Below are 72,089 nucleotides of genomic sequence, written 5' to 3' on the forward strand. Positions count from 1 at the left end.
TACACCTTACCATGTGTCTCTTTTGCCTCAACCTAACCATCGTGACGGTCCATGTTGGTTGCCATGTGATCTTGTTGTGTAAACATAATGTGTGCATTTGTTGACATCACCGTAGCGGCATCCCAGAGTGTAAACAACTGACGCAGAAGGATTCCTTAAATGCCATAAGTGACAGAGCCGCACCATGTGACCAGTTTGGATTGAGAATGTGTTGAATGTGGTCCTGGTGGAGCCACTACTACAGGAGCCATTTTGGGTATTTTGATAGGTGTTTTTATTATATCAGTCTGTCTACCTGACTCTGTTAGCTTGTGTGTCTGTGGACTGATTTTGTCAATGCAACAATGTCAAAAACTTCACAAAACTTTGCAGATGTGTGGTTGAGATCAAAATGAAGGCTAAGCTCAAAGATGGGTGTGGTCTGAACGAGGCGGCCAGAAGGAGGGGAGGAAAGTAGGGAAGGGGCCCTCCACTTTACGCCCCGTCCCCATTCATTTCCAGTTGCGGATGTCTGTATCAGGAGTGATCCCATTGCAAAATGGTCTCTTGTCTTGGTTTTTTAGGTGGTTTAGGTGAATTTAATTTCCTTTAAACAAAGCAAAGCAAGCACTTCCTCCCCCTGTCTCTGGTCTTTTTGCTAAATCAACTGGCTGCTCAAGATCACTTCATATTTAGCGCACAGACATGAAGGTGGTATCAGTGTAACTAGGGATGCATGATATTGGATTTTTATTTGATATGTCAATAGTTATTTTGGCTGATAGTCCATACAGATATTGATATATCCAATTTTTTCCCCACATAATTTTAGTTAGGTATCATTTATGTATATTCTTATATTATTATGGTAATGGACCACCAGCAGATGGAGATATAGGAGATATAAAATACAATGCTTTTCTCTATATGTAATATTTATTCATTGTGCAAATTTTTTTGCACATGTTCACTTTGTCAATTAAAAAAAGTTTGTGATACCAGCAGAAATCAGCATGTTGGCCGATTCTGATAGTGTTACTCACAGTAAGAAAGCAGATACGTGAATTTCTCAAACTGTTCAACTGTTTTTATTGTTAATTTGTTAAGTTTTGATATCTTGAGAGAGAAGTTTTACACATGATGAACCTGAATTAGTTGATGGATGAATGACTGTCAGCCTTACGTTAGAATAAGATAAGAATATTTTTACATCAGGACGACTACAGCTGTGTGTGCATGTGTGTGTGAGTGTGCATGTGTGCATGTGTGTGTGAATGTGCGTGTGTGTGTGTGTTATGCTGTGCCAGTCTCCATGAATCTCTTAAATTTTCTGGATTCTTGTGTTTATGAAATCCTCCCCTGCTGAGGTTTCTCTTTTTGTTCCACTTTCTTGACTGTTTGAACACCAACTGTAGATATCAAACTTCTTACATGACAACATTTGTATACAACAATCATTAACTGTAACTAACTAACTAACTAACGGTAACAAAGCCAAAAACAGTTTGCAAATATACAAATTCTAATGTCCATTTTCCAAAACAAATATTGTCATTGTCACACAATCTTGGGCCAGCCTCTGAAAGTTTTCACATGCAGACAGTGAAAAGCAAAATGCATCATTTCCCACGTTAAAACGAAGTTCTGATCAGGTGCGTCTGAGCTACAACATTATACAGAACAGAGGTTTTCAATGTTTTTAACAGATCAACATGGCAAACAAAACTCTGTGTGCTCAGTGAGAGTTAGTGAAGGAATCCTGCAGAGTTTCTGACCTCGCGCTTTGAAACAGCTTTATGTAAGTGGGCCTCTGTTTTGTTTGTCTTGTGCACGAGGACACACATACACTATTTTCACACACCTGCCACTGGTTTCATACTACTCCACCAGTCAACCGGTCGTGGTAATACGCCCACAAATGCACTAATGCACTGCAAGCTAATAAACGTTATGTTGTATGTTAGATTTAAAAGACTTTCAAAAATCTGATGAGGACCTGAGCTCGGCCTGATGAGGAAGGAAATGAATCCAATACTTTTGTTAGGACCTCGAGGACACACATAACACTCAAGGTAAAAACAACTTTTGTTTGACTATGAGAAAACTCTGCAGGACATCTTTATATTCTGGAGCATTTTACATATAAAAACACGCAAACAGACCTGAGCCTCAAGATCTACAAATGTAAAAAAAAGTGAAAGAACAACAGAATAAATGGTGGAGGAAGATGTCGAGAAGTTGATGGGAAACGAGCATACCTGGTCTAGGAATATGAGGGGAATGCAGAGAATGTGGCTTCATTTCAGCAAGGTGTGTGTGTGTGTGTGTGTGTGTGTGTGTGTGTGTGTGTGTGTGTGTGTGTGTGTGTGTGTGTGTGCAGATGACTAAGCAGAAAATGGTCAAAATTGATAGGGTGAGTGGAGGCAAGTTTAATTTAAAGCAGCAGGTGTATGTGTGGGGGGTTGGTGGTGTTAGGGGCTGTTTATTATGTGTATTATGTGTAATCCAGCTGAGCTCTCTGAACTCAAAAAACAACATTTCAGTTCACTTTTGCAGCTGAAATCAGGAGACTCCCAAAAGCCACCATCCACTGAAATGCTTCAGTAACTCCAGTCACTGAACTGGGCTTGGGCAGTATGTGATATTATATTAACTTCATGCTTTACTGACATGGCATCGGGGTATACAGTATATGATGGTTTAAGTGTGCGGCTCAAACCCCCCATGCCCCAAATGGTGAGTTTGCTACTTACGTTCAGCTCTCCAGACTAATAAATGTGAAAAAGAAACCCATGAACTGTTCAGAAAAGTAATATTTTCCTTATTAAAGAGAGAAATACAAATGTACACGCTCTGAATTCAGCTTTCTCTTGGTCACTGATGACAAATTAAATCTCACCCAAGACCTCCATTTAGTCTTGCTAGTAATCTATTATTAGTAAGTCCACATTTATAACTGTTACCAGCTCTGGTTTGGTCCGAATACTCCCTTAACTCACCATGTGAGAGTTCCCGCCAAAACGCCTGTCCGACCAATCGCGAGCAGCTCCATTGAATGTGAGTGCATAGATCGGCTGTCACAGTGGTGCAAAAAACCCTTTTTGTATAATCTGATAACTCATTAAAACCACACTTACAATAAAAATGATCACTTGAACAAACATTGGGGTGATGAGAACTACCTTTGGTGACAGGAACCATCTTTGGTAAAAATTAAGTTTTACTTCTGGCTTTTTGTTTGGCCTATGTCCCATTCACTAATATGAGGGAGCGAGCTTTATGACCTATTCTGCAGACAGACACCAGGGGGCGATTGAGATTGAAAAGTTACTTTTTTGGTGGGGGTCATGGTGTCCATCTTTAAATACGGTCTATAGTTCATACAGGTGACGTGGTTCGAAGGACACCATGCTGTTTGGTGGAAACACGACTTTTCTGTGCCAACACAAAAAAGGACCCTTTGTTTTCAGGCTTTTTCATGCCCCTGAGCTTCTTCCTCAAAAATAATGCGTCAGAAAATCCTCAAAACTATTTAAATCAGCACAGATGTTGGTTAAAACGACCTGCAGTGATTTCTCACATTGTTGGAATAACTGGATATCGATACTGCGGTGGGAGGACGTCGGGTAAAGAATGATGAAGTGAGTGGTCAGAAACAATATGTTCAACAGGGAGAAGGAGGGGCAGGAAAACTGGTGATGTCAGCAGGGAAGAAGAGGAGGGAGGACCGCCTTGCTTTTTCCTTTTTCCTCCTCCCCCCTCCTCCCCCTCCTCTTCTTATCAGTGTGTGTGTGTGAGAGAGGATCAGTAGGTGAGTGGACGAAGGATTAACAACTGTGACAGAGGATATGGGGAAAGAGAAAAAGGGTATTAGAGTGGGATCGAGAGAAAAGTGAACTAGAAGCCCAAAAGAGGGAGCTGGTAGAAAGGAAAGTGAGAGATCAGTTAGCACATCAACTAAGAGTCCCCCCGGAGCGAGGACTGAGCGCCTGTGTCTGGAACTGGGTGGACCCCTCGCTAGAAACATTTGACATCAGCCACCGCAGCTACCATGTACAGTGGATATGGAGGTACGACTGTGAGATGAGCTCATCTCTAATCATTAACTCTTTGTTTGTAAGGATGACTGTTGCTGGTTAACAGGTTTGTAACTTATTACGAGCTGATGGCTCCGGAGTTCGCTCCAAATATCAAAAAAAACAACAGAAGCTGTGATATGTTTAGCAGTTTGTCATAGTCATATGATTCAGTGGAGATTTTCCTGAACACAGCAGCGTGCAGTCTGTCTCTAATGTATCTCCTGAGCACTTTTTATCACCACTGTCACTGATGCAGTTTTGGAACAGGCTGACTGCTTTAACTGTGGTGTTATTTTAAGGGTTGGGTACCATTTGAATTTGGTTCTTTTCTTTGTTTGTAGAAACAAAAAATTATATTTCAGAACAAGCTGCAGGGGTGATGTGGTCGACTGAAATGCAGTTCTGCTCCTCTGCTCTTTTCTAATCACATATAGAGCTAATCTTCTGTCTCTGTGTGTGTGTGTGTGTGTGTGTGTGTGTGTGTGTGTGTGTGTGTCTGGTCTAGCAGTAATACTAGGCTAACATCAAAATAATAATTAACTCTACTTAGTTATTCCCTGTAAAATGTAATTTGTTACATCGCTTTTGGATTACTCTGCAACATCGCCTGATAAACATCGTCACCTCATTGCAAGTCACAGAACGAGATATATAATTGTTTATTTGACCCATTGTCATAGGAGAGAGAGAGAGAGAGCATCGGCATTGTGAGCATGCAAAATAGTCACGTTGCAGGACATCAGATGTCATTTAAGGCAAAATAACTCTTAAAACTAACACAAAGGAAAACACTTGCACAGTTCTCAACTCTGTCACTAATGTTATCAGTCATGCCTTTTCCATTGAGACAGGTTATGTGTGTATGTGAGGTAATCGAGAGTCTCCTGAACGTGTGTGTTTGTAAAAAAATTCAAATTCAAAATCATTTCAGGACCTATACGTGCGGCACATACAGTTAAGCGCGTGCTTTTCTGAAGCTACAGTAGTCAGCAGGGAGGGTCGGGATAAACTCAGGTTCCAGTGCAAAGACCGTGATTTGTGTTTGCTGCACAGACGAAAACATTTATGCAACGTTAATGCAACATTATAACGCGTCTCCTGACCGTTCTTCACTGCAGAGTTGCCAGACTGTAAAAGCTAGTTATCAGCATCGAGCCAGGCTTGAGCTAAATGAATTACCCAAAAAAACCCAGAAGTGTCCAAACTCCTGCTCTGAGCCCAAAGCAACGGGTTTTTTTTTTGGTTGTTTTTTTTAAGATTACATTTTGGGCTTTTTATGTCTTTACTTGACAGGACAGAGTAAGTGTGAATGGGGGAGAGAGAGAGAGGGGGAGACATGCAGCAAAGGGCCGAGGCCGGAATCGAACCCTGCAGGGGCTACGGCGAGGACACGGCCTCTGTACATGGAGCGCCCACTTTATCCACTGAGCCACCGGGCGCCCCATATTTAGACATTTCATCATCATTTTTATTCTCTTTTGTCTCATCAACGACTCGTCTTACGTGTGGGGGAAAAAACGGCAGGACATATATTTTTTTTAAGGTTTCACATTTTTGTTGAAGTATTAAAACTATTTCCAGTCCAAAACTCCAAAAACCGAATGATTTCCATCACTGCTCACGGTTAAGAGGAAAAAAAGCGAACACTGACTACCAGGTAAAAAGAATAATCTTTGTATTTGTGTGTAACATAAAGGTTATCCCAAAGGAAGATGCTTTAGAAATCTATTGTTTATTATGTTGAAGTTACCATGACAACAAGTACCCATTGAGGAAGTGTTGAGTTTCCAAAGCAAAAGCAAATAAACTCGGCTTGAAAAAGAGGAAATAAGGAAATGAAGGCTTTTCTCTGCCAATCGCTTGGCTCTCAAGGGCTGGATTGTGTTGCCCAAACTGTTTATAAATGCATCAGTTATTTGGTGTGTGAAGTCCTTCCTTGTGTTGTAGGCTCCATTCACTCCAATATATTTTGGGTTTTAAACACATTGCTGTTTTCATGCCTAGTGTCCATTGTACTTTGGCGTTTTTGAACCTCTAAAATGGGGAGGCACAGTTTTATTTTGAAAACTCTGTAATTCTATTTTAGTCTGAGCATGTGAAAAAAGAGACTTTTTAAAACTGATGCAGACATCCACGGTCACTTCCTGATTGAGTTTTGTCATTCCACTGTATTTGCTTTATCAACCATGCTCCAGGTTACCTCAAATGCACTCTGTAAATGTTAAATAATAGCTCTTTTCCACCAAAATTAAAGTCATGCACGCAGAATTTTTTATCACGAGTAAACCTGCTAAAAAACATACTTTAAACTGCTTTTCCATTGCCAGTAGAGCAGAGCTGTGCACACGGCTCTGCAGCAGACGAGCATGTGTGTCTGTGGAGGTTGTTTTGGTGTGTCTGTTTGATGTGTGACAGGTTTATGGTGGTTACTTCTCTTTAAAAATGCTGTGCTTAGGAGGAGACAGACAGTTATCTCGCCGGTGAAGGAGCTAAATTAGCATGTTTACACGGGTGTTGTTTTTCCATCAATGCGGATCGGAGCCGGAGGCAATATCTACCCGTGTCTACTGCAGAGTCATTTGACCCGGGTGTGAATACCGATTGTAACCTTTCCCATAGCGTTGAAAAGCAAGATGTTAGCGTTTTTTTGTGCAGAGAGAAAGAGGTTTAATCTCTACAGAACAATTAGTTTGTGTGATGCAGCTTGTTTGATTTCGTGATGTGTAAACGGACGCTGTTAAAGCATTTATGATGTATACAGAACATGTTCTCATACCCTTTGTTACTATGACATTTGTGATTCCTGTTCATAATTCACTGTGATATTTAACCGAAATACCATAGAAAGACTTGCTTGAGTTATCAAAACAATCATATTTACTCAGTTAATTTTTAATGTAGTTATTATCAACATTTTAAAACTTACATTATTTTTACCCATGGAAATTATAAAAGGTTTCTTGTTTTTGTTTATTTGTTACAATATGATAAACATTAAAGCAATAAAAAATGGTCAAGCTCTCAAATGAAGGGAGACAGACAAACTAAGAAAGCAGCACTGAGTAACATACAGTAAAATATCTGCATATTTTGACATCTAATCAAAAAATTATCAAGTAGATATACACAACATGATTTCCCTGATATGTTGTGTTCTGTCTGCTTGGTGACTCCTCCAGCTGGGTTTAAGTGTTTTTGCATGTTTTGTCTGTTAAAGTTCAAGAAAAAGTTTCAGCATTTAACTCCCTCTAAAAGTGCAGACTCTTGTTTTTACATTTCTCTGTGCAGATTAGCTGAGCAAGATAGCGGTTGTTAATAAGTGAGCGTTGGAGGTACAGTTAGGCGTGCTTTTGAACAGAGCGTTTTTTCTACATATCGTCTTTCTTGTGAAAACCTGGCGCCTACATTACCCACAAGGAAACCAAACTGCGTGCAGTTGCGTTGGAGGTTTAGGTGTGTTGTTGTGCAAGTAGCAGCAAATGTAGTCTTGAGCTTCTAACCTGCAGCAGAGATGAGCAGCCTGCTACAGATAAAATCACTTCTTTCTGACTCCCACTTGTTTTTTCCGTTTTTATCTCATAATTTTTCCCGTCTTTGGTGCCAATCACAGATCACGTGAATCAGTGTTCAGTTGGGCTGCAACAATTAAATGATAAAATCCATAAATAAAGATTATGAAAAATGTTGCCAACAAATATCATTATTGATTTATTGTGTCACGCTGAGCTGGTGACTTGAAAAAAGAAAACAGAAGGGTGAAATCTCTATAAAATCCAATTTGTATTGCGTTTTGAAAAGAGGAAACAAAACGTTATTTTCTCAGCTGGTAATTCGTTTTTAGCAGGTGCTTCCTTTCCTCGTCACCCAGCTTGACAAACATGAGAAATGAACTTAACTTGTTGATGTTAATGTTTATGTTAGCTCTAATGTTTTGCATGTGTGTGTGTGTGTGTTTGCTTGTGTGATGCCAAGATCGCTTTTTCATAGTTTACATCACAAGTGTAGAGAGAAAATGTGGAAAGAGATCCTGTTGAGTTAGTTAACTCAACAGGATGTGAGTTTTTAAAAATAATTTCTTATTGTTTAAATTGCAACATAACATTTCTTTTTGTGCACTTTACCAAGCCTCGATCTTTAGTGCGTGTTGTACAGCACACATTTGTATGTTTTTTGTTTTTTAATTCCATGGCCTGTTGTTAAAGCTATATCATGTAGGTTTTATGTTCAAGGTATCTCTATTATTCCCAGGAGGGCAATTTGATTCACAGCCAGCTGTAATAAATAGACATCAAACAAAGCTATAAATACAACAACACAAATACCAAACATAAATTACAATTACAGTGTCATTTACAAGGCTGATAGCAGCAGGAATAAATGACCTTTTGAACCTGTTTGTTCTCCATCGGGACAGATTGTATCTGCACCCTGATGGTAGCTACATAAATTCTCTCAGCAAGGGAGCCTCAGATCAGCCAAGACTGATCAGGTTTTCTGACCTTATACAGGTCATGGAGGTTATTCAGGGATGTACCAGCAGTTTTTGCTTTTGTTTTTGTGCACTTTTTTCACTTACATTCTCAATTTAAAGTAATATTTTGTTTTTGAATAAAGTAATGACTTTTTTTTTAAAGTTTAAAAAAAAAAAATCAGATTCATCGACTGGTCGAAAACAAATAATCAACCGATTAAACAATTATTAAAACAATCAGTTGCAGCCCTAATTACAGGTAATTTTCAACCTGTAAACACACGTTGTTTAAATTAGCAAACTTCCCCTTAACACACAGACTTAAGATTCATGTCAGTTTTTTCATCTCACTCTTGGAAAAGAAGAAAATGAGTGCATTTCCCAAAAGGCTCAACTTATCACTTAAGATTAAGGAATATTTTCCTGCTGTCCATTGGTTTGGATTCTTTGAGTATAAACTTGCATGTACTTGAATGTGACCATAGTGTCTACCTTTATTGTCGTCAAAGTTACATTATCGTTGTGTGGCTGTGGCCCTTTAAGCTTTACAAAAGTTGATCAGTTAGTGTCCTTTTCCTGGAAGTGAGCGAGCATGTCTGTACAGTAAAGCTGCTGGGTTATTCCTGTGACTCAGTGCAGCCTGACTGCAGTGGTCTTTTCCTGACCCTGCCCTCCTTACAGGATGTTACTCCCTTCTGGGTTTCCTTTTTCTAAAGACAGTAAGATGACGGAGGGAAGGGCCTCGAGTTATGGGACTAAACTGTATGTAAACTATGTGGGTGGGGGGGGGGGGCACACAGTATATGAGATAGAGGTGCTGTGATGGGAGGAAACTATTAACATGAGATGAAGCATTAATGATTCCACATGGAAAACAAAGGTCTGACCCTTTGTTCACCTTCTTTAATATGTACCGTCATCAGTGGCCACATTTCATCAGGACAAACCGTCAGTGTTTGAGGCCGTTCGTGCCATGTCATCCACAACTTTCCCATGTGGTGGGATTCGGGGAAAGGAGATTTAATTTATTCTGTTCTCAACTCTTAGGCTGCGGTCGAATAATCCTTTTTGCTTTGGAGGATTCCTAACTGAGTGAAACAACCCAAAAGAATTTGAGTGGCTGCCATCGTAACAGCTGTGCGAATCCTCCTAATATTAAGGAAAATTTATGTAATGCTTCATTTACAGTGGTGGGAGAAGTATTTAGATCCTTTACTTAAGTAAAAGTACTAATACCATCCTGTGAAAATACTCTGTATTAAGTATATGTATCTGTATAAAGTAAGTACAATCATGAAAATTTACTCAAACTATGAAAATGAAAGAACGCAATTCAGAATTTTATTTTATTTTATTTATTTATTATTTAGCACATGTTAAAAGTCAACATTACAATTATCATAAAAATTGGAAATATGCAAGGAGGTCCTAAAAATCCTCAAGGGGCTTGACAAGAGGACCACCCTAGATCAACATTAAAAAGAAAAAGAAAAATCTTCAAAACAAAACAAGCAAACAAACAAAGGACACACCAAAATAAAATAATAATAATAATTCAAATAATAATAACAAAACAAAATAACTACACCAATAATAATAATAATAATACTAATAATAATAATAATAATAATAATAAATAATAATAATAATAATAATAATTAAACTAAATAAATGAAAAAAAAAACAAAACCCTCGAAACTATATAAAAAAAATAGACCCCCACCCCCCATAAAACTCAAAATTATTAGAAAAAAAATAAAGAAAAAAGGGAAGGGGGACAAAAAATTATTTTAAAAAACATAAAAAAAACACCCCAAACATCAAATAATAAAAAAGCAGCTCTGTGCTGCAGTAAAGGACTCCATTCGGGGAGAGCTGGCTGATGTTCCAGTGCTGCTCACACTCACACCAAAATGGCTCGATTCTCGACAAACCCGTTAATAACCATTGGATAAAATGTTCATTTTTGTAACTGTGACAGGCACACTCGCAGGATCACGATAAACAGAGAGACAGAGAGGAGCTGAGCAGACACACTCAGACTCCTGAGGTGTTCAGTGACCTTTCTATGCACTTTTTGTGGCAATTTTTATTATCATGGACAAATTATTAAAGACCTACAAACATCTCATAATAACCTGACAAAGCCCTGTGAAACAGAAGCAGAGCACACTAACATTCAACATGGATTTTATTCTCACAAGAACTGAAACAACAATCGTCATCGGCAAAAAGAAAAAAAGAAGAAATCTGAATCCCTAAATTGATAATCAAATACAGACAAGCTAAATATTTGAGTACAGCCGTAGTTTCCACAGAGATCGAATAATAACCACCACAGCTCCAGGTGGACCTGCACATTTTTAATACTTTGCCAGTTGAATGATGATTTGCACTGTTAATAATTATCTTAGCACACGATGTGTGCTGCAGTACAGTATGTTTTGCAACTGTAGGAAGGGAATGAACATGCTGAACATCACTGGGAAACTTTTAAACTCATTTTATCATCATACTCACACTTTTTGGGAACTGAGGTCTTTATTGCTCAGAGAGAATATGTCACATTGTATGAATTAGATTTTGCTTTAAAGTCTCAAGTAGAGTCTTAATGTCCTTCCTGTGGTATGCTGTGTCAAATATTTTGTCAAACGGTGACTTATAAATGGCCTCTGCACAAATAATATGTGACCCTGTTTATACCTGGTAGTAATGTGCATCTCGAGTGATCAGATCACAAGCAGACAGCGATAAATACAAGTGTTAACAACAACCAAGACACATTTTGAGCTGATGATCTAAACCACTTGCAGAAGTGGTCTGGGACATGTTTGATCACATGTTCTGCGGTGTTAACGCTTATGTGTCCTAAAGTGTCTCCTACAAGGACGTGGTGGTGGTTTTGGTGTCGGTGCACTGTTGGTCTATAACTTGCCCAATCTTTGATGATTTGAAGTGTTGCGTGATAGTCCATAATTTTTTTCATATTGAAGAAGTGTTGAATTCTGCTGACGCCAATCTCTGCAGCTGTACTGACGCAGCAGCTAACGTGACAGGGAGCATTTAGCAAGAGTCCGCAAGAGTCGAAATCTGAAAATGTGTGATCAGTTGGACTCACAGTAGGTGTGAACGGCGATGTGTCTCAGCTGTGTTTGGATCACAGGTTATGTCGTGGTTAGTCTAAAAGGGTACATCTCATAGATCAGGGTGAGGAGAAGGCAGGAGGCTACGTTTAATCATTACAGCTTGACTTTACAGCAGGCGACTGCTACCAACAACTATTAACCAACGCTGTCGTGTTTTTCAGTCCAACCTGACGGGCTTCGCTCACCGTGGCAATATGAGTGTTGCATTTTTATGCCTCCACGCTGACGATAGCTGAGGCTGGAGGGGTTATGTTTTGGGGTTTTTCGTCTGTCCGAACGTCCGGCCTATTATTGTGAACACGATATCTCAGGAATACTCACACTGTGAGGGAATTTCTTCAAATTGTATATAAACATTCAGTTGGACTCATTGATGAGCTGATTAGATTTTGTTAGTTGATTTCTGCGTTAAGATTCTTCGTTCATTGGAACGGACAGAAAAAAACATACTAAATATCCTAATAGAAACATTTTTTGCTAATGATTTATTAGTGCATTTAGAGCAGAAATCCATCATTCTAATATTTTTTGTGTGTTTGGGAAATAATTGGGTTCTGAACAGATTTTCTCTTTATAAAATGTTACTGTTACTGAACAACATCCTGCTTCAGAACATATCTTTGTCTCTACTCACCAAATTTGAGGAATCCAACAAAATCAAGCGCAGTGTCTGTATTTAAAAACTATTAGTTTGTCATTATCAGAATTTTTTAAGCATTTCTTTTGTTATTAGGTTAAAAATTTAAAAAGCAGCTGTGGTCTGTTATTTGATGTGCAGGAATATTGTCTGAGCGGCAAGCATACACACTGCCTTTTTGTAGCACAGCCTTTTGTATTCTACAAAACTGAGACGACTGGTTGGACTTGGTCCTTAGCTCTGTAAAGACGTTATTAAAAGCTGTGAAAGTAAAAAGTTCAAACCCACCCGAATTACTGCTGTGTCAGAGTTATGTATGACCATACACAGCCCGCAAACACTTGCAGCTTGCTTCAGAAATATTCCGATTTTACTTTGACGAAATGAAACCTCACAGACTTACGTCTTATCTGACTGAATATTTAGCTCTTTGTTCAGCTTGATAACAAAAGATAGTTGAGCCGGGAGGCAGAAAACATAGGTGCACTGATAGGCTCAGCGATTTCATTATTATTCTTGACACAAGTGTGTTTTTCCTCTTCCCCTCCGTGGGTGGGTGGGTGTGTGTGCTCTTGGATCCATTACCCTCCCTAGATTTGACATTCTTTATATGACAAAGATACACACAGTCAATTTTCCCAGGGGGGCATAAAAACACAGAAAATGTGATTCAGAGGAGCAGACCACATTGAGTGGATAAAACAAACAATGCACAGACAGGTTGGCTATTCTTAAAGGCTTATCAGTGGTGAGTCAAGAATGGTTGGCCAGGGAGCGGTGCTGCAACAATGGTCAGCGGTCACTAAATATACATGAATGAAGGTTTGAAAGAATGCTCTGCATATGTTAATCTCAATTTTAGATGAGATCTTTTTTTTTCCAGATGAGGCCACCAAAAGAGAGCTGGTGGACTCAGTGTTGAGAGAACAATAGATCTAATGAATTTTATAAATGTTTTTTTATTCCGCCTCTGTGTCGGTGATAGACGAAGCATTGTGTTTTCAGGTCGTCCATCGGTCCGTCCTACGTCTGTGCGTACATACATCTGCCCATTCTAGTGAAACAGACATATTAAGAACATCGTGAAGCAGTTTCTTCAAATTTGGCACAAACTTCCACTTGGATGAACCGATAAGATTTTGATGGTCATTGGTCAAGGTCACTGGGACCTCGTCTATCTCATCTTTGTAAACCCGATATCTCAAAAACACATTGAGCAATTTATTTAAATTTTTTTATTTGGCACAAATGTTCAAGTGGACTCAAAGATGAACTGATAAGATTCTGGTGATCAAAGGTCAAGGTCATAGTCACCGTTCGTCTCTTTCTTGTAAATGCGATATCTTAAGAACACCTTGAGGGAATTTCTTTAAATTTGACACAAACATTTACTTGGACTCAATAATAAACTGATTAGAATTTGATGTTCAAAGATCAAGGTCACTATGACCTTGTATCCAAACCGTCTTGGTTACTCTTGCTAGTAATGTAGTTAGTCCACTGCTTCAACAATCACCAGCTTCAGTTTGGATAAAATAAATCCTTAATTGACAAAGTTTGAAGTAAAAAAGACGTTAAATGCCGTTATTCCCCACGGTTGGCTGTTTACAGTCATGTAACGTCTCCCTCCAGCACTAGGTGTTGCTGTGTCTTTCAGCTCAGCTGCCTGTAGACACCAGAGACTGAGCTCTGGTGGTGCACAGCATGCACCACCAGAGCATTGCATACAATGAATTGCATACAATGAATTTAATGTATTTATGGCAGTTTTGAAAAACAACACCCTGGTATACCATGATATTGCCAAAGTCTGCTATTAGTTTATTACAGTATATCAAAGTGTCTAATTTTTTATTTATTTTTTCCATTTCTGTAATTTTGTTCATGAGTATAAAGTAAGCGTAAGTCTCAAAGATGATGATTTATCATCTGGGGACCATAAACATGCGTAGCAGTTGCCATAACAATCTGGGAAGTATTTGTTGAGATATCTTGATCTGACGAACATCTGCATCCTTAGCTCATCCCACTGATGGGAAAAAAAACAGTGTAAGTGAGCCATGGAGCAAGTGATGTGAGATGTTTGGGTGTGTGTTCATGTTTGGGTCCCGGGCAGTGTTTTTCCAGAATGGTCTGGGAGAGAGAGGCCAGAGAGCATCAAACAATAGGTGGGGTGTCACACACTCGCTTAGCACAGAGGCGTATGGAAGGCAGAGTGTGTGGCACAGAGCCACAGTCCCAGTGTTTATATGAGAGCATCAATAACAGAGGAGATGGTGTGACTGGAATCTGTTGTTATCATTGGGCAGGACCGCACCACTGTTTGGATCAGGTAGGGAACACAAAATACAGTACGGTTTGACGGACATTTTCACTTTGATGGCTTTAAGTAACCAACTTGCGGATGTGTTAATTGGAGCTTGAGTGGAGCTGAACGAAATGGGATGCTGACTGATTAACTGATGAAAGTCTAATAATAAGGCTGGAGATTAGAAAGGAGACAGGACAGTGGGGAGTGACAGGGAGAAATGTGCCGACTACCACTGCCCTGTCTGAACTGGGACTCTGACAGAGACACGGAGCCCTGCGAAGGTTGGTGATTTATTGAAAGGTTTAGACGTGTAACAGTTCTAAAAATACATACCTCAATTTTGAGGTAATGGTTCAGTACGTTTTTATACAACAGGTGAAACGATAACTGCGGAAGATTCTGTTTTTGTTATTGTTTTTTTATGCCTCCGTGCAGGCGACAACTGTGGCCAGCGGGAGTATGTTTTTTGGGTTGTCCGTTCATCTGTATTCAGCCCATATCTCAAGAACTCCTTGAGGGAATTTCTTCAAATTTATCACTAACATCCAATTGGACTCAAGCATGACCTTCTTCAATGTTGGTGGTCACAGGTCAAAGTTCAACGTCACCGTGACCTCTGCTGACACATTCTTGTGAGTGTGATATCTCAGGAACACCTTGAGGAAATTTAATCAAATTCAACTCAAACATTCACAATGAGCTGATTAGAATTTGGTGTTCAAAGGTCAAGGTCACCATGACCTTGCATCAGTCTCCTTTTTGTGAATGCAATTTCTGGCCTTAAACGAGTTTCCTCAACTTACAACGGACAAACGTCCATTTGGACTCAAGTATGACATGATTAGTGTTGGTCAAAGGCCAAGATCACGGCACCATCCTCTATTGACTGTTGTTTCAGGTGTCCTTGGTTTGCTTTTATATTATCTGTACAAGCAGTTCTGAGTTTTTGGTGTGTTTTATTGGACTCTATCATGCTGTAATGTGCACCTTATACCTCCACCACCCAACTTCCCCCAGTAGGTGTGGGATAGTATCCTAAATCCTTGTGCACAATGATAACGCCAGAACAAAACTAAACATGCTTAGAACAAGATTAGCAGGTAAATCAGCGTCACAGATCTGCTGTGGTTTGAGAATTTAGTTGTTTTTATGACTCAGATACCTCTGAGGAGAAGGGTTGGGCGATATTGAAATTCCTCTACTGACAATATTGCCTTAAGAAAAAACAACAGAAATGAAATGATTGTCCAAAAACAGCTGAGGACAGACTCACATAGAGATAAAGATCTGGACTGGAGACACACAAGTTGCAATATCTGCATAGTATATGCAGTAAGTGTTAATTTATATAAGGTCATACTGAGATCAGTAAATCACATTTAACACATTTAATTGCCCTCATACTTTCTTGCCACCATCCACAACTTTTCGTAATGCAGATGTAAAAAATGTGTACCAAATTTAACTGAACTATACTGCTCAGTCAAAATGGGGCGACCAGTCTGGGACACAGTGGACCCCTCTGGACTTGACTTCATTCTACCTAATTAATAAAACTGGGACTGACTTCAGTATATCCTAGTAATTTAAATTTATTTTTTTTTACCTGGTGGTGTCTATTTGTTTTTTGTTTTGTTTTTTAGAAATCTATTCAAAAATCCCATATTATGAGATGGAAATATATGGAATTGTTGCCAGAATCCCTAAATTCAAATGTCATAGAGATGGTGAACTGCCGTGACAATAAATTGATGATTTAGCAGGAAATTAAAGAGGAAGGTGCCTGAATGTGATGGACTCAGTATGACCCAACTTTTCCATTTGCTGTGTTTGTCCACTCTGCTCGTCTGTCAGGCTCAGTTTCTCTCTCTGAAATGTTGTCTTCCTTTATCTGTCAGTCCCCCTCAGCTCCTGTGGACTCTGTGTGAGTACTTAAACTAGGTTAAGTCAACAAATGGTTGACCACAAAGTCCCATGGCACCCGCGCACATACACACACACACACAGACACAGAGACAGACACACACACACATTCTTGATGATTTTCAAGGTCATAAGTAAGTAAAATAAGTACTTCACTGTAACTCCTTTTACTGTTTTAGCAGTATTTTTAACACTTTTACTTTCAGTTTAGAGTCGAATTATTGCTCGTTTTAATTCATTGTATGTTTCAATAGTCAGTTATGTACTGAAAAAGATGTGATTTAAACAGAGTCAACGGTTAACTAAGTACTCTTTCCATCCCTTCTGATTTACTGAAGCAGAGCTGACCTTTTCTTTCCAGCCAGATGAGTGCAGCCCTCAGGACTATCTCCCTTTGTTAAATTTCCTGTCAGGAGAGGCCGTTGCTTCTAACTTCCTGTAGGATTGTGACATTTCCTGTGCTATGGGAGGGGGTTCTGGCGGTCGTCTTGCAAAGGCCTTTCAGCTGTTTGAAGAAACAGGATGCAGGACACTGGATAGGCCACAGTTGGAAAACACTGCTTTAGCTGACAGATATTAACCGCTGACTTCAGCCACAATAACAAAATATCACTTCAGACCACGCGCTTCAAATGTTAATTTAATGACACAGCAACAAATCCGATTAACTTTCTCTAGGCGAGACAAAACTGGTGGCATAATGTTTCCAGATATTAGCCATTGTAGTTTTGAATGGTCGCCATTTTAACAGATACGAAAGACGGCAAAACGCGTCTGAATTATCAGAGTCGTGCATTTTGAGGAGCAAGACGAAGATTTAATCTGCAGCACCCATTACTTAAACTCACAGCCTTTAGGTACCAAGTTGTTATCAAGTTGAGCTTCACGGCCTTTACACAGAGATCGCGCTTTAGGGCTGCAACCAAGTCCCCCCTTAATGCCGCCCCTGCATTTTTACACAGAACCAAACGATGGTGGCATCGTGCTGCCCCAGTGTGTAATTATTCACGACATCCCGCACAAAAAGAGGCGTGACGGGTGTGACGTTTAACACACAAATGTCAGTCTCTAGCGTGACATATAATACATGTGTTGGCAAAGCTTTCTAATCAATAATAAAGGCATAACAGGAACATTTAATTTAACATTGGAGAGAATTGTATTTTATGTCTCCGTCGGCTGGTGTGCCATTACAGTATTATCATTATTTATAATATGATGTTAATTCCACTACAAAAAAAACTTGATTATCACAAAATTAGGTGGGAAAAAGTGGATATATTGATATCGGTATCTGTTTTTCGGCCAGATGAGTTGTTATAATTCAGTATATCGGATATTGGCAAAAAAAACAGTATCATTCATCCCTAAATTATTTAGTTTCTTTGTTAGGAGAAGTCAGAGTCATATTTGCTTATTCAATAAATAAAGAGAGTTAAATCAGTCGCTTAAGCAATAGTTCACTAAGAATTCTATCGTAATTATTTGCATAGTTTGCAATTATTTGCCTTTATCCCACTTTTCTTCTTTTATCATTACATTTTATAGTTTATCTTGTTTAAGTTTACCCATGTGACTGTTTTATGCTCTCCCATATACTTTGCACTCATACCTGTTTTAAATTCAAGAGTTTTGTCTTTTATTGGCATTCTACCTGTTTTATATGAGATCATCTCCTTTATTGGCATCTTCTGCTTATACATATGATTATTTTTTTTACTCTTAATTTTTATCTGCTTATATGAGCTTAATTCTCTTATCTACATTTTACTTTATTTATGAAATTATATTTTTGAACTTCCGCCCTCATATGTGTTTGTACACAGTGCTGTTTTTATTTTCACGTTTTTATGCTCTTAATTTTGGTTATGTCATAAAGGGGGCAGGGGCGGGGCTACGTGGGTTTCTGATATCTTATTTTATTCTGTAAACATTTTTATTTGGGAAGCAAGCTTGAAAAGTGTTATATGAATAAAGATTACTATTAATGTTATTACTTTCTGCACATCTTTGTTGTCTGCACCTGCCAGCGGCCTCCCTATGATTTCTCTTTCTCTTAACAGCGGTAAAATATCGGCTATTATTGTGCACTATGGCTGACGGGACAACCTGGCCGATCACTCCGTCGCGATGTGGTGTCACATAATCTGGGTACTCGGTCACAGAATAGCTTGTTACTTCACGTTCCCCGAATCCGAAGTGAACTAGGAAAAATGACATTCTCTTACAGTGCAGCTTATATGTGGAATAACCTGCAAAGCAACTTAAACTTGGACACTCTTCCATCATTGCAGCTATTTAAATGCCTTATTTCAGATCTTGTTTTATGGAGTTTAATTGTTTTTAATCATAATTTCTGCACCATACCATGTTTTCCTGCATTTTTATTTTTAGCTATTTTCATTGCTATTATTGTTTGTTGCTTCGTATGAGTCAGTCGTGTTTCTTTTGATTGCTTTTGTTTTAAATGCGTTGTTCACGCTTGGCATCATATTTATATAAAGGTTTGAATGAATGAATGAGTGTCAGCAGTGTGTTGACGGTTCTTCTCTTCTGCTCTGCGCAGGGAGTCCATCCCGAACTCTCTCCACCATGTCGCTCTCTGCTCGCCCAAGCAGACGCCTCACCACCAGATCCATCACTAGGAGCCAGAGCTTCACTGGAGTCAACACCTACGACAAGCCCTACAGGTACACACACACACATACACATACACACACACATACACACACACACACACATGCACATGTTGTGGGGAGAAACATATGGAAAGGACATCCTGACAGGTGGAGCTAAAAAGACAGACTGTGTGTGTGTGTGTGTGTGTGTGTGTGTGTGTTATAAAGGGTAGAAATGGACCGATCAGTCACAATTTTCGGAGCTTTTTGCTTCCTTATATACATCCCATTTTTTTCTGCTTTTTCCCGATAATTCTAATGGTATAGTAATAGTAATTCTGGACATTGTTTTTTCATTTTTGGTTTTTTTTAGCCTCCAGGTGCCCATACAATGTAAAAGTAAAAACAAGATTTCTGTAAAAATAAAATGCTGACATCATATGAATTCAATTTCCTGATTAGACACAATCACTGCATTGTTGACTGTAAAACAGGACCTGGGATCAAAAAGATTCCTAAATATTTAATTTAATATAGAAACTCATCTTCTGCTTTAACAGGCCGATCAGGGTGTTGAAGGTGTCGCAGGTGTCGGTCTCTGTTAGTTTGATAAAGCTGATGTGGGGGTGTCGGGTTAGGATATTTGAGGATGACGTTGACCTGATGTTGCAGGAGCCTCTCAGTGTTCAGCACTCCAGGTCTCAGCAGGAAGCCCAGCAGAGCCAGCAGGATGTTCACTATGTCCACCAAGTCCAACCCACCACCCAAGGTTCCTCAACCAGAGCGACTGGATCAGGTCTACGAGGCGCTGAAGAAAGGCCTTCAGTGAGTGCACTCACAACACACACAGGCACTCATGCGCACAGACAGCAACTGTGAGCTTTCATTGTGAGGGATCATGCTGTTGACACCGTACTAGTGATGTACGAAAATATCGGCACGTCATCAGTATTAGCAGATATTGGCTTTAAAGTGAATTATCGAAATCAGCCAACATGCTGATTTCCTGATTTCTGTGTGTATGTGTGTGTGTCTCTCAGGTCCTACCTGCAGGTTTATCAGACGGACTTGGACAGTCTCAGCAGACAGATGAAAGAATCAAAGAGGAACTCCAGACTGGTACGTTCTGCTAAAAGGAAGAACATTTCATTTCACGTTTTCAAGCTGAACCCTGGGACGATTTCTCGTGTCTCATGTGGACACAAGCTCTTTTATTTCTTGACGTGTTGGTTTTTCGTTGTTGTCAGTAGCTGCTTTTACACTGAGATCCCCTCTTTATACCAACCCGGCGAATTTAACACTGAACCAAGGACGGCTGCATCAGTGATTATACACACTGCATTGCAGCATCCCACAATCAGAGGAGGCATAACGGCGTGGCGTTTAGCACATGAGCGTCCGCCACTAGTGTGACATAATATATGCGTATATATGTTCCCCTCTTTATCCAATTTAATGTGATGTATAGAATGGCGGGGCGATGTGATGGCGTGATTTCCCGCCTTGAACAGGCAGTGTAAATGAGGCTAGTTAGTCCCTGAACGCACCTGCAGGCAAAGGTTTCAAAAAGTCCCTTTTTTAAGTTGAAAATATGTTTAAATGACCAACCAGCTCAGGAAGTGGCGGGTCATTAGTGTGTCTTATTTTGCTATAATATTTCAGCGTTTGGTACTCAGCATTCCTGAAATCAGTTTTGGTTTGAAAGATAAAAATGTTCTGGCAAAGCAAAGTGTACTTTAACATAAAGAGTGTACATGGTAGTGTGCTGTTACCTAATTAAAAATCTGAGATGTACTGATGATCTGATGTTTTCTGCCTCTTCAGGGTTTCCTGTATGAACTGGACAAGGTGAGTTACTGTGAATCCTCTAATACTGACCTCAACTGCAGAGACAATGTCAGACAGGTTTATAGGCCATACATTATTAATTATATTTCAAAGTGTATGACCGTATTTTATTCTAATTATCAAAACTTTCTACATGTTTACCTGCTGTCTTTATTATTTAGTATCATGTTTATTTCCACAGAATCATGTCATAGTTATCACTTTCTCTTCTGCATACTAATTAGTTTCAACTTTTACTTTGTGGGTTTTTTAGGGCTGTTAAGCTCCCCTCAATAAACACTAACAGTTCCTGCACACATGTTGCACATCAAAAGCTTTAAAACTGCTTAAAGGGCAAAATCCCTCCCATTCCTGCTGGGCTTTTAATTTGAAACATATGCTATAGGTGATAATGGTAGCTCAACAGAGATCAAAAAACGTAACTAGAATCAAGTTATGGTGGATGTGTTGAGTGTGTTTTTAGTAGCACACTTTGTAGTACTGACTTGAACTTTTGGATCAGTGATACTCCCGTGGGCCAAATCTGGCCCCTGAAAGGGTTTTTGTACTTTTAGTATTCATAATGTGCCAGAGCACACTAAACTGCATAAAAATAGAGCTTGTTTATAAAAAACAAATTAAAAATCCAGTAGAGGATCCCATACACACCCTGACAGAAGTCATGGAGTCCCCAATGTCCTAAAACCCTAGAAATGTCCTTAAATCCTAGAAATGTCTTAAAATCCTAGAAATCGCCTAAAACCTTAGAAAAGTCCTAAAATCTTAAAAATGTCCTAAAATCCTAGAAACATCCTAAGATCTTTGAAATGTCCTAAAATCCTAAGACCATCCTAAAATCCTGGAAATATCCTAAAATTCTATAAACATGTATGAGGCTGTTGCGACTGGCCCCTGGCCTTTTGTCAGTTTGCAAATGTGGCCCTCAATCATAGCAATTTCAGTATCTCTGCCTTAAATGGACCTGGATTAATAAATTGTGCAAAATGTCCAGTCTGTTTTCATTAAAAGGAATAAATGTGAGTCTGTGCTTCTGTCTGACAGCAAGTGAAGGTGACGGAGAGGTACATCAGACGACTGGAGTTTCACCTCAGCAAGGTAACACCACCATGAGCCCTGTCAAACATGCCTCACACATCAAATAAATGTAATAAACTAAACTGGCCAAACTGACATTTTAAACCTGCCGTGAGGAGGCTTTCTTCTGTGGATAGGAAGATAAAAATGTGAACCGCTTTTCCCTTTTTTCTCCAGATTGAGGAGCTCTACGAAGCCTACTGCCTGCAGAGGAGACTCAGGGACGGAGCCAACAAGATGGTGAAGGCTTACACTGCCTCTCCGGGCAGCAAGGAGGCCAAGGAGAGTTTAGCAGAAGCCAATAAAGGATACAAAGAGTACACAGAGGTAAGATGACGGGGAACCATTTCCTCCCTGTTTGTGAAAGATTTTACTGATCACTTTTAAAGCTTGTCTGGGTCTGACCCCAAGCTAAAAAGCAGAAATGTTGACCCCCATATGAGCCAGTGTGCAGGTGGGGCCCTTCTGGCCGTTCATAGTCGAGGCTTACAACTAAAGGTGACCGGACCTTCGCCATCAGGCCCTTTCAGCTTTTTTTAAAATCTGCTGCTATTGACATGCTTTTATGTGACGTCGTCTTGTTTTTCTGTCTTTTTATTTCTTTAACTTTTTTGATTATTATTTCATTCATTTTCTTTTATTTGTGGTTTTATTGCTTTTACAGCTTTTAGGGGTTTTGGTCCATTTGTTAGTATTATTTTATTTTATATTGACATTTTGCATCCTGCATCTTGCATTATTTGTCCTCTTGTTGAGGACAGTTGTCCTAGCTCTACCCTGGTTTTGTAGTTTCTTCTTGCTTGTGTTAAGTAGGACTGTTTAGCTCTCTGTTGTTGTATTTTCTTGTATGTATCCTATTTCTGCTTTTGCTTCATTTGTCAAAGCACTTTGTAAACTGTGCTATTATTATTATTATTAGTAGTAGTAGTAGTAGTAGTAGTAGTAGTAGTAGTAGCAGTAGTAGTAGCAGCAGTAGTAGTAGTAGTAGTAGTAGTAGTAGTAGCAGCAGTAGCAGTAACAATAGTAGGAGAATACACTCAAGAGTAACAGGATGTAACTTAGCACAGTTGTACAGCTAACTGCCCTTGTGAATTATAAACATATCCTTGATCCAACTAATAGGAATTCTTTATAATCTTCAGCTCCACATTTCATTCCTGTTTTGTTGAAAGTAATAACTGAGCGTCTCTGTGATCCTGTGTGCAGAACATGTGTGTGTTGGAGAACGAATTGGAGAACCAGCTGGGGGAGTTCCACATCAAGATGAAAGGTAAGAATGAAACAATTTCGCTAGTTCACGCATATGTCTTCACTCGTCCTCCGGTCTCTCTTCTCTCCTTTTTTTCATTCTCTTTCTCTTTGAAATTTGGCATGCAACAACAAAAATCAAATACTTTTAAAAGCTCCAAAGCTTAAAGTGCATCATCTTGTGCTCGCTTTGTTCAACAGTGCAATAGCAGCAGGTACAAAAGAGAGGTACAGAGATCATATGACAAACAGTCATTGTGTTCTTCTTGTTTGTGTCTGTTAGTCTGGAGCCCTGCTTTTTTACCCGTGCAAAATTGATGTGAGAGAGGCAGTCAACAAGACACAAATCGACTAATAATGTTAAGCTGATTATTGGTGCACCCTTAGAAATTATCCATAAATCCAGTTAGGAAAAAAAGGATAAAAATGTGCACATCCATAAAACGTTTAGAAAGGTGCTGGACCCACAAAGAGTGCAAACAAAAGCCAAAAGAGGTCCACACACTTTTTGCTCCCCTTGCAGCTTTTATTGACCTACTTACAAGTGACGTTTCATGCAAAACAGCTCTTCAGACTTCATAAATCCACTTAGAAATCACAAAAATCTGAGAATTATCATATTTTTGGGTTTTCTTTAGTATTAAAGTAATCCAGTGATTGATGTCTATATACTCTGCAAACAGGAACCCTTAAGAGCTCAACTGTAAAAAAATAAATAAATGAATTGGGGAAAAAAAATGAAAGCAGTTTCTACCTGTAGCTGACACTGCAACAGCACATATAATGAGCTTTAATGGGGTCTTGCTGTTATGATGTCTTTCATTGTTTCTGTCATCATATTAGTTCCCAAATAGGCCTTTATGTTGGAGATGGCATGTTTTTAATTAATCTTTTGACTAAACTTTTGACTGCATTTCCACATAAAAGTCAGCTCTATTTGCTGAAAAAAAACAGTGATTCATTTATACAAAGATTTCTCTCCAGCCTGGATTTGAATTAAAAAAGGACCAGCAAGTTTAAGGAAAAGGAGGAGTCATTATGGCTGTAATTGTAACTGAGGTTAAAAAAATTACCCACACATGCTTTTTGAAGAAAAGTCAGTTACCAGCGCAGGTTTAAATCACCTGACGACCCTGAGAGAAATAAATCCAGTCCTAATGGGCCCAATGAGAAGCTGACAGGCTCCGTCTGTTCCTGTTTGTCTTTTAGGTCTGGCTGGATTTGCTAGATTGTGTGCTGGTGACCAGTATGAGGTTAGTCTGTCTCTCGTTCTGTCTGTCTTTTCAATTACAGAGCACTTTATGAATTCTGACAATATTATACATTCAGAACATTGTATAGCTGTAAGTAAATTCTATGTATCCAAAAATGTTGATGTTCATCAACATATTTGAAATGCATAGAATGTATTACTAAAATTACAGAAATGTATTAAAGTGTATTAGGTAAAGCCTATTAGCTATAGTAACATAAATGCTCATGATACATTCATTTCAGCTTTATTTGATTAGTTTCCATACATTTTTTTTTGTGTTTTTTAGAATCACGCAGCTCAAATGAAAAATGTTACATGTAAAATAGACCAAAAAACTTCTTTGAGTGCATTACACACAGCTCTCCAGACATGACTGATGTGGTGAGTGTATGTGTGTGTGTGTGTTCAGATCTTTATGAGGTATGGTCGGCAGCGGTGGAAGCTCCGCGGCAGGATGGAGATCAATGCCAGGCAGGTGTGGGACAGTGAGGAGATGGTGTTTGTGCCGCTCATCAGTGAGTTCCTCTCTGTGAAGGTCAGTCCCTCCCAGTGTTGGTCTGTGTGACTGACTTTGCGTACGCACAAATCTGTGCTTAAACCATGCATGCAACCGATTTAGTAGAAATGTGGGATTCATCAATATTGTCTCACCTGAATTTGTTCAAACTCAAATTTAGAACTTCCTCAGATCAAACTCCATATTCCATTAAGTGAAATTAAACCAGCCGTTGGCAGTCTGATCAAACTATATTCCTGTGGTCTCCCAGGTGACGGAGCTGAAGAGCTTAGCCAATCACGTGGTTGTCGGAAGTGTTTCCTGCGAGACTAAGGACCTGTTTGCTGCACTACCCCAGACGGTTGCCGTGGATATTAATGACCTTGGGACTATTAAGCTAAGCCTTGAAGTCACCTGGAAGTAAGTTTTGCCAAACATGCTGTGAGTGTGCTGAATATTATGCGGAGCTGCATGAGAACTGCACCGCTTGGTATTTGTGTTACTTATTAATAAAACACCCTTTTTTTTTTTTAGCTTTTGTCTCTAATCTTTCTCTTTATCCCACCATCAGTCCGTTTGATAAAGATGACCAGGGCTCTGTGGCAAGCACCGTCAACAAAGCTCCATCTGTCAGCAAGAGATTCTCCACGATCTTCAACCAGAGTCCACCTGACACGCCATCTTTACGTGAACAAGCCTTCTATGTGAGTTCCTCTGTGGTTTAGTCTCGTCTCTTTCACCCAAGTTCTCACCAGAGTACCATTTGATTTATGCTTTTCTAAAGACTGGAACTGCAATATTTATCTCAAAGTTGCTGATTACTGATCGTTTGTGCCATATTCACTTCCATTATCTTTGAAACTGAAATAAAATGTGAGAGAGCTAAATGCAAAATGGCAAAACTTGAATGCAAAATCTCAAGAACACTTTGAAAAAATTCTTTGAAATTTTGCAAAAACATCCACTTGGACTCAGTGATGAAGTTTTAGATCTTGTTGGTCGTACGCCAAAGGTCAAGGTCACTGTGACCCTTCCATCCGTCTCATTCTCGTGAACATGATATCTCAGGCTGACCTGGAGGGAAATTGTTTAAGTTTGGCACAAACGTTTACTTGGACTCAGCAATGAGCTGATTAGATTTTGGTGGTCAAAAGTCAAAGGTCACTGTGACCTTGCGTCCTTCTCATAAATGTAATATCTCGATAAGACCTTCAGAGAGTTTACTCAAATTTGGCACAAATGTCCACTTGGACTCAAAAATGAGCTGATTAGAATTTGATGGTCAAAGGTGAAGGTCACTGTGGCCTCACATACCATGTTTGTGGCCATATGTAATTCTAACAAAATTTCACAAAATATTAGGTCAACGTGGTTCAGAGCTGCAGCTGTAGACGGAGGATTTGAGTTTAGCCAACATCCAGCGGTCCCTAACTGCTCTGTTGCCCTTTATTCCACCTGCTGCGACTCTGACGTGCAGTCGCTACCTCGGAGTCTGACCAGGCGGCAGCACTGGCCGCTGCTGGACATCTTCAGAGACACAATTAGCCAGAGCTGTTCCTGTAGTGACAACTCACCAACACGACCGCCCACTGCAGTAAGTCATTATGGAGTAGAGCTCCCTCTGGTATACTGACTAGTAATGAGGGTGCAGAACATTAGAAACCTAGAACAGTAGTCTGCAGCTTTATGCGCATGGCTTCATGCAGCCATCAGGTATGTATGCACGGTTTGGAGACAGCTCTGACAGCTGATTTCACTGACTGTCAGCTGGAGTGTTTGACCAAACTGAAGCTCTGCATACATACAGTATGACCCTCCACTGGCCCATAGGGCAGTAGGACCTCCTGACAGAACCTGGACAGTTTCCTTTAGCCCCCTGCTGTAAATTTTGAACCTTGGCGAACTCTGGATCTGTGACTCTGTATGTTTACCATTTGATATAATTTATCAACTTAGACTGGAAAGAATAAAGAGAGAAATCTGCTGCAGGGATGCTCAACTTGTTTAGCTTAAAGGCCACTTTTGCAAAAATGAAAAGAGGACAGGGGCCAATCGCAGCAGTCCCAAACAAGTTTCTAGGATTTGAGCGCAATTCTACGATTTCAGGACATTTCATGGATTGGCGACATTTCTCAGATTTTTGGACATTTCTAAGATTTTAGGACATATCTACAATTTTAGGGTGTTTGTAGGATTTTAGGACGGTTCTAGGATTTTTGGGAATTTCTGGGAATTTTAGGACATTAGGGGCTCAACTAGGGCATCTGTTGCGGGGTGAAGGGAATCCTGGCTCTTTTTTTGTTAAACAAAAGGTGATAGACAGTTTGACACGCTTTGACTTTGAGGCCGACTGAGACCTTGTGCAATAACTTTATGATAACGATGATTGATGACAAGAACATACAATGTTGATAATGTTGTAATGTTTCTGGAGTGGTTCAGGTCACACGGGTTTCTCCAAAAACCTTCAAGATTTAATGGCACTTTGTAAAATCACCATTTCTGCAGGTAGTTAGCCTTTTGATGAGACTTAATATTTAAATCTGATCACTGAATGATCCTTTGGAGCAACAGTTCCATTAAGTTTGATGAACTGAGACATTATTTTCAGTTGTTTGGGTACCAGGGTCATCAGGTACACAAATAAAAGGGTTAATGGGAGAACATTCACTGAAACTTCACATTGATATACAGTACTGTACATTTGAAAGCGTGTCCTCGTAGTTTTGTTTAGCTTGCTGTTGACATATCAGTTTCTAGTCGCTTGTTCTTGTGCAGCACGCTCAGTTTTCTATAATGTGGCCACTGAAGCTGAAAAGAAGAGAACAATGAGGAGTTTGAACGCTGCTTGTTCATGAGCTGAAGATAATTAATGACTGTGTATCTGAGTTTGCCAGATTGTTTAATCTGAATCTTCGGAAAATGTCGCTGTGATCCAGTTGAACCTCATCAACAGATGATATGTGACAGATAAGTAAAATGGAAGAATCCAGCGTCAAACACTGGGGAAATTATCAAAAGGGGCAAAGTGTGTGAAATGTGTGAACCAGCCAGCTGGGATGTTTACTGACTCACTGAATCTACATGTGGTGTTGGTCAGTTTTAGCCTGCGAGCTGTCAGTCTGCCGGAGCTCGTGGCTGAGAATAAAAGTGAGGCCTTTAGTATTCATGTCTTGTCATGTAGTCTCTTTAGGCCTCATTCACAAAAAATAACCCAACTGCTTGTCCTGTCTATTTTAAACTTAAAAGATAAGATTTGAGGCCTTGCCGTGTGTTTGGTTTGTGATAAATAACCACGTTATCACTTTGCATACATGCAATAAGATGCTTAAAGGAAAAGTTAATATTTTGATGTATTAATTTTGTCGGTGTCATGTATTTGCGTTCGTAAGTCACAGAGCTGGAGTCAGGCCGTGCTGCAGCTGGAGACGCCGCACAGATGCGCTGAGCAGATGATGAACAGTTACTGGTCAAGTTGGTTTTTGTCTCGGAATTGAGCGCATTTTGACCACATCGGATTTATTTGCTAAAATTATTACTGTGATTGGATGTAAAATGATGGAGCCAGTCACATCCTGGTTAGTACGGTCTGGACTACAACATCAGCTTCAGCAGATGAATTTCAACATCAACAAATCCTCAAACATCTTAAACAACCTTTTGTTCACCGTGTGGAAGACACTGTTGTGATATGTGCCTGAGTCATCAGAGTGTGTCCCTCTGCTTAATCAACTTCCCCGTCCATGTCCGACTCCTGTCTCCTCAGTCCAAGCTTTTAACCAGAGCTGTCCTCTTACAGAACATGCTCCGCCGGCACGAAGAGCTGGAGAACGGGACAGCGTGGTCCAATTCATCAGAGTCTTCTGATGACTCGTCCAGTCCTCGGCTTTCTGTAGGAGGACAACGCAACTCTACACCTCATAAGGTAACACACGACACACACTGCACTTTATTTCAGCTGATTTTCCAGCTGAAACCTGCTGGATTCCTTTAACCAGGTGACCTACAGCCAATCATGGCCTGAGCTGAAGAGCAGAAGTTCGTGTAGTTTCCAAGGCTGGTTGGTTAAGGTTAAGTTTGTGATTTATCTTGATTAAGTGGGATGATAATGATTGTAAAATTCTGTGATCTGGTGTTTTGTACTCTATTCACATCACAGTCTCTCATTAATTTATTTGTTCCACCTACTGTTTCCTTCAGAAAATACTAATTTTGGTTAAACCTGGTACAATGCATCTCTCCGTGTTTTATATAAGGTTAATGTTTTATTGGGCACGTCCCTGTCTAAATAAAATTACATTACATTACAATACAAAGAGGCTGAGTCACGCTCTTTGACTCCATCGGAGATTGAGTTATGGCACATGCGCAGTGCGACTACAGCAGCGATGTTGGAGGGTTACAGCAGACAGCGCTTGAAATTAAGGGACACTGTCTGCTCAGGTGCTCGTTGGGTTCACTATTTTTAACCACCATAGGTGCACTTAATGAAGTAATAATACTCTGTTACATTACACCACTGGATTTCATCAAACTTTGACCTCCTGCTTTCTGTGTGAACGTGCAGTCAGGGTTCACAGTCTGGGTATCTCAGTAGGCCTCTTTGCAGCACTTCCTCTCAGGCTGCCTGTTGTAGGCCGACTGTGACCTAAACCTTACGCTGTCTGTCCTAAACCAGATTAGCCATTGAAATGATGGCAGTTGTTGGCATGTTACACGGGGATTAGGATGGAATTAATTGTTGGACACAGGTAGCGCTGGTATAATGATTTGTTTTAGGTAGAGGGGATTTATTTACCACTAAGCCTTATATCTGTAGCAGCTCCTAACAAACAGGGCATGCATACAAGAAATGCTTTTGATTGTCAATCAACAAAAAAAGGGTGCAGACCTTACCGGTAACGTGGATCAGCTTAACTAACTTCCCACTTTCTTAGCCGTGTGGTTCACTGACTGTGTGGACGGGCTCACACGGTACGTTTACATGCACAGATAAGTCAACCTACACTTACAGCGCAATAAGGACATTTAATTGGACTACTGTCCTTTTCCCAGTATACAAGCACTGGGGGAGAATTGATTTATTGACAGAAGTATGTTCGACCTACAAACTGATAACGTGACAGTAATCATAACTGTTAGTGTGACAGATAGGTTGTATGTTAAAACATAATGTGATACTCTGTATTTTCAGAATGACCAATAATGTCAGCTCATCGTGAGAACATGAGATCTTTACAAAGAAATTAAAAAGTGCAAGTATATATATACTACATACATAAAAGTTATTGTGAATGTGTGAATTTATGTAATGTTTTTACTGTTCCCAGTTATAATAAATGGTGCCATTTTGGCAATTTTTATTTTGGCAGGCCAGCAGGTTTGGAAAGCATGTTTTCTTAAAAAATCACAAAAATAAAATAATAATAATAATAGCACAGATAAGTCAACCTCCACTTACACGCCACAAGGAGATAATAATAATAATATAATAATAATAATAATAATAATAATAAAGAAAAAATTTCAAAGAATTTGTTTATTTTAAATCACCACAAATTTAAAGGAAAAAGCCAAAAAAAAATGGGCTTTTTCCAGGTTAAGCCCCCAATGTCTTCAAATCCTAGAAATGCCCTCGGTTTTAACTAATTTCACTTTATTCTTACAATATGTTTTAGTTCATTCTGTTTTAAGCCCACTTGTTATTTACATTTTGTCAAATAATTTGAATATGTGGTCATGTCTCTTATGTGCGGACTTTGCACTAATGACTAAGGAGAAATCTCGACCCAGTGGTGTTTGTCACACTTCAGCTAATATCTGAAGTTACTGACTGTGCTGTTTCTGTGTTGGGTTGGACTCTCCCTGTGACTCAGTGTGTCCATGTCTGTCTCTGTCTCTCTCTAGGGAGTGGTGGTGACACCAGACATCCAGCCAGCTGCTAGCGGAAGTTCCTCCCCTCAGCCCGACATCTCATTTTGCCCCAGAGACTCCTTCTCCTCAACTCCAAACTCCACACACCAAGTCAGCGCTGTCAGTGACACAACCAGACAGCAAGCAGAGAGCAACAGGTACTGTTTAGTTTCTGTGCTTTCACTGGTAGAAATAATTTTTAAGTCCTGGCCCCTCCGGGGTCGAAATGATTTTGTTGAGTGAGGGTCCCCTCTATGTCTTAACTGTTTGGTAGCAAACAAAAGAAAAATGCCTACAAGCTGCTGTGTGTTGGGATGCACAACCAACAATGTAGTTTTTATAAACTGCCAAACCCAAACATTGAACTTTTAAGAGTAGTGAGCGATCAGCAGAGAGAATGGGGGAAAGTGTGCCATTTTCAGCAAATATTTTGCTAATTTGACAGACAAACTGTAGAAGTTGATACTAAATGACCTCTCTGGGAGACATAAGGTGCTAAAATATACATTTGACTTGCTGATATCAAATATATTTAGCTTGCTACAGCCACTTTGGAAGTGCTTCACCATTCAGTTACATACTGTGACTCTGAGAGTTTCCCTGCAAAGAGATTCAAAAATAAGACACACACATCCTGTAGTGGGTGCTGGATCCAAGATAAACCAAAATGTGAAAAGATAGAGGTCCGCACACCGTGGAGCTCCCCTTAAAGGATTTTATTTTGCGAAATAAGTGACCAAAACGCTCTTCTTATAAGTTTTTTGACTTGTAATTTTTCTATTGCCATCTTAAATACAGAATAAATAAATAATATACATAGTGTGTAAAAAGAAAAAGCATCTTCAAAAAAGCAGCTTGTCTCTGTGCAAGTATGTGTGTAGATAAATAACAGTGTGTCTATACATTTAGAACATACACAGAATATATGCAAAAAATATATTTGACAATATAATTTTTCTATCTTCATATTGATTGTCAAATTTATTTTTTGCATGTATTCTGTGCTATAATACTATTTATTCTCACTATGTTTTATGTGATTTGTATTTGTATTTACTACCTCACCTAAGATTGAATGACCTCAGCTGTTTTGAGTCACGTGATTGTTGACATGTATTTAAGATGGCAACTCAGTAGAAAACTAACAAGTGTGGGAAAAGCGTTTTGGCTCGAAACGTCACTTATTTTGCAGAATAAAATCCTTTAAAGGGAGCTTCCGGGTGTGCTGAGAGTTTCCCTCCCATGGTAGGCGTTGCTTCCAGCTTTCATGTTGCGCTCTGTCTCTCTATGGGTTAACATTCTCCTGAATCAGTCAAATTTGTTGACTGATTTGTTAAATTTGCCCTTCAACACCAGGGATGTGTTTGCATTGGCTGATATATATGACCTGATTTTACAGGGAGGAGGAGAAAGGGACAGTCACTGTGATGACCAAACCTGACACTGAGGACGAGGACGCAGTGAAACAGTCTCCCACAGCAGCAGCGGACGGGGTGTGTTGACTAACAGCCATGCCTCACGCAGTTACTCGCGCTCTCTGAGCCACATCAGTGAAAGCAGCGCTGATGGCATCGTGTTGACCGACAGGTCGGCCGAAGCAGGAGAGGTGATGTCTTTGGCGTCAGGGCTTTCCATCAATGACATTGAAATGGAGATGTCCGTCAGAACTCCTGAGCCGTCCAGCTCTGCCCCCACAGACACCGAGCTGTCAGCAAGGCTCGGTGTCGTTGACGAAAACACAGCAGCTGACGCTGTCACACATCAACACCAAAACACATCCAGCTCTGTCCCAACATCCTCCTCTCGCAGGACCGAAGGAGCGGACCCTAACACTCCGTCACAAATGAACTCACAGCCAGAGTGCAGCACGCTCCCGAGAGCGCTGATGTGATGTATGTAGCCCGGCGGGTGTCGGTGGAGGAGGAGCTGCCGGGCGCAGGAGCAGAATGTCCCTCCAGACAGGGCGACGGTCCAGTGGACAGTGGGCTGGAGGACGCCCTGGCAGCTTTGGTGTCCTCTTTGGATGATTACAGAGGACAGTTCCCTGAGTTACAGCTGCTGGAACAAGAACTAAAGCTGCTGCAGGTTACACTAAAGGTGAGGATGGAGCATGTGTGAGTAATTCAGTTAAGTTTTATTCATAAAGCCCATTATCACAAATCACAGCAACATCATTCTGTCCTTCGACCCTCATAGTGGATAAGAAAAGAACCTCACGAGCTGTAGCCGTGTTGAACTCTGCAGCGGCACTGAAATTCCTGAAAACAGCCATTTTTTTGACTAATCTCAGGAAGACCCGTTCAGAAATGTCTGTACCAAATTCTGACAAGTTTGATAAAAATATCTGCTTGCAGCTGATTTCGGGAAATTACTTTAACTCCCCTCGTACATACGGAAAGTCTTTATATGGAATGTTATCTCCTTTGAACAAGGTTGTTATCTCCTCCCTCGAAGATAAACTAAAAAAATAAACTATAAAGTACTGAATAGTTTATCTTCTATGCTGGTCTTGCGGGTAGTGCTGGTTTTCTGCCAGCACTGAAAATATTAAAAAAATGTCACCCTGCCTTTTATGGCTTTGCATAGTCTGACTGTGTGTTTTCCTGTTGTGTAACTGTATGTGTGTGTGTGTGTGTGTGTGTGTGTGTGTGTAGGGTGGTAGGCACAGCCGTTCACCCAGCGTGGTCAGCCTCACAGTGGAAACAGCTCTGGGCAGCTTTGACTTCCTCAATGCGTCTGACTGGGAGGAGGACGAAGAGGAGAAGGCGGACAAGAGGAGTAGAAATGGCAGGTCAGTGCTGACAACATCTTCAACATCTTTCAGCTGCAAGAGCGAGGGCGCAGGAATCTCCTACTGCGTTTAAAAAAGTTGAGCTGCATGTTAAACTCTAAAATAACTGATTATTGACGGGTTCATATGTTTATAAATCATGGATTTATCTGACAAGGATTCATGGGTAACAGTTAGCCTAGATTGTGTGCTGTAAATTAATTATTTTTTTTTTACAAATAGGTTGATTTATCTTTTCTAATAATTTTGTGGAATTTGTTTTGACGTGTTTTTCAGACATTTTTTAATTTTTGAGAAAAAAAAACGAAATACATTGTCAAACTATAATCGCCACTTAGCAGTAACTCTGAGTACTTTCTAGGGGTACACAGAAGTCCAATGTGTTGGTGAATTACTGAAAGTAACCAGATGCTCTAGAGAACAAAGTTTGCATATACCACACTGTTCATCAGATGTAATATAGATAAGATAAACCCTTTATTAGTCCCACAGTGGGGAAATTCACAATGTTACAGCAGTTATGAGAAGAAACAGCTGAAGAACAATACAACTGTAAAAAAAAAATATATATAGATATATATATATATATATAAACAAATATATATATAATATATATATCTATATATATATATATATATATATATATATATATATATATATAATATATATATATATATATAAAAACTAGGTGCCAAGCATGATTTAAAAAAAAACAAGGTGCAAAAATTACAAGGTGCCAACTCAAATGGTATAGATATATATATAAAATAATTTCCCAAATAAATAAATAAAATAAATAAATAACTTCTCTGATTTTGCACAACTTAATTTGTTCAGGGAGGATCGAGCTGCTGCTGTTGAAGTGTCTCATTGTTATTAAAGTATGTTGCTGCCACCTAGTGGACCGATGTTGCACCTCCTTCATTAAACTGGTATTAGAGAGCATGTGAGCAAAATCTCTTCCACTTTCATAACTTCATAACAAAAAAAATGAACTATGGCTTCATGAAGATTTATTTTCTCGGCTCAGTGTCTCAAACTGTTTGCCACCTCTTGTTTTTGTTTACGTATCTCATCACTGCAAGTATCAGCAGATTTTAATGGTGACTGGGGAAACACTGATACCACAGTGTTTCAGCCTGTGTAGATTATGAATCTTAAAGCTTTACATTTTGTACAGAGCTGATTCCAGTGAATTGTTTCTCCCTACATCATTGTGTAACACTAATACTGATTATGTGCTGCCTGTTTTATATCGTCTGTTATCTTGTGCGTCTGTGTGTGCCATACTGAGGGGTTTAAAACTGAAGTGACTTGAACTGTGCATTCAGATGCTGGATCCAGTCGACCCCTGACATCAACAGGGTTCATAAAATCTTTGCATAATTCTCTGGACGTCATTGAAAATTACTCTTGTATGTCTGCAGGTCTCTGCAGGACAGAGGCTGGGACAGCCCCTCCTCCCCCTCTTCCCCCCTCACCACAGGCTGCTCCACATTAGACCGCTCCCTGGTGGTCCACTTGAAGAACTGCAGCACACAGCTGTTGGTAGGAGACCCTCAACATTGTCCTCAAGTTATTTCACACACTTCAGTAGAGGTCTATAGCTGCCTTAGCGCTCATGCTGTGACATTTTTACCTTTAATCAGAATCAGAATCAGAAATACTTTATTGATCCCTGAGGGGAAATTGCCTTTAGTTACAGATGCTCCCATTCAAAGTCTTAAAAGAAGTAGGAAAGTATAGAATATATCAATAAAATTTAAACATAAGTACTAATATAAAATAAATATATCTAAACACTAAAATAAAAATATAAATGTACATTTTGTTCTCGTTTCTACAAAATATTCTACAACATTTGAATATAGAATATTACACATGGATGTAGTTATTGCATGGGATTATTGAATAATTGGGTCCGTCAAGGCTCCAATTTAACAGAAATCCCTTCTATGTCAATCTGTCTTTGACGAAAGCAGCACCTTATAGATGGATAGAGGACAAAATTAATTTTATTATCATCTGAAAAAGCAGGATGATGGAGCTGTTTTTTTATGGTTGTGTTTATAATGGTAAATTATAATAACCCTAATAAAACCATTAACATCAATATAACAGAGTTTCCCGGATCGTTAAAAGGCAAAACGCATTGAATTAATTCATCTAAAAATAAATGCTTAATTGGTTTTCAATTGATCTTTGAAAAGTCTTAGAAATTTTTATGATTTTATTTATTTATTTTTTTTTTTTGTCTGACGTTGCATTTTAAAATCTAAAAAAAAAATCCCAGTACCCTTTTTTATTATATATATATATATATATATAATTTAATAAATTCCTTTTCTTAAACTCATCATGATGGGAATCCGAGTGGTAGATTGAGAAAACTGAGCAGAAATAAACATATTCCCTCCTCTGTTAGTAAACCAAATAGATAATTTTATGATAATATAAGATGCTCATTGTCCTCCTTTTGTTCTACTCTAAAAAAAAGCTGTGTTTTTTAACATTTGATGTTAATAAACTAACTTTTTCACTGGATAAAAAAGTCAGTTTATGCTACTATAAACATTTGGGCAAAGTAAAATAATCCTTCAGTGTTTGTTATTAGGAAATTGGTCTTAAACTTTATTCCAAGAGCAATCAAAAAAGTCTCAGAAAGTCTTAAATCTGCCTTGCATTAAGCTGTAGGAACCCTGTGTAATAAAACCATGAAGTGATAAGAGCTATAAGTATCAAACCATAAACAAAACTAAGGGTTCGGGTTGGGTTTGGAAAGGGGAACACAGTCTCCAACACAACACCGAATTTACCCACAATTAAACTGATTTTTTTTTTTTTTTTTTTAAAAAGTCTTATATAAGGACCTTACTCACATCGCGATTAATACGTTAACGCCGACAGCCCTAAATCAGAGAAATGCATTCTTAAAAAAGCAGCAGTAGCAGTTCTAGTTTCAGTAATTGAATAATTGTGATTGTTGAAATTAAACATGAAGCAGTAGCAGTTGTGTTATAATTATGATGATAGTTGTAAAAGTAAATGTTTTAGTAGTAAACAGATTTTATGCAAAAACACAAATTAAGGTTAGTCCTTTTTGAAAAACTTTTTAGTATAATCACTAAAACTGCATCTTATCATACATGAGTGTTTTTGAAAACTTACTGTCGTGTCACAGTTTACTTGAGTAAAGTGAAATATGCCGTATCATGTCTGCAGTGTCTGGGTATGTTTGGTCCACTGCGGTGTGGAGAGATGTACGCCTTGGACAGACTGCTGAGAGAGGCTCGAGTCCTCGAAGTCATCCGACGCATCTCCAGGGACAACCCGAGACGCCCCAGACAGCCTGCTGAGGGTGAGCTCCAGTGTACACGAGCCCGAGCCTTTACTCTCTGTGTCTGAACATGACGTGTGATCATCAGTCACAATGTTTGCAGCTTTGTTGTCCTTGATTTAATTCTATATCTATTTCTGTGTATGTACATCAAGAGCGCAAAAAGTCAGAGTTCAATTCCAAGTATGTGCGCTCACTTGGCCCTTAAAGCTGATTCTGACGTCAAGTGACAAACCAAAACCTTAATACGTCTTTTCTGCTGAGCCGTCGATGTTGTTTAGTGACCTTCAGAAATGAGCAAACCAAAGATTAAATTCAGATCAGTGTGTAAAATGGTAAAATGGAAGAGATGGGTTTTTTTTCGAGGACAGTTACTATTTCATTGTCCTTTTCTTGGTATTATGTAGTCTGTTTTTACACTTTCTGGTTGAAAGAAATAGTGTCATTTTGGTGATTTTTATTTCTGGGGGCCCACAGGTTTGACAGGCATGTTTTTTTGTTCTTGTAAATCAACAAAAAGTTCCAAAGAAAAAAGGCAAAAAATTAAGAGAAAAAGAAAATTGCCAAAAACATAACAAAATCACCAAAAATAAGGCAAAACAATAATTGCCAAAAACTTTTGAAGAAAAAAATGGCAAAAGATTTATAGGAAAAAATGCAAAAATTTGAAAGAAAACAAAAGGCAAACAGTTTAAAGAAAATAAAATAGCCAGATGTTTCTAAAAATCCCCCCAAAAAATTAAAGAAAAAAGGATTTGGGCTATTTTTGTTTTGTTTTGCCTACAGAGGTCCGGGATAGGCTCCCAATGTCTTCAGATCCCTGAAACGCCCCTGCCTTTAACTAACTGCACCGACTGACAGGGGAATGAAATGTTCCCACTGGTGCGCAGAGCCATTTAAACGCGGCAGTAATTGTAGTTGTAAAACTAAAACTAAGTTAACCCTCTCTTCTCTTCCTCTCTTCTTACTCTGTGTTATCTTCCTCCGTCACAGTGGTACCACAGCTGGGCCTGTGCCTGGGTGCTGTGTCACTATGGCAACAGTGTGTGGGGCAGGGCAGCGTGTACAGCACGTCTGCTGAAAACTTCCTGGTTACGTTATCGACAGTTTACTCCAGAATGCTGCCTGAGAAGGCCAGCAGCATGGCCAACACAGGTGCGTCAGCATCTGCATGTGCACAGTACACGTGAGAGTGTGTGTGTGCCATGTTAACACCCGTGTGTGTTTGTCCAGTATTCTTGAGTCTGATTGAGCGAGTGCTGGATCAGAGGTTACCACGGCGGGGCGGCAACAGAGAGGGAGTGATGGTGACGCTGTTCCAGCTGTGGAGTTACCTGGAGGCTAACAGCATCAGCGACATGGAAACACACATCACTGAGCTGGCAGAAGAAGGTAAAATACAAACACACGCACACACACACACAAATGCAGCTAAAGGCATACAGAGAGGACTTATGATGGGTTAAACTCCCTCCAACAGTGTGGTTGGTGCAGAGCCTGGCGTCATGTGACCAGGATGTGATCGTCCACACACTGCGGCGTCCTGCAGAGTGCAGCCTGAGGAGAGAAGGACTTCACGCTGTGGCCAAATTACTGAAAGACCCCCGAGGCAAAGTGTCGGCGTCTGCCAGCTCTGTGCTGAGGAGCCTGGCTGCCCAGCCCAGACAGAGAGAGCAGGTGACACTAGATACTCTGTGTGTGTTTGTGTGTGTGTGTGTGTTTGTGTGTGTGTGTGTGTGTGTGTGTATTTTATAAGTATTTATTATTTACATGTTCGAAAAAAATGTCTATTAAATTATTACTAAATTGTCCTTTTTTATAACATTCTCTGTGACCCCAGTAGTCCTCTGATTAGGCCCAGTAACCAGGCCCGAGCCCACATAAACCTGCACAGTTTCTGTCTGAGCAGTTTTGGGCGACTGGTCGACTCGTTTTGAGATTTGTGAGTGTGTAATGACCTGTACTGCAGAAGTCAGCACTGTTTCCTTTCCTCCTCCTCCTCCTCCTCCTCCTCCTCCTCCTCCTCAGGCTTTGGTCAACTGTCTGGAGCTGCTGGAAGATGACAACTTGGACACCAGAGTGTGTGGCTGTAAGGCCTTGGCTTGTCTTAAGGTACAAACACACACAGAGATTATGTCAAATTCAAAACTGCCTAAATACCATTTTAAGGTTAAATTGATCTAATGGCTTGACAGTGGTAAAGTTAACACTCATAAAATCGTGTCTGTCTGTCTGTCTATCTTTTGTCTTTCCAGGCCAAAGAAAGTATTGACCAGTTAGTGTATCTCTGTCGGACAGACAAAGACGAAGTCCGAGATGCTGCCAAACAAGCGCTGCTAGTGCTCGGTAATAATAATCATCACACTAGTTAGAATGACAGCTAAACAATACATTTCTTGGATAAACTGTTATGTGACTGTGAAAATTAGACCAGTGTTAAGAAATAATTTTGTTCTGTATGTAACTTTCAGAGTAATAATTCAGACGCAAACCACTGTTTGGTAAAGATACAGTGGCGTAATGGCGTCCTGAGTAGAGAATGACGTCAGGATACCTGTGTGTGTTGTAGTCTGAGCTTCTCTGTTTTTTGTTGTAGTAGAGAGAGTTCCCACTGATCCTTAAAAAGTCTTAAGAGGCTTTAAATTAACTTATCTAAATATAAGGCCTTAATTAGTGTTAAAATGTCTTAAATCAATATTTCAAAAGTCTTGAAAATGCAAAGACGTCGGAAGTAGTTTATTAATTTTTTTTTTTGCTGACGTTGCATTGTAAAATTTCAAAATGATGGGTAATATCCATTTTTTAAAATAATTTAACAATTGCCTCTCTCATTAACACCACAAAGATCAGGATAGAAGAAGAAAGTTTTATTGATTTTTTTTTTCAACAGTTGAAGACTGTTCGACTTTTTAACTTGTACCTTCATAGTACCTTTTATACAGAACGGTGAGCCGGCGTAATGACGTAATAATCCAGCACATTTGCAGTTGTTAAGCTCTGTTTATGGAGTTATGAATTTCACATACTGAGCTCCTTACAATGACTTTGGTCGGCCTGCTGTTTCTTATATACTTACTCTAACTAAAGTGACTTAAATCTATTTTTTTGTGTTTTTTCATGATTGATTTTTTTTTTATTCCATTCATTGCTATATTTGTGACACAAGACATTAATTAAGGCAGAAATAAGGAGTCTGCATCTTGCTTGTTTTCCTTGTTTTCTGCCATTTGACCACATCCAACACAAATGTCTGTGGAGAAGATGAATGCATGCATGCATGCATTCATTCATTCATTCATTCATTCATTCATTCATTCATTCATTCTTTCATTCCACTTTTTGTTCTTTCATGAATTGTGTGGTGCAGGCGAAGAGGGGAAGATGGCCCACAGACACGTGGAGACGTCTCAGGACGGCATACCAAGACTCTTCGCTCCAGGAAGCATGGCCAGCACAGCTTTCTAACACCACACACACACACACACACACACACACACACACACATACACACTGGGTGGGGACAAAAAACAGCAACACAATATGAATGTTGTGTTTTGGCAGTGATTTGACACAAAGTCTCAGTGAGAATAAGGGTTTTCATCTCCCCCGTAATGACCACCAAGGAAATTAACACAAGGTATACACACTGTCTGAGAGGTTGCAATAATACTCACAGCAAGGACGGCAACTCCACATCACACTGGGCAAACATTTGAAGTCAGTCAGATGCAAACACACCAGTTGATATTTATCAGCTTGTGTTAACTACTCAGTTGGACTGTAAAGATTTTCGGAAGAAAGTACAAAGTGAGCAGGCCTGAGTGAAAGGAGTAGGATTATGAAAGGAAGTGAAGAGGATGTGGAGGAGTTCAGTGGACAGGGACATGTCTTATTCAAGTCAAATCACTGGAGAAACTCCTTGCCATTGCAGTGATGTCCTTCCATGGCCCAGACACAAATGCATTACTTTAAAGTTAGCAAAAGTCTAGAAAGCTATTGACTTTGTTAGAGAAGTCGTATTTTCTTAGCCCAAGTGCCCAAAATGTTGAGTTACTTGTATTACTATTTTTATTTCAACTCTGTGTTTTTGACTGGTTACACAGTGACCCAGTCGGCAAATATTCCATTTTACATTGTAACACTACCCCTACCATTACATAACACTACTTCTCCTAATGGACACTGCTGTCTCTAGTTTTGGCTAAAAGGCGTTTTTAAACAATCCAGCTGCAGATGGACGGCCTGCTCTGTGAAGTGACATGCCTGCAAACTCAACTACATATTTTTTTCATACAAGTCTGCCTTCATTAAGCCTCTGGCTCTGCTTATGCTTGTTGAATTTCATGTTTGCCAGATGGCTGTAGTTACCTGCACCAAGGCTGCTGTCAACACTACACAAGACAAGACAAGTCTGAGTGGTTTTGTGACAGAGTCAAGGCCGAGTCCACATTAAACCAAACCAAGACAGAGACGGAAAAATACAACAGTGCCCACCTAATATCCTCATGTTGTTTATAAATCTGCCTAAATGTTTTGTTATTTTCTCACCGAGATTTTTGAATACCACTCTTAGAAATCAAATAGTGTTAGAAACAAAATTTTCTTGCACACAGTTATAAGCTAACCATGAGAGGATGATGTCTGTCTACACATATATATGCAGAAACATACATGTCAGAAAGAGGAAGCTCGGTTGTCACATGGCAAAGTCACACTGTTGCCAGTAAGTCTAACCTGCACAGTGCAAAACAGTTAAGATAATATTTAAAGAATTAAGTGTCTGTGGACAACTGACTGACAACTGAGGCAACAACAGTCAAAAGTACAAGTACGAGAGTACCACCAGAGACCAGACTACAGACTGAGACCAGACTTGAGTGCTGCAGTCCTGACTTGCAACACTGTGCAATGCACCTCACGACAGATAAGCTGAAATGGTAGAGGCTGTCACCATGCCTGCATCAACACTGTGATAGACTGACTTAAATAGGGGAAAGTATTGCTTTGTTCTCAATATGTAGATATTCTGAAATGATTCCTATCAGTTTCTTTTTCATTGCAGGAACAAATACCAGATGATTGAGATCGTGAACTCGTAAAGATAAAAGGGACTTGAGTTAGTTTTGAATTAAAAAAGAAAAGAAAAAGAACCTTGGACTGGAAAGGTCCAGAGTGTAGGATTAATGGGGATGTATTGGCAGAAATGGAATATGATATAATAAGTATGCTTTCTTTAGTGTATAATCTGAAAAAATGAATTGTTGTGTTTCGTTACGTTAGAATGAGCCGTTTATATCTACATAGGGTGCAGGTCCTAGTTAATGGGTTCGACATGTTGCACCGTCATGTTTCTGCAGTTTCCCAGAACAGTCAAACCAAACACTAGCTGCGGATATGGCCTTTCACGTTTTTTGTTTTCGAAAAGCCCAACTGCAGTCAGCATCACCAAAGTTACACAGTTTATTACATAAAACTGCTTTTTTCAGTGTTTTTAATGCTTTATATCACCTGATCTTAGGTCTGGAGAGGAAACGACCTTTGTAGATAATTCAGCTTCTGGTAAAAACCTCCCGAATGTCTGGCTAAGTTATACGTGAAAAAAGGCATTAGTGTGTGTTGGACTAGCTAGTGCATTATAAATATGTGGATTTTTAAGCTGAAGCTGCTTTATTCAGTTTTTGATCTGTTTAAATCCCCGTGTCTGTTTGCTTCGGAAAAGAAAATACCTCTACGGAGATTTTGGCTCACATTAAAAACCTCCTGAATGAAAAGGTGAGCACACAGTAACTTATGAGAGAAAAGGGATGAGCACACCGAGACTGATTTGTAATGTGAAACTGCTTTATTCTGTGTTTGTAGTTGTTTGGTTTGGTTTGTTTGATTTGGAGAGGAAGCGAGCTCGGTGGATAATTCAGATCCGAAAAAAAAACCTCCTGAATGATGAAAACTGAAGGAATTCTAGCCATGGCCACTAATTACCATCCATCTCTTCCTAAGCGGCGCTAAAACATCGATCCAAATTAGTCTGCTCCGAGTTTGAAAGAGAGACTGAACAAGTACAGATATAGAAAGAGAAGTACCCTACTAAAGTTTTCGCAAACCTCTGTCCATGCTGCTGTCTACTGTTCTGCCTGTTCTGCGTCCTGTCCGTGGCATTGAATGGACACAGCAAAACAACCCACACACACATAGCCGTGTACACAGCCCTGCTCTACTAGCAATGGGAAAGCAATCTATAGTCTTAACGGGTTTACCTGTACTAATTTTGGTGGAAAAGGGCTATAAAAGTGTCAGTATGAGGGTTCAGCTCTCTGGTAGCAAAGCAAAGACCACTTTTTGTTCCAGCACTGAAAAAGAAAAACATTCAAAACAAATAAAGAATATGTCCTAAAGATCTTTATTATTGATTGCAAAGCAGTACTTCAAATACATGATTCAGAGGCTGACTATGGAGTGTCTCGTAGGTCATACGCTTGTGTTGGTCAAGAGCCACACCCTGGGAAGCAAATTAATGAGATTTTAAATGATGGGAAAAGATATGTTCATGATTTTTTTACATTCGTCCTGGAGTCCTGTTTAGCCGCCTGTATTATAAAGCCAGGAGTAATGTGAGAGCAGGTGTTGGTCAGGATGACATGTTGGACTGGAAATTCAGCCACTCAAACACATCTGCAACAACTCCGCTGCTGGCTTATTAACTGTGAAATGTCTTCCAATTCAAAAGCTTTTCATTCTCTGTCTCACAGGCCTTTATGTTTAACGCTGTCAGTCTGCTGGCAACAGATGAAAGAGAAAAGCACAGCTCACACTGTAGTTCTGTATGAAGGGTTGAGACTGTTGGAAACGTGTTACGCTGCTTCTGCACAGAGAATGGTTTAAGCAATTCAGTGCCATTACTCTTTACAATAATGACCTATCTTATTCTTTTTGGAAATACTTATAATATGACTATATGCCACTGGAATTCAATATTCTGTGTTTGTAAATTGTTTTTATCTTAGCAGAGTTTTAATTTGTAAATCTACACTTTGTTTTATAAGATGCATTTTTACCGCTCTAATGGATTGATTCATTGAATTACTTTCTGTGGCACTTAACTGTACCACTGACATATCTGCTGTAAATGGGAGGGCGTTCTGTTGGCGTCCCTGAATATTTGCGTTACTGTCACAGACTGCTGTGGAGGACTTTGTCTTTTGGCAAAGACAGATTATGAAGAGATACATTGGTCCATCCAGGTCTGGGATCAGTTCACTTTAAACTCACATCGACAACAGTTGAACCTTAAGCCAAAAACTTTAGATTTCTGACTTATAGAAGGAATGCAATTTTCCATTTGCCTATGTTATGTTCGCATTGGCATCCTAGAATATTGGAACAGGAATATTTATAACAAAAACATAGTATTTCAAGTTAGCTGGTCCCACACACTGAATCATAAATCTTAAAAAGTTCATACCACTGTTTTTGCATGGTGATGCTATTTACTACAAATAACATGCTAAAATCTTAACAATGCAGCCATTTTCTAAAGTAAGCCCATTGTACTCACCATAGAAAAACCGAAATTCAAGACCCTACTTTGTAATTATTGACCTCATAATTACATTTATAATGTTAACTCAGTATTTCATAGTAACATGTATATCTTATAATAATGACTAAATAACTCATAATAACAAGAGCTGTAATTATGAGATGACAACCTTGTCAATCACAAGATGATTTCTTCATATTATTTTGAAAAAGGATCTAATTTTGAGATATTTTTTCATAATTCAGAGATTAAGATCTTGTAACTATGAGATACTAAGTAACAATCAAAGGATAATTTTGTGATTTTCCTTTTTATATTTTAAGTTTGGTGAATCCAGTTAATTTCCATTCCAAAGTGTCTTAATTATTATTTTTACAATATTACATTATTTTTACAGTTTTTTTTAAACTGTTCATATTTTCCCCTTAAGGCAGACAATGGTTTTCATTTGGATCATCACAGCTAATGTGTCAACAACAATGACGTAATGAAATGTAAACACATAGCTGATTTTCACTGTGATGGATTTCCAAACTTTGGTGATATTGATACTGTACAGTGAAGTGCAATGCTACAAGCTTGGGAAAATTGTCAGCATGAAAGCAAAATGTAATTTTTATGTGTAAAAAAAAAAAAAAAAAAATGCAAAAACACTGGTATGATTCTTGAAACGTGGCAATTTTTCAAAGAGTTGACTAATAGTCCAGCAGGTTGTCCACACTGAGTTTGACCACTGTCAGTGAAAATGCCAAAATGTCCGACCCCAGATGTTGTGACTACAGTTCTTCCTATTTATTGTATCTTGTCTCATTATTTTTCATCGTGACACTGCTGACAGTGATGTTGTCACTCTGCCTTTTTAGTTTCCTGAGCGCAGTCACTAGGGCGTCAACTCCGCCTGATGACTGATGATAGAGTATCGGAGGTAAACAGATGTGTCCCAGTCTCATACTGTACACTAATATATGATGTAAACATGTTGCATTAATGTTGACAGAACCCTAACCCACCACATCAGTCCAGACTGAAATATCTTAGCAAATAACTGATGGATCCTTGAAATTTCGCTCAAACACAAAAGCTATGTCCCCCACAGGATGAATTGTAAAATCTGTATTTTCTCAATCAACATTTAAGTTTATCCAACTGGTTAATGACCAAATATCTGCAGAACTAATAAAAATCCCATCGGCCTCAGCTAGGCTTTTTGTTTCTGCTGATTGCCAAATATTAGTATGCCAACACTCTAAAGTAAGATGGTGAACATAATAAACATGCGTCAACATGCGCACATTAGTGTTTAGCTCAAAGTGCCACTAAGCCAAAGTCCAGCCTCACAGAGCTTCAAGCATGGCTGTCCGCTCTAATCTGTCATCTGAGCTTCCATACATGTTTTCCTATTTATGTGACGATGTTTTCCATCAGCATCACACAAAATGTGGCAGTTTTAGTCTGACTGCTGACAGAGTTTTTACCTCACTTTGTCGTTGTTTTCCAAACTGTGAAGTTTCCTCAAAACAGTTTTTAGTCTGGAGAGTCATTCCCACTGCACAAAAAACAGCCGCTAACATCTGGCAATTGGGAAATTGTAGAATCAACATTCACATCCGGGTCAAGTGACTCTGCAGTAGTCACAGGTATTTATCAGCTCTGGCACCACCGCTAAATACCGTCTGAGTACTTAAAGACAAGAAACCATTGTAAAGAATTCACAGACTATAATATATATTATATGTTATTTATCTGTCCATGCTGTTTGCTACTGTTAACCAGTTCTCCTGCCCATGACATCACATGGACACACCAAAACAACCCACACACAGACAGGCGTATTCGTCCTCTGCAGAGCCGTGTACACAGCTCAGCTCTACTGGCAATGGCAAAGCAGTCTCTTAGCGGGTTTACCTGTGTTTGAAAAACCTGTGTGCATGTGCTAATTTTGGAAGAAAGGTGGTATTAGTGTAGAGTATGCAAATGGGACACAGATTTTGTCTTTAAGCAGGAGGGTTCAGGTTTCTACTAAAGAATGTGCCAACCCTGTTCACCTCCTTTAGATCCACAGATGTTCTTAGTAACAAAGAGAAACAAATCCGTCATAGCTGTGTTTGAAAGGACGTAAACATCCTTACAGAGGTTTACATGAGGAAAAACTAACCACTAATTTTAACCCTTTAAAACCTGGAACAACATCACTTTTCTTATGCTGCTTTCAGACACCTTTTACAAGTGTTAGCGAGCAATTTGGTGTGAAATGTTTCACAAATTGCAAGAAATGTGTATATATATATATATAATATATATATATATATATATATATATATATATATATATATATGTATATATATACATATATAATTTTTTAAGCTAGGGGAAACTGTCAAGGACAGAAATATGGAAAAACATATTTATAATTATCATAATTTCATATTTAAAATTATGTTACAGAATTCTAAGAATTTTAAGCACTTTTTTAACATTACTTACCTTTTTTTAAACAAATTTTTAGGTTAATTTCTTCAAATTTGCAGGGGTTTCAAAGGGTTAAAATCAGAATCCTCATATCAATGTTAGCAATAGGATTAGAATAATCAGAGCAATAAATAAATAAATTTAGAAATCTGAGATGAAAGAATTCTTTGTAAACTCTTAAAGGTGTTTTATTCTGGAGAAAGTGGTTGATTGTCGAGTTTTGCTCCCTGGTTGTCAAATACCGACACTTTGGGTCGACTGTTTGGTCTGACTATCAACCCAAGGTCGTCTCTGTTTGATAATGACTTACTGATGTACTGTTGTGTCCCTGAGAAGAGCTGATGGTCACATTTTGTTTTCGGCTGTTTGAAGTGAGAGGGGATCAGGCTATTACTAGTTGTTGACTGCGTTCGATTTGATGTTTAGTTCATAATAAGCGACTGACTGCGGTGTCACTGGAATCATAACATAGGACTGATGTCACATGGGAGGATTCAGTGTTTGTATGTGTATATTACGGCTTCAACTGTGTTCGATGTATTTACCACTATTAGTTTCAAAAGGACAGCAGCGTTCTGCAGCTATACCTCTGCATCCATGAAGCATCTCACAGTGTTTAAGTGCCTCAAGGTTTGATAGTAACAGAGATAAGACATAGATGAGATACTTTATTTAAGAATGAAGAGAGTGTGAAGCAGTGGAAAACCACTGCAGCACATTATATACTGTATGTATATTTTTTTTCCACAATCTTGATTAATTGTGCAGCATTGGAAACAAAATATTTTATTCTTTTTTTTCTTTTCTAAAATATATTTCCAGGCATTCTGGTGTCAAAAATATACAAACTATTAAAAATGTGTTTAAAGATGATCTCACGTGCCGTTGTGTTTTTGTTAATTATACACTGAGCTGCTCACACACACATACAAATAACATTGTGGCTGACACCTGGCCCCCAGCTTCCCCAAAGTTCAGGGAATTTCTGAGATGGAGTTGGTTGTTTTAGGTTGTTACTGGGCATCAGCAGACTTTAAAACCATGATGCTGTGACAGAGAGACAGCAGCTGTAGCTCTAACAGCTTACTGTCCTCATTAAAAAGAGCAGAGAATACCTCTTAGCTCAGATGTGCAGGTGAATCAGGAGGATCGTGACTGAAGCTCCATCATGCATTAACTGATGGACATACATGATTGTACATTAAAACCTAATGAAAGTTTCCAAAGACAGTAAATAAACATTTCTGCTGACTTGAGATTCTCCTGGTCATTTTTACACTCTCCATATGCAGTGGTGGACAGTAACAAAGTACATTTACTTAGGTACTGAACTACAGTTTTTGGAGTATCTCTACTTTACTTGAGTTTTTAAAATTTTTTTTTATTGGAAACTTTTTACTGTCACAGTCATGTCAGCTCTTTTACCATATTATTTTTTTTTAAAGTTTTAAAACTTGAGCAAAATGGTTTGATTTTCTTGGGTCGAAAACAAGACATGGCCCAAAGCATAGCAAGAAATTTGTAAAATAAATAAATAAATAATAGTAATAAAGAAAGAAAAAATGTATACATATATATCTTTCTGCAAAATTGAAATAATTTAAAATATTTTTCTGGACATGTTTTACAATTTTCTTTTTAGGGAGGATAAAGCCTACCAACATTTAAAAATTAATTAATTAATTAACATTAAAAAATTAATTATTTCAGGCCATTTTCTTGTCAGTTGCATCTTGCCAGGTGCATCACTTCCTTTTTCTCAATTAAAAAAAAAAATGAAACAATTTGCTCAGGTGTTAAAGGGTTCATTTCGCTGTCGAAAGGACAGATACAGGAAATCTTTCCTGCCACAAGCCATCCACCTGTACAATAACTCACCTCTGTCTGCGCTTTAAACTCCAGTCTTAGCTCCATGTCATTCTACACTGCTGACTTTATTTTTATTTATATTTATTCAGATACTGTTCCGCACTTTACACATGTATATATGTAGATATGTACAGTCTCTTAGTTTTTTAGGTTTTTTTAAGCATATTCCTTTATATTCTATTAATAATGTGTGCTCTTTATTCTCTGTTCTTACTGTATGGCGCTGCTACATCCCAATTTCTCAGTTTTGAGATCAATAAAGTATATCTATCTATCTATCTATCTATCTATCTATTTTCTTAAATAGTGTCTTAATTTTATCTTTGCTTGATGCTTGTTTAATTCAAATACAGCATTTTTTCCTTTTATTTGTGTGTGTCAATCACTGTTTGCATTGAAACACCTCTTCAACCCATTATAGGCTTTATGTATATTTTTTATTTCACCTGCACAATCTGTTTGAATCTATTTTACTTTTATGGTGCGAATAAAAAAAAAACATAATTAGTGGATGTCAAGTCAAAATGCATGTGTAACATTACATGAGAAAATACATGATCTGGGGTTATTTATTATAGGAAAGCTCATATCTCCGAGGGTCCTGAAAGGAGCCCTCTTCCTAACATTGAGATAAATGGGCTTCAATGTATTCCAACGGGGCGCCCCTCCTGGCCAATCAGGGTGAGTGCAGCAGCTTCGACACCACCCCCCAGCGGCCGCACAGGCGCACTGAGCTCCCAACTGCCATTTTGTGGCAGAGGCTACTCTGCTAAAGCGGGAGAGGGATTAAAACAAACTGCGAAGAAGCCTGCATTTCTTATCAGCCTGTTAAACTTTGTAGCACAGACTCTCTGCTTTCGGTCGAGTTGAACGGGAGGAGAAACACACAAAAAAGAGGTAAAGTATCACTACTTTTCTGATAAGGGGGGAGTTTGCAGGATCTTTAATCGGCCTCTAGGTGTCACGATGGGGCTCTGGGTCCGGGCAGCTCGTCGGAGAGTGTTTGTCTCCCTCTATCGTTATCGAAAAACCCGTCAAAATACGTTTAAATATCCGAAGTTGGAATAAATGTACACACAGCGGGCTGTATTTTACACGTATATGTGGGAATATCGTCGAGGTTAAGTTACGAGTACTTGGAGGATTTGGTTGGAGAGTTTAGGCCAAGGCGTCCATTTTCTCGCCTCTTTGTTTCCAGTCTTTACAGCCTTGACGACATGGAAACTGGCGGGTTTAAGTTATCGCCCTGAGCTAATGTTAGCTTGTTTGCATTATTAAAACGACAAGTGTAAAACCGACAAACTGTCCTATGTAAACGACGACATCGCTGAAATAAGTGCGCACACAAACACTCGCAGTTTAGCCAACTGACGCTACTCGGTTATATAACCGTAAACTAGAGCTTTAATACGAAGAAATCAATTTAGCAACTAGCCAAACAGCTAACAGCTCGGAGTCTAGGCCCATCCCCACCCAGTGCCTTTACTAACTTTACGTCTGAAAGTGTCGCAAGAGTCCTCCAAAGTAAATTAAATGCAGTATCCAGTTTAACTGGTTGTTGTCGCATCTGCTGTCATTAGATCTTGCTAGCGAAATATACACACGGATACCCCTAAGGCCACCGCGGAAAACAATGACGAGGCATTCACAGCAAAATCAGAGCCACTGATACACTAAAACCAAATAATCGGCGTGTGGTATCCCAAAATCTGCCATGTTCCGTTGTCGAGTATTGCATTTCTCTTCTTTTTCCCCCTGTCATCGTGCTGTGGTCGGCATTGGCAGTTGTTGTTGCACCCGTCGCCCGCTTGTCTCTATTCTAAGCCCACCTAGAGCATCATAGCCACAGATATATATTATAGCAGAGAGCTCCCTCTACGATTCGGCTTGGAGAGCTACAAAAATACCGCTATATAAATGCTGTGCAAGGAGGCGACAGCTACCCGGCCGGGCGCTCAGGACCATTGCCATGTTGTGGTAAATTTGTTGTAACGTTATGAAGGATCTCTGAAGGCCCATACCAGAGCCTCCACAGCTTCCACCATTTAGCCACATAAAAACAAGTGGACATGGAAACCTGCAAACAAACAGATGTTAGGTAATGTCACTAACATGGCTATGCAGCTGCTGCACTCCTTTCAGTAATACACACAGTTTACATGAACAAAGTCTTTTGCATTTAACCTGTTAAGGCCAAAATGCAGTTGTGATGTTTTTAAGAATGATTACAGCTGACCATTTGACATCATCTGGATCACATACACTCAGAGACCATCTTACTACGTACTTTGGTTATTCATGTAAATATGAGTCATGTCACTATAAACTGGGAGATGATGCAGACAAGGTCAAAGGGATCACTGGGCCTCATGCAAAAAAACATTTTATATGTATATTAATAGAGGAACCTATAACCAATAAAACAGTGGTATAAAAGATCCAGGCACTCAGGATGGTTATAAAGACACAAAGGCCTTTAATTTATGTGGGCTAGAAAGATTAAAAATACACCAACCCTTATTGGTTTGCGCCTTCTTCGGGGTGTGGTGAATTTTATTTTATTTTTGCTCATATGAATGATTTGTCATTATTTTGTTGGTGCCCATTGATTTTTGGGATTCAACAATGTTTTTTCTTATTTTTGCTGTCCTCTTAAATAAGAGAACATTTTAAGAATGGTCAAGAGCACACTTACCTAGATACGAGAAAAATGTCTTGTTTTCACAGGCAACAAATTGTTGTCCAGTGCAAGAAAAAATACATTTTACATTTGAGGAACATTTAAAGACTGCATGAATATCATTTAGTCAAGTTTAGATGATGTCTTAGAATAAATCTCATGACTGGATTATTTAATTTCAGGGCTAAAGAAATACTGCTATACACAGTGCAATTATCCCAATTATTGTAATTTCAGTTTCTGTGTATCCCTCTTCTGACAAGTGCTGGAATGTAGTACATTTACTCAAGTACTGTACTAAGATACAAATCTGAGGAACTGTATATGCTACTTGAGTATTTTACTACTACAAAAATTGTACTTAATACTTCAATACTGTTCATAGATACCTACTTTACAAACTAGGATTTTTTAAAATAAACAAACTGATTTTCGTACAGGGTCTTCAGATTTTTTGTTGGGTCATTTTTCCAGTTAAAAAAGAGAACTTGACAGTGCTCTCAGTAGACAAATGATTTCTAAATTACTTCAAAACAAGTTTGGTATTTCTCTGTTACAATTTCTTGTTGCTTATTGGCCAATATATTGTCCCAGCTCTAGTGTGAATCCTCCCCCAATATAATAATTAATAAAAGTTACATATGCACAGAGATTTCAGTTAAAACGTTTGGCATATACTACTAATACTTTCAGCATTTAAGGCAGAAAGTATCATGCAAAGTTGTAGTGAGTGTCACGTAGTTCCCTACTTTGAATTGATGTTTCCAAACGCTTTGCTTGCTAGTGGCCAGAGCAAAGGTGGCCTCCATGTAGCGCAGAGGTTGAGTCCTGCTGACTGGACAGTAGATGTCTCTTTGAGTTTTATTGTGTAACCTCAGTGTTGATAGAAGTTTTACAAATGTTTCTAGCTGTTTACAGGAATTATTTTACAGGCTTACAAATTATTCAGAAGAGCATTTTACACGCTTAAATCATATAGACCATTATTTGAGCCCACGTGTTTTCACCAGCCTGTCAAATCTGTGTCATGGACACTGCAGCTGCTTCTAGATGCAAAGTGAGGCAAAAAGCTGTTTTACTTTTACTCTACTTTGGAAAGAATCTCCCCAACAGTTTAATCGAGCTGCACTGACAGTCACATCAAGCTGAAAATTAAACACATCTGTGTGTTGGGTGACCTTGTTCACCACTTCACTTAATCACTTGATCTTGATAATATACTCCAAAACTGGGGCGTTCTCGGCTGCTGAGCTGAGAGAATAAAAGGAAAGGAGCTGTCATAGAAGCACTCAGTAGCAGACTGACTGTATCTGCCCTTCGCACTGTGATGATTTATTCCCCCTCCCCTCTTGCAGGTTTACAATCAGGTAGCAGAGTGAAGCCTCAGGTGAGCGCAAGTGTCTTGAACTGAACGGTTAATATTGCCAGAGATGTGTAGGCTGCTGACGTCCCCGTGTCTGTATGTGAAAGAAACATCTCCGTGTCTACGTGCAGCTGTGTAACATTTCCCTCTTCCCCCCTCTCAGGTTGGCAGGGACAGTCAGCTAGCAGACATTTGATTCAGCAAAGTTCAGGGCTTTCAGCAGGAGAGCATCACAACACTGCAGGCTGCAGAAATCATGAAAACACTTGATTTCTCATTTCTATTCCAGGTAACAGTAGTAGTGATAAGTGCCAACAATTTTAGAATAATGGATAGAGCCCGACCAACGTATCGGTCAGATGATTTTATCAGCCAGTATTGGCCCATCACAGATATATTGGTATCTGGTTAGTTGTCCAATATGCACAATATGACAAATTTATTTTTAACAGAACATATTGCATAAAAAGATGCTTAAAGTAGTTTAGAATAATATAATTTCATATGAAGTTTATTGTTTCAGTGCACTGATGTCATTTTGACAACAAAGGTTCATGTTTAGATCGTAAAATGTCCTGCTATCATATCTTATCTCTGTCACAAGTATTTGGTAACCATATTGGAGGCCTGAGGGATAATTTCATTGCATGTATTTATGGATTTTTTTACTCCCCGGTATCTGCCCAAAAACTCCAGCATTGGTCGTGCTCTAATAACAGGGTGTTTGAAATATGTCCCAATTGCCAGCAGGGTTGGAAATTCATTTTTTTTGTCTACCTGCCACTGTGGTACGTGGACTCAAAAATGTACCGGCCACTCAATAAATTACCATTGTATTTCTTTGTCTGGTGAGAAGAACAAATCTAGCAGCCACTTAAATATTTTACCAAAATTTGGCTGGTGGTTAGTGCTGATTTCCAACCCTGCTTGCCACAGACATCCCATCAAACAGCAGTTTCCCCTTTCTGTTGGGTTACAAGTCAGTAGCTAGCCATGTAGGCAACCAGGGATGAAAATTAAAGAGACCCAGATTCAGGGCAGCTGAACTCAGCCAACTCACTGCGGCTCTTTTTTCCGGAAAAGTAGATTTTTCTCTGAAATTGTGGTCAATGTAAACCTTTTAATTTCCGGAGTTTAACCCTGCTGAGCATCAACGTGAACCAAGGATGCAAAGAACTTCAGGGGTTATGTATCACACTGCTAGATAATATCTGTTTCCACATCGCCATATTTCAGTTCCTACCCAGCATGGACGGAGGGCCAACAGAGGGTGTAGGGGTGGTGGAGGTCCCTTCCAAAGACTTCCCCTCCATCCAGGCCGTTCACAGCCAGGATGCCATGGTGGCTGACCTCCTCCAGCAAGCTGCAGAGGCCGGGGGTGTGGTAGAGGGACAAGCTGGAGTCGTCCTGGAACAAGGTACGTGTTAATTGAACATCAAATTTTCCCAAAGTCATTATTTAACAAGAACACAAAGTAGTAGATTAATGGTGCAAGTATTGCATGTTTTTGTGAATATTTTATTCCAAATGATGTTGTGTTGCAGGTCATGGGGAAGGAATGGTTGCAGCCACCCAGGCCCAGCAGCAGTTGATGGAGGCTGGGGTGGGAGTGGGTGTGGAAGGTGGAGCAGGGGTTGAAATGATGGTTATGGACTCACTGGATCCCACCCTGTTGCAGATGAAAACTGAGGTAAGCTCACTCTCACTTTGTTGTGGAAAAATTAACCTTTGAATTGAGACTGTAGAAAGCCTTATTTGAAAACTGTTGGAATGAATTTATTAAACCATATAGAACAGATTTTAGGTCAAAGTTGTACTGCAAACTTGTGCTAGGAGGTGTACTGAATGAACAGGTGTACTGCTGTAGATTTCTTGAATGATGTGAACTTTCTGTGTACTGCCATGCCATGCATAGCTGAGAATATTGCTGCGGATCTTCAGTGGGCCTATAACTCACATGCCTTCAGGGCAGTTTGTATAGTAAAAGTTGTTTTCGGCGCACTTTATGGCTGTCTTGTGGCCCCGAGCTGGCTATACAATATTCAAGGTCTTAATTATATACAAGACGACTTTGGGATGTTTTTGTAATGTGTGTGCTCCTGACAGTGATGTATGCAATGGACTGCTATATACTTACGTAAAACGCCCAAACCAGTCATTAAGAGGTGCTGTGTTGCACTGTGATACTGCCAAAATCCTTAAAAAAAAAAAAAACGTTGTGAGTGTGCAGTTGTTTGGTTGTCGCCGAGCATTACTGTAACTACCCATGGTGATCTGCTGCACTTGGACCCAAGGGTCCTTTTTTAGATTATTAATATTATTATTATTTTGATTTTGTGTATATGGTCTGGTTCATTTGTTTATGTATTTGTCTGTATTTTTTGTAATTTTGTTTATTTGTCTGTATGGACAGTGTCAGTGTTAGTGGCTTTACACCTGATGATTTCCTTTTTTGTTTAAATCAAAGAAAAGGTATATTTAAAAAAAAAAGTGCACTGATACACAGCTTTGGTCTCACAACAAAGTTTCCTTTGTGCTGATGTCACTCTAGTTTTAAAAATGATTTCAGACAGAACTGAGGATGAATTCTTGGTTTCCCAAAAATTTACTGTAGCAGACCATTAACATGAAGTTGATTTGCAGGTGATAGATGCTGCAGTGGGCGGATCATCTGCAACTGTGGGTGTTGTTGGAGGGGTAGCGGGTGCCGCTCACCAAGCAACTGTAACAACTGTGGACCAGACTCAAATAATCACACTACAGGTAGGTGCTCTTTTAAAGCCGTTTGTGGTCTTGTTTTGGGTTTTTTTTTTTTATAGATAACCTGTAGATTTCGTGAACATGTGTGCTGACCTCAGGTCTCTGTGTTGTCAGGTGGTAAATATGGAGGAGCAGGCAGCTCTGGGACTTGGGGAGCTCCAGCTGGTCCAGGTGCCTGTTTCTGCCACCACCGTGGAGGCCCTGCAGCAGGGCACCTTTGTAGACACCACTGCTATGCCAAAGGACGGAGACCCAGTCATCTGCCACACCCTGCCGCTGCCGGAGGGCTTTCAGGTACACAAACAGACTCGTTGGCAGGGCTTTCACTTAAACGTCAGCAGCTCAGAGCAGCACAGCGTCTCTCTACCACTCCTCTCTTGCTGTGCACACAAAGTAATCAGTGTCATCGGGTAATTTTGTCATAAGCCTGTCCTAATGTAAAGCTAGGTGACGCTCGCTGCACAACAAAAAAGCGATGCATATGAGTGTGCAATAGTCATTGTTACATACCAGCCTGTTAAATAAATGTGGGTGTGTGCAGAGTGTCTGATCATCAACACTAAGTGTCACACAGTACAGCAACAAGGATGGAGGAGATATAGCAGCACGAACAGGTCCAGGTGGAGAAAACAACTCAGTCATTATTTATAGATTGAAGACAATGTTTTGAGGTGCAATTTTTGATTGATTTTAATTTGTTGATATATTTATATTTTATACAGACCCTGAATCTCACTCTGAGTTACTGTGGTTGTTAACAAACTAAAGAACTAAGATAATTTTTGTTCAGTTTTTACTGAATATTTGAAGGCAGTCTACATTTATGTTGACATATACAACTATGCTGTTGAAATTAATTGTAAAATATTCTCTCTATTTTTGTCATCTTGTCAGGAATATCGTTATTGCAAAAACACCCTAAAATATTGTGATATTTTTCGCCCACCCCTAATGGGCATTTGATCTGCATCAGCTTTAAGATGATAGCAATCCATCAAATTCTGTTCCAAGAGCAAACATTAGGCTCAGCTCAAGATAATTTAAATGTACACCCATGTTTTACAGGTAAGTAGATGACCTGCTCATAACTGCACCAGGAACATCATTTCCCTTTAACACCAGCTCCTGCAGAACAAAACCAGATGCAGTAACTTGTCTTCAGTGACGAATTGACTTACCAGTGAAAGTATTTGATGTGTAGGTAGTAAAGGTCGGTGCTAATGGGGAGGTGGAGACAGTGGAGCAGGAAGAGGGAGGAGAAGCCCACCCTGGAGAGGAGGAGGATGAGGAGGTGGGAAACCAGCTGCTGGAAGAAGGAGAGGATGAACCCATCCCACCCCCGACTGACGACCCAAACTGGGCCAAAGACCCAGACTATCAACCCCCATCTGGAGCCATTAAGAAGACCAAGAAGGTAAAATAACTGTGGTGTGTCAGTCTCTCTGTTATCGTTAAATTTGTCTTTAATTCATCAGCTGATGATGAAGTCTAATGACTTTCTGTTTGTCCAGGGTAAAAAGAGCCGTCTGCGTTATGCCGAAGGCGATAAAGACATGGATGTCAGTGTCTATGACTTTGAAGAGGAACAGCAGGAGGGCCTTCTGTCGGAGGTCAATGCTGAGAAAGTGGTGGGCAACATGAAACCACCAAAACCCACCAAGATCAAGAAGAAAGGTGAGACACTGCTGCTGGCTGGACTTGGGACAATATGGGCAGGGATGCACGATAATATCGGCACGTCACAGTATCGGCAGATATTGGCTTTAGAATTAAATATCAAACTCGGCCAACATACTAATTTGTGTCACTATCACAAACTGGTGTGTGTGTGTCATTGACAAAGTAAGCATGTACAAAACATCAACCCTAAGTTGAAGTAATATATTGAATCAATATTACATACACTGAAAAGCAATGTATTCTGTGTCTCCATCTGCTGGTGGGCCATCATGATAAAGGTTTGCATAATATGATAATATGATGTTAATTCCACCACAGAAGAGACTTGATGATCACTGAAAATAGGTGTATGTAATATTGGTTCAATATATTATATATATGATGCTGGCAAGACTATATTCAGTATATAATCAGTTATTGAAGTTTTCAGTTCAGTGATGCTTCAGAAACGATGCTCAGTATGTCATTGTTTTTTTACATAGCTATAGGACTGTGATTTAATGTGAGGTGTGTGTATGTCGTTGTTGTTTGTTAGGAGTGAAGAAGACGTTTCAGTGCGAGCTGTGTAGCTACACTTGCCCTCGACGTTCCAACCTGGACAGACACATGAAGAGCCACACAGACGAGAGACCTCACAAATGTCACCTGTGTGGAGAGCCTTCAGGACGGTCACTCTGCTAAGAAACCATCTCAACACACACACTGGTATATACCACACATTTTCACTAGACTCTTAAAAAAGTAGTGTAAGTTCAAGAGGATACAGGAAAATGGGTTTTCTTTACCATTGAAGGGTAGCTTACACGTGTATCTTTTTTTTTTTTTTTTTTTCTGCAGGAACTCGTCCACACAAGTGCACAGACTGTGATATGGCTTTTGTGACTAGCGGAGAGTTGGTTCGTCATCGTCGCTACAAACACACACACACGAGAAACCCTTCAAATGCTCCATGTGTGACTACGCCAGTGTGGAGGTAATACACGCTCACGCTTTGTCTCCTTGAAGTTTTACAAAGTTTAATGTACTACATTTGCTGCACTTATACTCGTCAACATTAACTTATTCAGGAGTGAAGACGAGTGAAGGATAAATTCACAGCTGTCTCGTTGGCAGCTCTGGAGGGAGGAAGTTAAAAAGTGAATCCACACTGTTTCAGACAGTAGATACAACAGCTCTGAGTTTGAAATAGTTAACAAAGGCTGTGCCTTTAAAGTCGCTGATAAATTTTTTGCTTTAGTGTTCTGATATTTGAGTCTGTGTGTTTGGATGTTGTGTAGGTGAGCAAACTAAAGCGTCACATTCGTTCGCACACCGGTGAGCGTCCATTCCAGTGCAGTCTCTGCAGCTACGCCAGCAGAGACACGTACAAGCTGAAGAGACACATGAGGACACACTCAGGTAAAAATGGCACCTGCTTAACTTTTCTACACATTTTGAAGCAGTGGAGGAGGACAGAGTGGCAGAGGTCAGTTTTCAGAGATAAATGAACAGTATTGCTTTTGTTTGTTTGTTTTTTATTTTTGGGGAAACCTCATAGAGCTTGGGAGTTTTCTCACCAAAGGGGTTGTACTCTCGCTCCCTTACAATATAATATATTCCAGTCAGAAAAAACAGGAGATAATTCAACCTTTTGCTGCCCCCGTCCCGCTTCACTGTCAGTGCAACCAATTTCAGAACCATCATTTTCGCTGATTTACAAATGGATGCATGTTCATTAAAATTTAGACTTTGGGGGTTATTCATGCATTGTAGTGCAGGGCAGTTTGATCAAAATATCGTGGAAAAGTCATACTGATATACGGCCTAGCACTAATACAACGTGTTTAGAAATAGAAATAGAAATACCTTATTACCTTATTAATCCTGTGACGGAAATTGTTTTGTTACAGCAGCAAATAAGAGAGCAGCAACTGAGTAAAATATTTGTTAAAAAGGCAAAATAATGCAAATACATATACAAAGGAAGGCACTTAACATAGGATAAAATATAATAGAATAGAATAAAAATAATAATAATAGAGATATGTACAGTATGAGGAGAGAACAAACAAACAAACAAAAAGCCAAAAAAAATAAAAAGCAATTAAAACGAAAAGAATGTGCAAATAAGTGTGCAAAAAGTGAGGATGGATTTGCAAGTGAGTTCAGTGCAGAGGAGGAGGAATGATTGTTTGAACCGCTCTTTGTGACAGTTTCATACCTCCTACCCTATTGTTGCCTCTTAGGATTATGAGAACAGTCATTAACCTGTATACACTCTAAATCCTTTCTACAGGCGAGAAACCTTATGAGTGCTACATCTGCCATGCCCGGTTCACCCAGAGTGGAACCATGAAGATGCACATTCTGCAGAAACACACAGAGAACGTGGCCAAATTCCACTGTCCGCACTGTGACACCGTCATCGCACGCAAGAGTGACTTGGGTAACAAAAACACACACAAACACTGTGTAACTTAGCAAAGTTCACACTACATTACTTTGAAAGTCATCAACTCGCTGTTCTGTTCACGCTGCACATTTTGTAATCAGGAGTGTTGAAGTCGTCAAGGTTTTCACACTATATGACTGACCAGCAGGAGGTCACACACTACAAGATCTATCGTCATGAGGAATCCACAATGAGTATATCATGATGTGCAGGTGAAACCCAAATACGGGGTTGACCTGCAGCTAATAACTTACAATAACAATGCTTGCAATAGTCCACTGTTGACCTTTGTTTCCCCTCTCTCTCACTCTTCCTCTCAAACCCACACACGCCAGCGGACAGTGTTGCGGCACTGCTTGCCTTGAGCTGTCATTGGCTGTAGCTTACCAATAATGCCTCTGACTGGTCCAGATACAAACCCTGATTCCAAAAAACTTGGGACACCGGGTAAAATGCAAATATAAACACAATACAATGATTTGCTAAGCTGTTATGACCTATATTCAAATGAAAGCAGTACAAAGACAAGATATCTGATGCTCAAACTGATATATGTATTTTTTTTTTTTTGCAAATACACTCTCAGCTTGCATCTTTGGACAGTTCACACATAGTGCTCAAGCACCGATTTGCTTCTGATTTGGGACTTTTATCAGGGAGCTCCAAAAACAGTGTCCAAGCAGAAAATCTGGTTTAAAGTTGTGTAGTGTGAACTAGGCCTCATCCAACAGAATAATTGTTAACTTTGCTATAGTGTTTTTTTCCCCTAATATGTTTTCTTTTGTCATCCGTGTGCATCTCCAGGTGTCCATCTTCGTAAGCAGCACTCATTCATTGAGACTGGAAAGAAGTGTCGTTACTGCGACGCCGTTTTCCACGAGCGCTACGCTCTGATCCAGCATCAGAAGTCTCATAAGAATGAGAAGAGGTTCAAATGCGACATGTGTGACTACTGCTGCCGCCAGGTGTGTGCACCCAGATATCTGTGTGTAGTGATATGTCGGGGTATCTTACTCATAACAAATTAGGAATTTCATTTGGATATCAGGTATGGGTCAGCCCACATAAATGATATAAATGAAAATATATTGATATTTATATCATTATATCATAGTCATTATATCTCCCAGACTCATCCTTTGGAGACCATGACAACATCCAGCCAGTATTTAACATATTTCACTGTGGACCATAGTGATGTGCAGAACCACGGGCAGATGGACATTGCTTTCCACAGGGTGTTCCTGCAACCATAGCAAAAAAAAGTGAATTAAATGGCAATTTAGTTCTGTCTTTAACTGTGGCTCTTAACTGTGCCGGCTCCAGGAGCGTCACATGGTCATGCATCGTCGAACCCACACTGGAGAGAAACCGTACGCCTGCAGCCAGTGTGAGAAGACCTTCAGACAGAAGCAGCTACTGGACATGCACTTCAAACGCTACCACGACCCCAACTTTGTCCCCACCGCCTTTGTCTGCCCCAAATGTAGCAAGACCTTTACTCGAAGGGTAACGACTCTCTTTCTCTCTGTTACTTAGCTCAAGTGAATTCACAGGTGGGCTAACGACTAATGAGTGAGAAAAGTCATCAGACTATCTGACATTGTTCTTGTAGAACACCATGGCTCGCCACGCTGAGAACTGCAGCGGTGAGGTGGAAGAAGCGGAGAATGGAGCTCCGGCCCAGAAGAAAGGCAGGAGAGGGAGGAAGAGGAAGATGAGGAGCAGGAGAGATGATGATGACAGTGGTGAGATATTTACATTATATCCAAGCGGGTTATGATGTTGTGTTTGTTGTGTTGTAGTAAGTTTTCTTGATGTCTGTCTTTGTTGTTTCTCTGTGTCACGCAGACGAGGATCACGTTGAACCTGACGAGGATGAGGAGGGTGATGGTGAAGACGAAGCCGCGCTGCTACAGGAAGAGGAGGAGCCAGAAAGCATCGAACTGGACCAGGCCCCTGCCGCCATCCCAGTACCCGCCCCTGACGAGCCGCCGGTCAAGAGGAAACGAGGCAGACCCCCGAAGAACGCCCCGAAGCCTCCAACACCCAGCAAATCAGTCAGGGTGGCTTCCAAGGCGACTGCCTCTGGTGAGACAGAAAATGCGCTTTTCAAAATCAAGCTTTAAGAAATATCATACATGAACATGATTTTATACTTCCATTGAGTTAATGTTTTAACCAACATCAGTCCGGGGGGCGTCATGCCAAATATACACAGACAGTTTTTCTACAGCGAAGCGTCAGTCAGCAGCTTAAGTCGCCGTATGAGAGTTTTTACTGCATATGCCAGAGAACTGTAAAACTAGTAATCCTCAGCCACGTTAACACGAGAACAGCCCTACTAAAACGGAAAAGTCTTTCCTTTGTGTTTAAAAAAAAAAAAATCAGCACTCATATGATAGCATTTTGAGAACGGTCCACGTGTACATGGATCTGCAAAAACAACAGAAAACTGTAGTATCGTCCCAGGCCAGCAGTCTGCGGTGTAACTTTGTAGCTCGAAGTGTGGCTGTGGCGTCACCGTCCTCACAGTGTACGCGCATTTCTAGTTTACACGGCGACAGCAGGGGTTGCTTTTTAAAAAAAACGTCACTCTGGAACCTGGATTTCAAAAGTTTGCGTGAAAGTGTGTCTTTGTTGTTGTGTTTTGTAGCCGCTGCCATCATTCAGGTGGAGGACGAGAGCACCGGAGCAGTGGAGAACATCATAGTGAAGAAGGAGGATGGCGACGCTGCTGCAGCCACGTCTCTGGAGCAGGGTGTGGCCCTGACCGTGGAGGGGGTGGGGCTAGACGGGGAGGGGGTGGAGACTGTTGAGCTGGCCGTGAATGAGGAAACAGCGGCGGCCGCCGCCAACGGAGATCTGACGCCAGAGATGATCCTCAGCATGATGGACCGGTGAACACAACACAGCCGCACACATGTAGCTGGACTATGAGTACAGTTGGCAAATACACACAAACATTTCCACATCCTCGGCCTTCACCCTCATGTTCCATCTGTGTGAGCTTGTCATGGCAGCCATTTTGCCCCCATTTGCGTGGCTGCGAAAACAGCCACGCACGAAGAAGGGAAGCTGCATGTAAATACGTACACACAGTAACTTTACATCCATGTACATTAATGCATACTGATGTCTGTGGGTCACACACACACACACACACACACACACACACACACACACACAGCAGATCCCACTGCACATACCTGCCCACATCATATCCAGATATCGTCCAAGCTAACGACAGACTGCTCTCTGCTCTTAAAAGCTTATTTTCTGTTTGAATGTCTTCTGAATGAATCATTGTGTATTTTGCTACTTGTTTCTGACTCAAAGCCACATCCTGTGTCACCCTCTACCCACACACGCTGCAGCTAACGTTCAGCTCCTCTCTACGTTGATCTGCCAAAAGGAGACATTATATGATCCTCTTTGACTTTGATTTTCTGCTGTCCCGCTTGCTGTTCCTGCAACTATGCTGATTCGGCAAATTCCAAGCCTTTCTATGTGTATATATAGATCTAAATGTAGTTTTTCCTAATGAAGCGTAGTACATGGTACTTGAGTTTGTCTCTGAGATAGCACTTGGTCTCAGACTTTTTTTTTTTTTACCCCCAAAGTCCGATTTTCCTCCTCAGCCTGTGATGGTCCATGTTGTGGTGTTTGTACATTGAGGCTTTCATAGAAGGAAGTTAACGGAGGGGTTCTTGCATATTCATGAGTAAATGGGCACAGGCAAGAAACATTCAACTGAACTGAAGTCAGTAATAATTAGGGCTGTACCCAACTCAGAATTATGTCAGTCGAATCTGATTCGTCTTTTTCATACGAATATTCGATGATTTGGTCTGTTTTCCGTGCAAAGTGTGAACGGGGCTCCGCGGGACGTTCAGTATGACAGCTGCATTCATTCAATATAGTAAACAAACACGGCACTAATGATGGGTTGTAAATATACTATTTTTTTTTTGCAGACACTAGATATCAACAGAAGCCAGAGCCTGTCGTATTAACTAGCTGTGAGCTGTAATTTCACCACCTTTTAGACTCGCGGTGCGGTCCGTCTCTCCGTCCGTGCCGCTGCCTGCATGTCTGCAGCTGCAAAGAGTAGCTGGAAAGTCAAGAGCACTCACTCCGCAGCTAAATCTGGGGTCCAAAACTTCCCCAGAAGTACACTGCGCAGAAAAAACGACTGCTCGACTTGAAGCAATCTCAGTCAGCTGAGGGTCCCCGACTGATTCGAGCCTCCGACTTTCAAGGGGCAGCCCTCGTAATAATTACTTTGTTTCAGTTTTCTAGTTCTTCTGTTGGACCTCCACACGCCCAGCAGCCAGCCTTGTTCTAATGGAAACTTCTTCTCAGCTCACAAATGAAAATCTGAGAAAGCTGCTTATTAAGTGTCCCAGCGCCAACATAGTTTGGTACTGATGTGTATTTTCTCCTACCTGTCAGTGACGGCAGATATGTCATAGTTAACCCTGTGACACCTAGATAGACGTCAGTCTTCTCATGTTGCATTCAGATGCCTTTCATAAGCTATTTAACCCTTTGAAACCTGTGCAAATTAGTTTGATTTCTTTTCACAATATAGGGGCAATGGCCAAATTAACAAGAAATATCCCTCAAATTGCAAGATATTAGTGAAAAATGCGGGATGTATTATCAGAAAATTATCACACAAAAAAAATCTAAACTATCAGAAAACTATTTAATTTTATAAAATAGTGTAAAAATTTAGTTTAAAAAAAGATGACAACAAATGACCTGAAAATTAGTTTTTAAGTATATGTATAATATATTTTACATTACATATAATCAGCAGAATTATATATAAAGATTTATTTTACAGAAGAATTTTAATTTTCAGCACTTTTGGTTTATTTCTTGTTTTTGTACTTTTTTTTTTTGCTTAAATTCAGGTGATTTTCTTTTGTCCTTTTGCTAATTTTTGTGCCATGTCTTTTTAAGTTGCTCATCATCTTCTCCCCATATTTTTGAAATAAATCAAAACAATTTGCTGTGGTTTCAAAGGGTAACTGTTCCTCCTTTTTCTGTTCCACATTGTTTTCCACCGCGTAAACAGAGTGATCCCCGTCAGTTGGAGAAAATACGGATGATCGTGATCGAGTCGGTAAAACGTTGTACTATAGTTGTGATTTTACACATTCCAAATCAGCCAATTAACATTGAATTATGTCTATGCATAAAAATCATCTCACTTAAAGTAACAGGCAGTAACAAACCGCTCTGCATTTTTCCTTTAAGTGGATTCACTTCCCACTTCATGTTGTGCTTGGAAGAGTTATCAAAGAGCAGATAGTGAATCGGTGTGCGATCAATAATCAGCCATCACCGGCTGCGGCAGATGGTTTGCATGTAAATACACATTTTAAAACCTTTGCTTTCTGATTTCTTGTGAACCTTTCTAATGTTTTTAAATGGCTCGTTTGGAGATGTGTCGGTCAAAGGGACGATGAGGTTTTCATTTCTGTGGTAAACATGTTGGTCCTCCATGTCCTGAGCCTGTAACGATGGTTTGCTTAACGACCTCTTCATCATGCTTTCCTTCCACGCGAGCCCCTCTTAACCCACCAAACTGATCTCATCTGAACCACTATCGTTACTCTGTGTATATCTGGTCGCTCACAGCGATACAAAACTGTTTTCTGTTTCACGGTTTTCATTTCTGGCCAAGTTGTAGTCGCCACGGCGTTGGTTCAGTTCAGTAGCATGAGCTTTGTCTCATTCTGTTCTCCTGTAACGTTTGTCTCAAAGGTGTGAGGTTTGGCAATCGTCTAAAAACGTACACCGAATGAAGTTCAGCGAGTGAATTTTATGTAATGGCAACAAAACGGCCTTCTATTTGTTTTGAACTGTTTTTGGAAGCTGTGTGTTTTGTTTGCTGCACCATGTGACTAAAGAGCTCATGAAGAGGTTTGTTCTGCACTCAGTACGTTTACATGCACATTTAAGTTGTGCTACGGTTATATTTAATTGGACTGCTGTCCTTGTCCCAATATACAAGCACCAGGTCAGAGTCAGTTTATGGACAGATGTCCAACTCCGCCTCAGACGGTTTTGGTATGCCCCCTTCAGCTAGTTGCTCTAGACTGCATCACAGTCACAGCTGTTTATTTACAGTAACGTAGAAAAAGCCGATTTGTCACATGCATGTAATTAAGGCGCTGAGCAATCCTGGCCTTCACTGATTAGTTTTGACCCACCTAAAAAAACGATGTGCTACATTCAGGATACTTTTACCTCTTTACCTTGCTGTAAGACAGCCGTTACTAATGGGGATTTGAAGCCGTTAAATCAAAAACACCAGACTCCATTGAGAAAAACAGTTATTTCACTCTACCAAACAGCAGAGCTGCTAATATGTAAATGTGGTGTAAACTTAAACTGATATTATTATTGTTATTTTTTTTTAGGTGGCTAAAATATGTTTTGTTGTGGGACTGTACTTTATTTATGGGGGGGGGGTTGCCTGGGGTGTAACTATTTAATTTTCACCATTTAAAGCTGTATATGTCCCTCACCTGCGCCAAAATTTAAAACACAAGTCCCTCCTCCATGTTTTTTTTTTAAAAAATGCCTGACCTATTTTGCCTCATACGCAGCAAATAGTCCCTAACTGTCGAGGGAGGCAGACACGGCGTTAAATTCTGACTAAACTGACTTGCAGTCACTATCTGGGTGTGTTATTCCGACTTGGAGAAATTCGATTTAGTATGATTTCAGTGGGACTAATGCGTTTACTTGTATTTTAAAAGTCCAGCTCTAGTCGGACTAACGCAGTTCAACTTTTTCTTTGTACATGTAAACGTACTGACTGTCCTCGGCCCTGGACTCAGACCCTGTTAGCTCAAGTCCTGCGGTTTCACTAACCCTTACACCTGATACAGAGGTTTGTCCTCTGCAGATCAGTCACCCAAAAAATAACCCCCCTTGATTTGTATCTCCAAAAACAGGACTAAAATCACTTAAATGAATCAAGCTGAAAAAATAATCTTCATGGTCTGAATTTGAGCAAATCCTGTGATGTGGTTCTTTAGAGGATGTTGAAGGGCTAAAAGCTCTGAAGTGGCCGAGTGAGCTCGGTCACGCATAAGATGGTTGTCATGTGGCCTTCCTTTCATTACAACCCGTTATTGTTACGTAAAGCATTTCATCTGTAAAAACATTTATTTGATGCCCGGTATCTTAAAAAGAAGGCTGTAAAGAACCATGGACACAGAAATGGTCACAGAGATAGTAGTGCCAAGTTACTGCTGAAAGGTTTCTGAGGAAAGCAATGTTCATATATAAAAATCGAAACTTTTGTAAGAATCTTTCTGAAACATCAATTGTGCTGCTGTGCTCTGAGGTCTTTTTCTGTAAAAAAAGACAGGAGAAAATGTTCTGTCATCACGGTATCATGGTAATGTTCTGCAGGTGGACGGATGGAAAATGAATGTTTGACTGTTCTCATTGTTGTTTTTTGTTTGCACATGGCTTGTTTGTTTCGGCAGAATGGAGAGAACGGTCTTAAGATGATTTAAAACACGTCCCGAGAAAACAGAAGAAATCTTTGACATGTCATTTTTGAAGATGAGACACTGTACAGCTGATGAAAAATAAAATCATCCTAATGGGCCCATGACTGCTGCATGCTTCTGTTCTTTGACTGAAGGTCAAAACACACCGGCGGCATAAAACGTGCATCAAAATATATACAATATATATACAAACTCTCACAGGCGGCGGCTCGGATGCTGCAGAGCGCAGCGCCCTCGCTGCATTTTACTCTACTGTTCTATTTCCAGCCTTGCCACGCCTGAAAAAGCAGTGTTTTTTTGTTTTTTTCCTCTTGAATCTCTCCGTTTGTACATGATGGCACCTTTTCTCCTCTACTCCCATTGCAACTTGACTTTTTTTTCCCCTCTCCTTTTGTTGTCGCTTTCCCTCAAGTGTGTGTGAAGACTGTGGAAAAACATTTGATCATTTAATCATTTTAAAAACCAACTTGTTTAAAAAAAATGAAACCAAAGTAACAACAGCCACTTGTTTCCAGCTTCAAAAGTTATTTAGTTCCAAAATATTATGTTAACAGAATATTTTGGGACTAAAAATTATATTTTGCATGTATACAAGTAGATGTTGTTATGACTTTGGTTCTCTTTTCAGAAAAAAACAGTAAAATAGTTAAATATTTTGATAAATTTAACCTCTGAAACCATTGATTTTCACAATAAATTTATGTTTTATAAACATGCCACCAAAATTTGGTTGGAAGTTACAAATCTTCCAGTTTTAAATTAGGTGAAATTAATGTGAGAAATGTTTAGCAGAATTACAGGAGCCAGTGATCCAGCAGAGTTTGTAAGGTTTTAACATTTCAGCTGCATGAGAAGGTAAATGTTGTTTGGTTTTGGAGCCCTCTGGTGGTTGGAGGTCAGTGAAACCGCTTTAGGGCTTCATCCATCACAGTATTGATACCTCTGCAAAGTGATCAACACCTATTGGTCTGATTGAATCTGTGTTGCTCCCTTGTGTTTCTGTTTGTCTTCTTTAGTGAAGAACAGTTTTTTAGGTGTGGACTTTGTGAAAGTGCAGGTTTCCTGACTGCGCTGTGTGTCTCAGTGTGGGAGGATAGAAAAGGTTCCCCTGTGTTCACTACAGTAGTGACTCACGACATGGAACAGGATGTGTGTGTGTCTGAGTTCATGAGCAAAAACTGTGTGCGCAAGAAAAAGTGATGTGTGTGTGCAAGCATGCACAGGTGGAAAAGAGAAAGTGGGTTATACACAGCCGTGCATCTCTGAGAGAGAAATCTGGCGGTGGATCGTGTGTGTGTGTGTTCACTATGCATTTTGTAATTTCTGTCGCCTCGGACCAACATCTTCCTCCTTTTGTCTCCACTCTTTAGCCAGATTTACACAGACTCTCTTACTCAAATACAATTTATCCGTTTTTAAGTCTGAACAAATGCATTATTACCTGTGTAGATAATTCTTTCTCTTCACCATTTCCTCCGTTTTGCACTGATGATGTGGTATAAAACACTCAGCTGCCAGTCAGGATAGTTCAGTGCTTTAAAGTGGGACACTGGAGGAGCAGCGGATGATCACAGCTTGACTTTTTGTGTATTTTTAATTTTTTTTCATCAGTTCCATTGTTGTTTTGAAGTCTCCAGGATGGACTGCGTCTCACAGAACATGCGAGGTAAGATCTTCTCAGATAAATTAGTGCTCTTTTAATCAAAACTGAACAGTTTGAGGTGGAAATTCTGCATTTTCATAACAAATAAATGATACAGAAGCAGCTGTTTTTTGTATATTTAATACAGTGATAAAACAAAAGAAACCGGTTGAACAGCTGAAAAGACAAAGAGGAACTGTAGAGACAAAAGTGTCCTTTTTCTTATGCAATATTTACCTCATATGTAATCACTTGATATAAATATGACTTGAACACTGTTTTGCAATTATTGATATGAGAGTGAATGTGATATTTTTTATCAGACAGCTTGCATAATAATATTATTGTTATTATCATTACTATTATAACAACAACTATTTATATAGCACCTTTTTTTGACAAACAAAGCAAAGTGGAAGCAACAAGGGTGACTTCCAGAGGCAACATAAGAGCCAAACAATAACGCCACATTAAGGCCAGACAAGTTTAACAGCAGAATTAAACAAGAGAGAAACATTTACAAAACAAAAATAACAATAACAACCCGTTCTAATGAGAGCAAATACAATTCAAAGAATAAAAGCAGTTAACATGGAAATTATAGTAATAATAATAGAATTAAACATGATCAAGGCAGAATTAAAGAAGAATTTAAAAGAAAAAACTGAATTAAAATAGACGTGTTCTGTCCTTTTAGTTGACTGACTCTGTTAAACAGGTTTACTCTGTTTTTTATAACTTTATTAAATAAACAAGGTAGCTGCTTTTGTATAATTTCTTTAGTTGTACTTTTCTGCATGGAAATGCAGTCGTTTCCACCACACAGATCAGTAAAGCACCTGATTTTCATTGCCAATAAAGCCTGAATAGAGGTTATAATGCTCCGTTTTGCTGCTTTCTTTTACACAGAGGTTATTGAAGTATATGCTCGTTAACGCATGGTGTTATATTTAATATTTCTTGCATCACTTAGAGTATTTGAGTTAAATTTGTTTTGCAGTTTATGGTCTGAAAGATGAGTTTCTGAATTTTTAATATCATTAACAGTTGTTATTGTTGTTATGTCAGTAATTTCTGCTTTATCACGTGTGCGGTGTAAGAGAGAGACCACACACTAAAGTCACAAACATCAGCGTGAATCTGAGCTTGCTGTTGCAAAGGTCAAATGTGAGTCATTCAGTTGCATTAAAGTCATTTTGTGCCAAAAGGTCATCCTGTCAGCTAACAGCTGTGTTTCCATCGTAACAGTCAGTGACAGCGTCCGTCAAACTGAAGGAAACGTGAGTCAGTGTGTGGTTTGTTAACAATGAAGAGAGGGGAAGCAGATCGAAGACCACACGAGTCTTTTTCTTGCCCCGATGAGTTTCTAGAGAAAAGCAGAACAACGTTTTTTTGGAACATGTCATGTTTATACAATTTGAAATGGTTTGGCCCCTCCTTCATTGTTTGACTTTGTGTGTACTCGCTCAGCAGTGGTGGGACAGTAACAAAGTACATTTACTTAAGTACTGTACTTAAGTGCAGTTTTTGAGTATCTGTACTTTATCTGAATATTGTTTTTTGGAAATGTTTTGCTTTGACTCCACTACATTTGAAAGACAAATTTTGAACTTTTGACTCCACTACATTTCTATGAAGGCTCTCGTTACTTGTCACATTTGCTTGGAAGTCAACTGATGATTTATTTATTTTTTTCTAAAATGCAAAAGTTCAGTCCACATTTAAACAAATGTAAATGCAACTGAGTTAGCTGGGAAGCTTATTTTCATCAGTAGTCCCTTGCCTGGTGTTAAAAGGACTCATAAAATAATAATAAATTATATATATATATATATATATATATATATATATGTATATATATATATAATGAAAATACAGTATGTAGAATGACAAACAACATTAAGATTACAATGAAATGAACACAATATAGTAAAACATGTTTAAGTTAAAAATATACAACACAATTTAATTTATCAGTGTATAAAATCCAAATAACAGTATGAGTATAGTTTTTTTTAAATTAGGTACATTTTTTAATTGTTTATTTCTAATAAACCATTTCTCATAACTGCACTCCAGCCGGACCAATCAGGGATCCGCTCTGTAGCTAAAATCGTCGGCAGCCAATCAGGTACTGTTATATTTGATGACGTCACATACCGGCCGCTGCTTTTAAAAACAACAATGGCGGCTCGCGCACTGCTCGCGCAGCGACAAGCTAACGTTAGCAGAGTCAACACAGCGACAGGTGAATTTAACTCAGTAATAGAGTCGATAATAACAACTAAACAAGGGCAAGAGATATACACTCGCGGAGTTTCTCGGAGGAAAATACTTTTTAAAAACCTTTTTTTGGCTGTATTTGGCAAAAGCTTGATTTACTAACTCGTCGGTTGGTGATGAAGATATTTACAGGTACAAATTCAATGTTTTTTTTAATGTTTCGCTGCTAAATGTTGTCATTGAGAAACACATACAAAGGGTAAATAAACATAATTTAATTACATATATATATATTTTTTTTAGACCGCTACTGTCTAAGTGACAACATGTAGAGGCTCGTGCTCAGGTGGGGACTGGCTGAAGGAGTTTATCTGTCAAAGTGAGGACTCCCGCCCTCTGAAAGTTTTTGGGAAGGCAGAGTCTGGAGGGGTGTACTACCGAGCAGGTTCAAACTATTATCCGCTCCGTTATTTTTCTCGTGACAGCTGCACATTTAGCAGCTCTTACTTAAAACTTGATGCAGTGGATTTAAACATTATAATTAAGAACTGTATTTAGGTTTGACACTGATTTATAATTAAGGAGAGGTATAAATCACTTTAGTGTTTGGACAAATCCAAGTAAAATTAATTTTACGCATTGAATAACATCTGTGATAAATACTGAATAATATCTGTGATAAATACAAACACTATCAGCTGTATAAAAGCAGTGTAAAAGCAGACTTTCTAATAAGCACTGCTGAATGAATGATACTGATATACT

At 39.5% G+C, this 72,089-nt stretch overlaps 3 protein-coding genes across 3 annotated transcripts in view; all 3 read left to right on the forward strand.

The window, feature by feature from the left end:
- Positions 1-3,787: 3,787 nt before the first annotated feature.
- On the forward strand, positions 3,788-40,630 carry ripor1 (RHO family interacting cell polarization regulator 1). Its single transcript, XM_042496933.1, is given in 26 exon segments — positions 3,788-4,049; positions 19,113-19,236; positions 19,837-19,989; positions 20,205-20,283; positions 20,989-21,012; positions 22,054-22,107; positions 22,264-22,413; positions 23,293-23,356; positions 24,544-24,587; positions 24,999-25,124; positions 25,357-25,505; positions 25,657-25,789; positions 28,885-29,010; positions 30,993-31,156; positions 32,398-32,488; positions 32,491-32,866; positions 32,869-33,095; positions 33,653-33,789; positions 35,217-35,337; positions 37,012-37,147; positions 38,120-38,281; positions 38,360-38,518; positions 38,607-38,803; positions 39,155-39,238; positions 39,382-39,472; positions 40,494-40,630. Coding segments are annotated over 26 exon segments (3,288 nt in total). The 5' UTR covers positions 3,788-4,030; the 3' UTR covers positions 40,592-40,630.
- A 9,146-nt stretch (positions 40,631-49,776) lies between these two features.
- Positions 49,777-64,592, forward strand: ctcf (CCCTC-binding factor (zinc finger protein)). The gene is given in 19 exon segments (XM_042496453.1): positions 49,777-49,898; positions 53,037-53,068; positions 54,281-54,461; positions 54,589-54,734; positions 55,688-55,807; positions 55,919-56,098; positions 57,006-57,218; positions 57,316-57,478; positions 58,020-58,136; positions 58,139-58,189; positions 58,322-58,401; positions 58,404-58,457; positions 58,762-58,882; positions 59,760-59,909; positions 60,720-60,880; positions 61,242-61,424; positions 61,531-61,663; positions 61,767-62,006; positions 62,572-64,592. Coding segments are annotated over 17 exon segments (2,529 nt in total). The 5' UTR covers positions 49,777-49,898; positions 53,037-53,068; positions 54,281-54,292; the 3' UTR covers positions 62,820-64,592.
- Positions 64,593-68,790: 4,198 nt separating this feature from the next.
- carmil2 (capping protein regulator and myosin 1 linker 2) overlaps positions 68,791-72,089 on the forward strand; it is a 49,971-nt gene continuing 46,672 nt past the window's right edge. The window contains exon 1 of the mRNA XM_042496116.1: positions 68,791-69,125. Coding sequence (XP_042352050.1) covers positions 69,098-69,125 — 28 coding nt within the window. The 5' untranslated portion in view covers positions 68,791-69,097. The remainder of the gene's footprint in view (positions 69,126-72,089) is intronic.

Source organism: Plectropomus leopardus, chromosome 11 (assembly GCF_008729295.1).
Source record: "Plectropomus leopardus isolate mb chromosome 11, YSFRI_Pleo_2.0, whole genome shotgun sequence".
Lineage (NCBI taxonomy): Eukaryota > Metazoa > Chordata > Actinopteri > Perciformes > Serranidae > Plectropomus > Plectropomus leopardus.